Genomic DNA, 72089 nt, shown 5'->3' with positions numbered 1-72089 from the left:
CTAGTATGCCTCAATCAGTTCATACAATGGAGTAGTATCTCCAAATTGGTAATGCCGCTTATCTGGTTAGATCGAAGTTTGCGTGAATCACAAACCGAACTAGTATGCCTCGATCAGAAAAAAGCGTACAGCTGGTGTCCTAGCCGCCATGCGCCTTCCCGTAGGAGAGGCCTCCGATCTGCTCTCGCGCGGCAACCTGGGAGAAACACGGCGGCGGCGGCTCCGATCTGCTCTCGCGCAGCACTAGGAGAAACAAGGCGGCGACGGCTCCGTATCTGCTCTCGCGTGGCAACTTGGAGACACGGCGGCGGCAGCTCCGATCTGCTCTCGCACGGCAACGTGGGAGAAACACGGCGGTGGCTCCGTATCTACTCAGCCAATAAACACGCTCGAGGTCAACAACCACTCAATTTTCAAAAGCTTATCTGTTCAGTCAGTTGTCCATATCTGATAAAATTAATCACTTTTTCTTTTGGGGAATCCAAATCGGTGAAGATTGACGAATTTGGGTCGAGTGACTTAACTGTGTGGCATGTGATCAGAAACTTCATCAAGTCGAAGGCTAAGTCCCTTGAAAACGTGAGATCATTTCACTTGGTATATGCTGGAGACAACGATGGCTCTCAAGACACGACTAGATGTAAGACTTAGTTAGCACTTAATGCTCTTGGCAACCGCAATTGATCTTTGTTGAGTGTCTTCTTCCTTTCTTCAGCTCTGTCTTTACATGACACCGTTGCTCAATTAAACAAGCAGTTTGCCGAGGAGGGACAACAATGCTCTATCCAACCCTATTCCTTCAAGAATCCTCGATTACTGGTAAGAACTTGCTTGGATCAAGAGAGAAGCAGTAATTATTGCATATTCGACCTGACTTATCTTTTTTATTTTAGATTCCAGACTTCTAACAAGAAGATATTTCCTCTGGTGCCAGCAACAAGGGGAATACACTGACTGGTTACAAGGCCGAAGGTCTCTTCGATCCAAGAGATGTTCTTCGCCATCCGACCAACCTCCCCCTAAACGCACGTGCGGAAAAAGTCCACTGATATTGAGATTGAATCTCTCAATGACTACTTGTTCATCTACCTTCCTAGTTATCAAGCAAATGATTATTAGCGTCCAGTTTGTATGGTTGACCTTCTTTTAGGGAATAAAAAATGCAACCTCTCAATTGTCTCGTCAAGAAACCTCCACTCTTGATGACTCAACCAAAGAGGTAACTCGTCTCGAGTTATGACCCTTCCATTGGTCATTCTTTTTTAGTATTCACTCGATAAGCCCAGAATGATGAATTACTATTGGCTGATTTCTAGCAAGTGATTTGTAAGACCCGCGTTGCCGGGATCTCCTGTGCCTCCTGTATCAGTCCCTGGATTACGTAGCTGATACGCACAGTACAACAGTTGTAGTATCACAGTCAAACTTCGTACAATACATTAACGTACAGTGTACTTTAAGTTACAAACCATATTGTCTCTTACAAATATGGCCTAGCGGCCTTCATGAAAAGCACAGCGGAAAAAGGACCCAAGCCACAAGCAGCGAGGGTGCGAACACGACGCTTAGACTACTCTTCGTCTCCGGCTTCGCCCCCGGCAAAGCCGGCGTTATCTTCTTCATCTGAATGACAGCAAGAGTGAGTACAAAAGGTACTCAGCAAGCCCTATACTACTTTCAAGAGTTTCATAGATGCATAATGAAGTATTTCAAGGATAAAGCTTTACGGAATAGTTTTAGCGTAAAGCAATCCATGCAAGTATTAGTTGTATCATCAATGATTATCTTTAAAACTGTTTTAATAGTTCAAAACCAGTAACAAGCTTTATCTGGGGGTTTTCGGTCCTGGGAGGGGCTATACCTCACTCCGCAGTCCCTTTTATCACAACTGGTGTACCTCTAGTACCACACAGCTTCTGGCGGAATCGAGCCAGGAACATTAACATACGGACATCTAGTCCACACACTCACTCATCAAGACACACGCACCCTGAGTCTAGTCAACGCGATTGCTGCTTTCGCATGTCCATGACCGTGGACACGGCTATTCGAATAGTTTTACACTCTGCAGAGGTTGTACAGCTTTACCCATACGATATGCTCAGCCTCCAACCGTTGCAAGCGGAGGAGCGAATCATACCGAGACTCTCCAAACACCTTTCCTGCCGGGCTTTTCCACGAGACACGCCCAAGTACCAGAGCTGCATGCTTCCGAAGGCCAGCATCCCTTTTTAAGCCTTGGCCGGTACTAGAAACCTCCAAGCATGCGGGACAGGATAGTACTTGCCTGCTCGTTGCTCTCAGCCTCCTGGTATGATGTCCAACCCAGTCCAGTGAAAGGAAAGTCAAGTCCTGCCCATACAGGACGCATGGTTGTACGTAGTGGCTAGGCTAGACGGGCCGCAATGACTCGGTCCTTAAGCGGCCGGGGTGGGCATCTCCCAGCACGAGTATTCCCACAATACCACATGCCCCCAAGAGCATCCCTTCCCACAGAGGACTACTCTACCTGCCCCCGCCAAAACAGTTTTCACCCATTTTTACACACCACCCACCATATCCCACACACCGACAAGGATCTCACATCTATCACGAAATTCATATCCATCAAGGATTCATGGTATATGACTTGTCATTGGATAATGATAATTTATCATCTCCGAGGAGATGCAGTTTAAAAGCGACATCTCCGAGGAGATGTATTCAATCCTAAGCATGCCAGATATCAAGGTGTCGTCTATTGTTAATATATGTAACAACAGGTATTCCTAGGGTGATATGTGTTCTGGATGATGACATGTATGGCATGGCAGTGTTGATAGGGTTAACTACTACAAGTAGTTTGAAAGAAAAATGCAATATATAGCACATGCGATAATAAGTTCGATTTTAGTTGATCATATATATTAAGTTCGATTTTAGTTAATCCCAGCACAGATCTCGCAAAACAAATGTCCTTGTTCTTGCTCTTGCTCCTCTGTAATTCACAACTACTATCAATACGGCTAAACTAAAGAAAAACCGATCAACACCCATTGAAAAGCCAAACAAGTCTTAACGAACACCACGAGGTGACCAATGAGTAGATCTTGATTTTTGATGAATTTCGGCGAAAGAATCGCCGAAATCGGAGCCAGAACGGAGAAGTTACGGTTCTGAGAATATTTAAATCTAAAAATATGAAAATACAATATTCATGGGTGGCGCCCACCGAACAGTGAAAGGGGCCCATATGAACAGTGACCAGGTGGGGCCCACTTGGGCTCCACCTGGGCCTGGATGGGTCGGGCCTGGATCTACAGTAATGGGCTTGCACAGTGCGGCCTACAGAGTATTTGGGCTGGCTGCTAAATGGGCTACTGGAGCTGGGCCGGCCTACTGAGGCCTGGCCCGCTGGCGGTTGGCTGCTTGGGCCGAGCTAGCGATGCACGGGCCGAGACGGCCGTTGGGCCGAGCCGAGGCCGGTCTGGCCAAGCCAGGCCATGGCCCGTTGGCCAGTTTGGTGGGCGCGCGGGCGTGCGCGCGTGCCTACGCGAGCGGACGGTGGAGAGGGAGAAGTTTGGCCGGCGGCGAGCAATCTTGCGGCGGTGCGCACCAGAGAGCTCACCGGAAAAATGTTTCGGCCAAAGCTTCACGACGACGAAGGCACGCCGGCCAACCTTGAGAACTGACGGACTCGGCAGGGGGCACCTCGACGGCAGCCGGTGGCGGAAACGATGCCAGTTCATCGTCGGAGGGGGAACAAGACGCGGAGAGAAACGGGCGGCACCTCCCCTGTACGGGAAAGGGGCCAACCTGCAAGAAAAAGAGGCATGGAGCCTCTTTAACACACGGCACGATGGCCGGTGACCACACTACTCATACGCACGCGCCGGCGGCGACCAAACGCGGTGGCGGAACCACAAACGCGTCGGCGTGCAGCTATCAGCCAAATTGGCGCATGCGGTGGCCTACTTAGCTAGCCTAGGGACTCTAGGGAGGCTAGGGGCTCACCAGTGAGGTCGGACGGCAGCAAGCGGCGGCTGCGGTCGACGGTGGGGACGACGAATGACGGCGGCTCGGGCTTCGCGCGAAGGCAGCTCCCGTCGAGCTTTCCGGGCCAACGGATGGTGGCACACGGGCAGCGTCGGCTTAAGGTCCTCCTCGGCAGCTCGTCGGCGATGGCGTATGGTCGACGGCGAGCAGTGGCGAGGCGAGAAACGGGGCGGCGGTGGCGGATGTGGTGAAAGGGATAAGGAGGGAGCGCTGGCCTGCTATTTATAGCTGGGAGGGGAGGCGGCACTAAGGCGAGGGCGAGGGACATGTGAGCGGGCGCGGGTGTCCACCGCGGGTCGACGGCGAGCAGTGGTGTGCAGCGAGGCACGCGACGCGGTGGCGGTGGCCTGTGGTCGGCCGACGCGCGGCAGGCTACCGCCAGCACGCGTACTACGGCGCCAGCGCAGTGGCCGGGGCAGGGGCAGAGAGAAGGGAGAGGCATGGGCTCGGGGCGGAGCTGTCCCGCGAAGAGCGGCGGCCGGGGACGTGGCCTGCAGCGTTGGCGGGGAGAGAAGGGAGAGAGAAGAGGGAAGAGGGGCGTGCGGCGATGGTCGACGCGCGGCAGCGGGGTCGGCATCAGAGAAGGCGGCATGGCCAGAGGTGCCTTCGGCTGGGCGCGCGCAAAGCTGGGCCGTGAGACGGCCCAGGTGCGCGGGAGGGGAGGAGGGCGGTCGGGTGGGCCGCGGGCGCTGGCATGGGCCGCACCCAAAAGAAAGAGGGAAAGAGGCCGGTTTAGGCTTGTGGAAAGAAAGAAAAGAGAATCGGCCCACTGAGAATTTGGAGGAGAAAAAGAAAGAGAGAAAAAGAGAAAGAGAATCAAACATATCTTTGGAATAATTCAATTTGGAAATTTGAATTTGGAAATTGACTTTAGATTAAGATCAACTTCAATTATTTATTTGGAGTTGATTTAATCTGGATCTCTGAGCTTGGAGATAATTTGATTTAAGCTGATCAGAGTCTAAGAGTAGGTTTGAATTGAGAGACATTTAATTCAAACCTCCACACAAAGAATCATAAAATCCAATAATGCATGACAGTCAACCTAATGCAGTGATCATGCTAGAATTTGCACTGGTAAACTTTGGAACAACTAGTCAACTCAATACCTCCAACATGTATGAAGGTGTATGCACTGGCATACATACACATCCCTGTACATGTACTAGCTTACTTAATTATCCTTAAAAAGTTTTAATTTGGAGCTAATTCTGTAATTATACAACATGCTAAACACAGGGTGTTACAGATCTACCCCACTTAAATGGAATCTCGACCCCGAGATTCAGAAAGTCCCTTAAATAGATCCGGGAACTCCTTCTTCAGTTCATCTTCACGTTCCCAAGTTGCCTCAGCTTCTGTATGATTACTCCATTGTACTCTACAGAACCTGACAGCTGTCCTCCTGGTTTGACGGGTTGTCACATACAAGATTCGGATGGGTTTTTCCTTATATTGGAGATTTTGCTGGAGACCCTCAACTTCCAAGGGAATCTGTTCTTCTGGTACTCTCAAGCATTTCCTTAACTGTGAAATATGAAATATGTCATGTATATCTGACATTTCTGCAGGAAGTGCCAACTTGTAAGCCACTGTACCAACCCTACTCAGTATCTTATAGGGCCCCACATATCGCGGTGCTAGTTTACCATGAACTTGGAACCTCCGAGTACCTCTTATCGGGGACACCTTGAGGTAGACGTAGTCTCCTACTTCGAAGGTCAGGTCCCTCCTTCGGTTGTCTGCATAACCTTTCTGTCTGTTTTGAGCCGTCTTAAGATTCTCCCTGACCTTGGCAACCTGTTCTTCAGCATCCTTAATTAATGCAGGTCCGAAGAGTGAACGCTCTCCTACTTCTGACCACAGAAGGGGTGTGCGGCACTTCCTCCCATATAATGCCTCAAAGGGTGACATCTTCAAACTGGCTTGATAACTGTTATTGTAGGAGAACTCTGCATATGACAGGCTTCTCTCCCAGTCCTTGCCATAGGTGATTACACAAGCTCTCAGAAGATCTTCCAAGATTTGGTTTACTCTTTCTGTCTGACCGTCAGTCTGTGGGTGGTAGGTAGAACTAAAGTCCAATTTAGTTCCCAAGGCAGAATGCAGACTCTTCCAGAATCTTGATGTAAATTGGGGACCCCTATCAGAAACGATCCTGCTTGGTATCCCATGTAGCCTTAGGATATTATCAATATACAAATGTGCCAACTTGTCTCCACTATAGGTTGTCTTGACGGGTATAAAGTGGGCCACTTTAGTCAGACGATCCACAATAACCCATATAGAATCATTACCCTTCTGAGTTCGGGGTAACCCGACTATGAAATCCATGCCGATTTCATCCCATTTCCATGTCGGAACCTGTAGTGGTTGCAGTAATCCTGCCGGCCTTTGGTGTTCTGCCTTGACCCTTTGACAGGTGTCACACCGAGCAACGAACCCTGCTATATCAAACTTCATCCCTGTCCACCAATACTTGACTCTCAAATCTGTGAACATTTTGGTGCATCCGGGATGAATGGAATAGGGAGAGTTGTGGGCTTCATCCATAATCAACTCCCTAAGATCATCTTTATCTGGCACACATATCCTATCTTTGTACCAAACAGTTTCTTGTCGATCTATTCTGAAACCAGGTGCTTTATTCAACCCAAGATTCTTCTTGACCTTCAGAATTTCACTATCTCCTATTTGAGCTTCACGAATCTTTTCCTCTAATGTTGGACGCACCACTAGAGTGTGGGCTTGCCCTTGTACTATATGTAGATCTAAATGCTGAATTTCCGCAAAAAGCTCTGGCCTTATCTCCTGCATTTGTAGGCCATGACTATAGACTTTCCTACTTAAGGCATCAGCCACCACATTAGCCTTGCCTGGATGATATTGGATACTTAGATCGTAATCCTTTATCAACTCCAACCACCTCCGTTGCCTCAGATTTAACTCTGACTGAGTGAAAATGTACTTTAGGCTCTTGTGATCAGTATAGATCTCGCACTTATTCCTGAGAAGGTAATGTCTCCATATCTTAAGTTCATGTACTACTGCTGCCAATTCCAAGTCATGGGTTGGGTAATTTTCTTCATGCGTCTTTAGCTGTCTAGAGGCATAAGCCACAACCTTGCCGTCTTGCATCAGCACACAACCCAGTCCTTGGCGTGAGGCATCACAATAGACCACAAAATCCCTCTGGATATCCGGTAACTTCAATACTGGGGCTGTAGTCAGCCTCATCTTGAGCTCTTGAAAACTTCCTTCACAGGCTTCATCCCATTCAAATGTGGCATCTTTTTGGAGAAGCTTCGTCATTGGTTTGGCTATCTTCGAGAATCCCTCAATGAACTTGCGGTAATAACCTGCCATTCCTAAGAAGCTTCTAATTTCCGAAACATTGATTGGTTGAATCCAGTCAACTACTGTCTCAACCTTGGAAGGATCCACTGAGACTCCTTGAGCCGTCAAAACATGTCCGAGAAATGCCACTTCTTGAAGCCAGAACTTACATTTACTGGATTTGGCATAAAGTTGGTGTGCTCTTAGTCTTTCCATAACCACTCTCAGATGTTGTTTGTGCTCCTCTGCACTCCTTGAATAGACCAGAATATCATCAATGAATACTATTACGAAGTTATCCAATTCATCCATGAATACTTTATTCATCAGATTCATGAAATATGCCGGGGCATTGGTTAGTCCAAACGACATAACTGTAAACTCATATAATCCATACCTCGTCACAAAGGCGGTTTTCTGGATATCACTTTTCCTGATCTTCATTTGATAGTACCCAGACCTCAAATCTATGTTCGAGAAATATATAGCTCCTCGGAGCTGATCAAATAGATCATCAATTCTTGGCAGTGGATATTTATTCTTGATGGTTACTTCATTCAGGGAGCGATAATCCACACACATCCTTTGAGTCCCATCCTTCTTTTCTACGAAAAGAACTGGCGAACCCCAAGGTGAAGAACTTGGTCTAATGAAGCCAATTACTAGCAACTCTCTAATCTGTTCCTTCAACAACTCCAGTTCATTAACTGGCATCCTATAAGGTCTCTTGGCAATTGGGGCTGTCCCTGGTAAGAGATCAATCACAAACTCCACCTCTCGATCCGGTGGCATACCAGGTAATTCATCAGGAAACACATCTAGATACTCGCATATTACTGGCACATCTTCAATTAACTGCTCGGCCATACTGTATGCCATTGGATCAGTCCGGGGATTCTTGGGCTCAAACTCTACTTTGACCCCTTTGTGATTGACCAGTGTAACCTTTCTGCTTGCACAGGCTATATTGCCCTGGTGCTTGGTCAACCAATTCATTCCCATAATGACATCTATTCCACTTGAATCTAGAATTACCAGGTTTGCTAGAAACTCTACCCCACTTAACTGGAGTTTAACCCGGGGGCATCCGAAACGACACAGGATATTTCCCGCAGGGGATTGAACCATCTTAGGGTTCTTAAGAACCACAGTAGGCAACTTATGCAGTGTAGCAAACTTTGAAGAGACAAACGAATGCGAAGCCCCAGAATCAAACAAAACCGTTGCAAGGGTTGAGTTAATGGGAAACTCACCGAGTACAACTTCCGGTGCTTCCTGAGCTTCTCGAGCGTCAATATGATTGACGCGGCCTTGTCCAACATTCCTGGATTGACCCGCTGATCGATTTCCTCCTCGTCCTGCTCCTGCTGCTGGGGCTGAACGGGCTGGTGCATTGTTCGGGTTAGCCTGGGGGCAGTCCCTCATATAGTGCCCTGGCTGGTGGCAGATGAAACAAGTCCTCTGCGTAGCCGCTGGCGTCTGAGCACTGCTCTGTTGAGACCTTCCTGTATTGGAGCTGCGAGAACCTGATGCTGCTGTACGGGATATGGATCCCGAAGCTGGATACTGCATGGTCGGCTGTTGTTGATACTGGACTCTCTGCCTCTGGCCAAAATTGGTTCCTTGGGATTTATTGCCCTGTTGTTTCCGGTCAGCAAACTTTCTCTTCTTTTCCGCCTCGAGAGGCGCGCAAGCCTCCTCTAATAGGAGAGCTTTGTTCATTAATGCATTAAAGTCAGTATAGAACACTGGCAAAAGCTGCACATACAAGCTGTGCCGCAACCCCTTTTTGAACCGATCTTGTTTCTTCTTATCAGTCGATATCTCCTCCGGCGCATATCGGGAAAGGCGGATGAACTTCCGAATATACTGATTGACAGTCATTGGCCCTTGTTTCAGCTCACGGAACTCGTCAGCCTTCATCTCCATAATCCCAGTTGGCACATGATACCTCCTGAACTCCTCACAGAATTCCTCCCAAGTGATGGCCTCGGCATCTGCTGATGCCTCGCAGTAATTTTCCCACCATTCTGCTGCTGACCCAATGAGTTGGTGAGCGGCAAGCTTCACTCTGTCCTGGCCTTCACAATTGATAACCTGCAGCTTCCTAATGATTGCCCTGAGCCAATCATCAGCCTCAAGGGGATCATCAGTACTGTCGAAGCTTGGAGGTCTAACTCTCATGAATTCTCCTATCTTACTCTGAGGTCCATAACCTCTGTTATTGAATCCCGCTTGCGCGATTGCCTCCATCAGACGGGTCTGATTTGCCATTACTGCCACTAGATCATTCTCCGGTGGTGGGGGCAGCTGGGTCCTCTGACTGCTGTGGTGGCTCTGGAGAACTTCATGACTGGGCTGTGGACCAGCACTCCTATCTCTCCTTCTGTACTGTTCTCCTGAATTCCTCCCTCGGGATCCATCAGTACTACCCGAGCGAGATCCTCTCCTATGGACTTCACCAACAGGTACTATCTGGCGCTCCGCACGATGACGGACAGATCCCTCAGACGAGTCCATCTGTTTCTGTGATAAGAGAGGGAGCAAAAGCTGAGATACAGCTATAAGGTAGGGGCAAGTAAGGTAGAAGCAAGGACATCCTTGCTAATCACACAATCAAAGATACAACAAGAAGCAACACCATATATCATATACAAGCAACATGTTCTAAATAAACCTAGGACTATCTCAACTAGGTCCCTAGTACAAAAGCTCTTGATCTACAACGGTAAAAGCGTGCTTCGCAGAGCATCTGACTACATGGTTATCTACAACAAAAGCTATATCAGGGCCTATTCCTACTGCTAGCTACACGTTATGCGACGTCCTCAAGTGTCGCTTGGGGACCTGTCAGCGGTACTGCCGACGGCTGACTCAGTAGGTGAGTAAGTCCTGGCTGGTGTCGGGGTGGTGGCAAGGCCGGTGCCCCCGTCTATGTCGAAGTCGTCATCAACGAGCTCACGCTCGCTGGGGTCCTCCTCCTCGGAGCCGTCGACTGGTAACTCTACGTCACCATCCTGGATCGGCTCTGCAGGCGCTAAACCTCCAGTGGCTGCTGGGACTGGGAAGGGTCCGACCCGGCCATCTGCTATGGCCTCTGCTATGCGAGCTGGTAAGAGGGGAACACCTGCGATGAAGACATCCTGAGTCCGACTCACCGGTAGACGGTAGGTACTCTTCCTTGCGGTAGTCCTGGTCCGGGAGCCACTCATGGCGTGCCCTCTGTTGAGGTCCCGTGTGTGGGTCCTCACTGCTCTCTGCCAACCCTCGCGGTATCTCACTACGGTGTCCTCTGCGGCGGCTGCCTGGACTCTGGCCTCGTCTAGCAAGATACGGAGAGCTCGCTCCCGTATCTCCGACTCCACTGCCCTCTGACGGGCACTCTCAAACAGCCGGTAGTAGTCGTCGTACAGGTGCTCCTGAGCGTGGACGTACTGGGCTGTAACTACTGTAGTGGTGTCGTCCTCAACGTCTCCACGTCCGGAGTCCTCCATCGCTGACATACGCGCGCACCAGGCAGCATACTGGCCAGCACTCGCTGGAAGGTGCCTCATAGGTCCGCGAGTCACCTCCCGCACGTGAATCCCACAAAGGTGCTGAAGGGCCTGACTGGCCGCCAACTGGTAGGTGTCAGTGAACCGGACGCCTACGGTGTGGACGCGCCACGGCTGCAAACTGACGTCTCTCGAGCAGTCGAACACCTGTAGGTACACCTCACACATCTGGGAGCCACACTCCTCGTACTCGCGCCCAGTGTACTCGGGGCGTTTGGTGTACCCCAAGCGCATGCAGGCTTCCCACAACATCTTGGGGAAGTACGGCACCCGCTCACAACGGATTGTCGTCCAGTCCTCGTCCTCCATCTGCCAGGAAAAAGGGCAGATCAGAACCAGAATAACAACTCCAACTAACAGCCAGAAAGTATCGGAGAAGGAAGTTTTATAACATAGTTTTTGACAAGCACACCGACACGGCAAGACTATCCTAAGGTCACATCCAACAGCCAAGCGTGGCTCTGATACCACTCCTGTAAGACCCGCGTTGCCGGGATCTCCTGTGCCTCCTGTATCAGTCCCTGGATTACGTAGCTGATACGCACAGTACAACAGTTGTAGTATCACAGTCAAACTTCGTACAATACATTAACGTACAGTGTACTTTAAGTTACAAACCATATTGTCTCTTACAAATATGGCCTAGCGGCCTTCATGAAAAGCACAGCGGAAAAAGGACCCAAGCCACAAGCAGCGAGGGTGCGAACACGACGCTTAGACTACTCTTCATCTCCGGCTTCGCCCCCGGCAAAGCCGGCGTTATCTTCTTCATCTGAATGACAGCAAGAGTGAGTACAAAAGGTACTCAGCAAGCCCTATACTACTTTCAAGAGTTTCATAGATGCATAATGAAGTATTTCAAGGATAAAGCTTTACGGAATAGTTTTAGCGTAAAGCAATCCATGCAAGTATTAGTTGTATCATCAATGATTATCTTTAAAACTGTTTTAATAGTTCAAAACCAGTAACAAGCTTTATCTGGGGGTTTTCGGTCCTGGGAGGGGCTATACCTCACTCCGCAGTCCCTTTTATCACAACTGGTGTACCTCTAGTACCACACAGCTTCTGGCGGAATCGAGCCAGGAACATTAACATACGGACATCTAGTCCACACACTCACTCATCAAGACACACGCACCCTGAGTCTAGTCAACGCGATTGCTGCTTTCGCATGTCCATGACCGTGGACACGGCTATTCGAATAGTTTTACACTCTGCAGAGGTTGTACAGCTTTACCCATACGATATGCTCAGCCTCCAACCGTTGCAAGCGGAGGAGCGAATCATACCGAGACTCTCCAAACACCTTTCCTGCCGGGCTTTTCCACGAGACACGCCCAAGTACCAGAGCTGCATGCTTCCGAAGGCCAGCATCCCTTTTTAAGCCTTGGCCGGTACTAGAAACCTCCAAGCATGCGGGACAGGATAGTACTTGCCTGCTCGTTGCTCTCAGCCTCCTGGTATGATGTCCAACCCAGTCCAGTGAAAGGAAAGTCAAGTCCTGCCCATACAGGACGCATGGTTGTACGTAGTGGCTAGGCTAGACGGGCCGCAATGACTCGGTCCTTAAGCGGCCGGGGTGGGCATCTCCCAGCACGAGTATTCCCACAATACCACATGCCCCCAAGAGCATCCCTTCCCACAGAGGACTACTCTACCTGCCCCCGCCAAAACAGTTTTCACCCATTTTTACACACCACCCACCATATCCCACACACCGACAAGGATCTCACATCTATCACGAAATTCATATCCATCAAGGATTCATGGTATATGACTTGTCATTGGATAATGATAATTTATCATCTCCGAGGAGATGCAGTTTAAAAGCGACATCTCCGAGGAGATGTATTCAATCCTAAGCATGCCAGATATCAAGGTGTCGTCTATTGTTAATATATGTAACAACAGGTATTCCTAGGGTGATATGTGTTCTGGATGATGACATGTATGGCATGGCAGTGTTGATAGGGTTAACTACTACAAGTAGTTTGAAAGAAAAATGCAATATATAGCACATGCGATAATAAGTTCGATTTTAGTTGATCATATATATTATTCGAAAACATAGGTTCAATATGATCAAGGAAAATAGGACTTGCCTTCTCCGGAGTTCTCCTCTTGATTTTGGTCAAAGTCAGGATCCTCCTCAGCCCGAATAATCCCAGCACAGATCTCGCAAAACAAATGTCCTTGTTCTTGCTCTTGCTCCTCTGTAATTCACAACTACTATCAATACGGCTAAACTAAAGAAAAACCGATCAACACCCATTGAAAAGCCAAACAAGTCTTAACGAACACCACGAGGTGACCAATGAGTAGATCTTGATTTTTGATGAATTTCGGCGAAAGAATCGCCGAAATCGGAGCCAGAACGGAGAAGTTACGGTTCTGAGAATATTTAAATCTAAAAATATGAAAATACAATATTCATGGGTGGGGCCCACCGAACAGTGAAAGGGGCCCATATGAACAGTGACCAGGTGGGGCCCACTTGGGCTCCACCTGGGCCTGGATGGGTCGGGCCTGGATCTACAGTAATGGGCTTGCACAGTGCGGCCTACAGAGTATTTGGGCTGGCTGCTAAATGGGCTACTGGAGCTGGGCCGGCCTACTGAGGCCTGGCCCGCTGGCGGTTGGCTGCTTGGGCCGAGCTAGCGATGCACAGGCCGAGACGGCCGTTGGGCCGAGCCGAGGCCGGTCTGGCCAAGCCAGGCCATGGCCCGTTGGCCAGTTTGGTGGGCGCGCGGGCGTGCGCGCGTGCCTACGCGAGCGGACGGTGGAGAGGGAGAAGTTTGGCCGGCGGCGAGCAATCTTGCGGCGGTGCGCACCAGAGAGCTCACCGGAAAAATGTTTCGGCCAAAGCTTCACGACGACGAAGGCACGCCGGCCAACCTTGAGAACTGACGGACTCGGCAGGGGGCACCTCGACGGCAGCCGGTGGCGGAAACGATGCCAGTTCATCGTCGGAGGGGGAACAAGACGCGGAGAGAAACGGGCGGCACCTCCCCTGTACGGGAAAGGGGCCAACCTGCAAGAAAAAGAGGCATGGAGCCTCTTTAACACACGGCACGATGGCCGGTGACCACACTACTCATACGCACGCGCCGGCGGCGACCAAACGCGGTGGCGGAACCACAAACGCATCGGCGTGCAGCTATCAGCCAAATTGGCGCATGGGGTGGCCTACTTAGCTAGCCTAGGGACTCTAGGGAGGCTAGGGGCTCACCAGTGAGGTCGGACGGCGGCAAGCGGCGGCTGCGGTCGACGGTGGGGACGACGAATGACGGCGGCTCGGGCTTCGCGCGAAGGCAGCTCCCGTCGAGCTTTCCGGGCCAACGGATGGTGGCACACGGGCAGCGTCGGCTTAAGGTCCTCCTCGGCAGCTCGTCGGCGATGGCGTATGGTCGACGGCGAGCAGTGGCGAGGCGAGAAACGGGGCGGCGGTGGCGGATGTGGTGAAAGGGATAAGGAGGGAGCGCTGGCCTGCTATTTATAGCTGGGAGGGGAGGCGGCACTAAGGCGAGGGCGAGGGACATGTGAGCGGGCGCGGGTGTCCACCGCGGGTCGACGGCGAGCAGTGGCGTGCAGCGAGGCACGCGACGCGGTGGCGGTGGCCTGTGGTCGGCCGACGCGCGGCAGGCTACCGCCAGCACGCGTACTGCGGCGCCAGCGCAGTGGCCGGGGCAGGGGCAGAGAGAAGGGAGAGGCATGGGCTCGGGGCGGAGCTGTCCCGCGAAGAGCGACGGTCGGCGACGTGGCCTGCAGCGTTGGCGGGGAGAGAAGGGAGAGAGAAGAGGGAAGAGGGGCGTGCGGCGATGGTCGACGCGGCAGCGGGGTCGGCATCAGAGAAGGCGGCATGGCCAGAGGTGCCTTCGGCTGGGCGCGCGCGAAGCTGGGCCGTGAGACGGCCCAGGTGCGCGGGAGGGGAGGAGGGCGGTCAGGTGGGCCGCGGGCGCTGGCATGGGCCGCACCCAAAAGAAAGAGGGAAAGAGGCTGGTTTAGGCTTATGGAAAGAAAGAAAAGAGAACCGGCCACTGAGAATTTGGAGGAGAAAAAGAAAGAGAGAAAAAGAGAAAGAGAATCAAACATATCTTTGGAATAATTCAATTTGGAAATTTGAATTTGGAACTTGACTTTAGATTAAGATCAACTTCAATTATTTATTTGGAGTTGATTTAATCTGGATCTCTGAGCTTGGAGATAATTTGATTTAAGCTGGTCAGAGTCTAAGAGTAGGTTTGAATTGAGAGACATTTAATTCAAACCTCCACACAAAGAATCATAAAATCCAATAATGCATGACAGTCAACCTAATGCAGTGATCATGCTAGAATTTGCACTGGTAAACTTTGGAACAACTAGTCAACTCAATACCTCCAACATGTATGAAGGTGTATGCACTGGCATACATACACATCCCTGTACATGTACTAGCTTACTTAATTATCCTTAAAAAGTTTTAATTTGGAGCTAATTCTGTAATTATACAACATGCTAAACACAGGGTGTTACATGATTGCTCCCATGACTTCGTCTGATTCTCAGGCCATCCCTCCAACACAGCCAGTCCCAGTTGCAGGTGTGAGGTGGAGGAAAATAATCATTAAGAAACATAAATTGAACATCATTTCGCGCCTCCCGATTACCTAGAGGTTTGGCTTGAATCTTCATCTTGACTAGCAGGTTTCCTTTCGCTTCCTCATCCTGTCGAGTGCAGGCCATCACTTCCGGAGAAAGCAAAAGAACAAACCACAAGCAGGTTGGTCAGCCAACTGACGTTGACCTCTCCTGTTACACCGCCTCTAGCTCCTCGAGTGGAAGATCCTGCCTCAGATGCACCTAAAGCAGACCCACAACCTAAGAAAGCTGAGACCTTGATATCGATCCCAACTGATGACCCTTGGGCGGCAGTAGAAATTCTCCTCAAGGCCACAAGTGCTCAAACGGCTGTTGCTAAGGCCCGAGATTCAAAGATTGACCATATCGACTGCCAGAAAGAGCTTACTACAAGCCAAGAAAGAATCGAATGTAAGTCCACTCCCATATCACAAGTATATGATTCGATCATTGGACAGCTAATGATAATCAATTTATGTTTGCTTCTCTAGTTCTTGAGTACTCCTTGAACAACAAAGAGGCCCTCATCAATGATGCAATGAAAACAATCGATGGTAATTCCATATATCAGGAAAAACTCAAACAAGATGTGAAGACAGCGAGAGCTGAACGAAAGGCCATGGCTGCCAAATGAGACACTGTTGTCTCAGCACTTCAGACGCTGAAGGAGAATACCCTCGACCGCATTAATCAAGCGGCCTCCATAAGCACTGAAATATTACTTGGTATCCTCAAGAGCTACAACTCTGCACTCAACACATCAGTAGCGATAGAGGAGTTTGATTGCACTGCAGAGGAAGTAGCATAATTTATTCTCAGTGTCAAGCCTATAGTTCCTGCCTTTGTTGAGTCGTTAGGGCTCAGCCTGCCTAATGAGGACAGTGAGAGAAGTCTCACAAGCTGATGGTCTGTTTGACTCGAAACATTCTAAACTTGTTTCGTGGTCTGGGAATGCTTGTAACAGTATTGCTATTTTACCTATCTATTATGCTATTGCTTACTATTCCTTTATCAATGAAATAGAATTAGCATAATGTGAGGAACCGACCAAATAGTATTCAATTAATTATCATGAAGATAATTTGCTTAATCAAGACCACGATGATTAATCGGAATACCATCACAGTAGTTCTAGCACTTGTTTTGTACTCAATCAGAACACAGACCTTTCCAACGCATAACATCACAACAAAGCTTAACAAAGAGTGAGTAATTAAATTATATTACAAGATCTTGAGCATTTAACCATTTACACAATTTACAACAAAAAGAAGTTAAGAGAATAAAGACCAATTCACCTCTTAAACAAGACTAGAAACTACGTAGCGGAAGATTAACATCTATGAACCAATAAAAACTAGATCAAGCCATATGCCCTTAGGCTCTACCCAAAAGTCTCGCCACATGAGTAGTTTAAACTACTTATTCTTGCCACCTGCATTGGCGAGCGTGAAGTAGCCAAACACGAGCTCCTCCTCACCGGTAGAACCTGAAAGAGCAGCGTAAGTACAGGTACTCACAAGACTTAATCCATAATGGGTACATATAATAACCTGACTCCAAGGATTATGCATTAAGTCATTAGCAAGGAGTAGGCCACAAGGTTAAGTAAATTCACATGAAGCCCTAAATGCGAACACTTATATTTAACCACACAAACCTTTCTACTCTATAACTATCGACTTGCATCTAAACGTAAATGGAACCATCTCCTGAACATAACTGTAAATCGAACCATCTCAAACCCATCTCATCCAACCATACCACGCATCCCACATTCGCAACTCTACGACTGTTACAAATGGACAGAAGCATGCTCATGACAGAGAGCACAGTAATTCAAATTATTCTTACATCCTGCAGGGGTACAACTTTACTCATACAACTTGAGGACCATACAGTTTGAGTGACCACACAGGTCCACCTAAGGGGGTACTCGTGCCAACCTTCCCTAATTATCCCCAACCATTTGGACCAGGCATCGCTCAGTGCGAAGCCCACTTAGGTTAACTCTCGAAGCAACCATAAGTGTCTCTACAAGCCCGTCCCCTCACACCGTCGATGTGCAAGCCCAAATGATCACAGCTATAAAGTTATTTGACTTACCTTACCATTAGATGAACATGTGGTTAGTATGGAAAGTGCTAGCGCCAACTGCAACAACAGACAATGCTTAAATGATGCAAGCGGTCTATGGCATCCGGGTTCCTCTCCCGAACCACACCGAGGAACTCTTCTGGTGCACAAGATACCTCTAGCACCGCTCACATCTCACCTCATTCTCACATCAATACAACCCACATCATTATCATTGTATTTGTAAACAACAAGTAAGCACTAAGCTCACGGACAATAGTTGCACCATCACTCGACTTCTACCGGGGACCTATGTATTGCTAAGCATTTTGAGTAACTCTTAAGTTAGACATCAACACCGTATTAAGACTACAAGGATATGGATAATCAACAACTCAAGATAGAGGTAATGCAATTCAATATAGGTTCTACCCATATAAACTCAACATCGAGTCGCTAACCATGCAATGGTACATAAGCGACAACTTATCAATTTAGATACCATTCAATTCAAATAAAGGTGTAATATGCTTAGATGCTTGCCTTGTTGCTCTGACGATTGCCTGATACTCCTAGTGCAATACTCACAGAACTCAGGTAGATGAGCATCGCTTTCACTCACTTGGACTGTCGGCGCAACGCTCTCTAAACAGATCAAGAATGCATAGCATAAACAAATGTGCAAATGATGCATGCTTGGATAATAATAGAGTGTCATGTTTTGAAAACATTTGTAAAAGACTGCCAAATGATTAGGGTTTCAAGTTTGAAACCCCAGACAAGTTAACATAAGTACATATATCCTTGAATGGCTGGTGATCAAACCGACATGGAGGTGACAGTCTGATTGTCGACTTACAGAAGGTTTTGGCATCTAGCAGTTAGATCGGATTGAGCAATGGTCAGACCACGAGACCATACCGGTGCCACTTTGCAAGGCCGCTAGTGAAGGCTCCAGCGAAACCTTCGACCACGAAGGGTACCAAAATGCTTATAAAGTGATTTGGACAATATTCATCAAGCTAATCTCAAAATACCCCATAGATAAGCTCTAGGCTAGGGTTAAGCTTGGGTCTAAATGGAATGAGGATTGATTAGAGCTCGGGAACGATGAGAATAGTAGGAGACGTCTCACCTTAGCGTAGGGAAGCTTTCTGTTGGAGGGTTCACTCCGAGGAACCTTTGATTTGGAGATCGGGATCCAGGGTAGTGTAGGGGCTTGAGGTGGATGAACGCACATAGGAACTCCCCCGACAAAGAGGATGAAGGGGATGAGCTCGAGGAAGCCTTCGTGGAGCTTGAGGAAATTCCCTCCGTCAATCTCCTGTCATCGTGGACATCAAGGTGGTCTCCCTCTCTCTCTCTCTTGGTATGGGTGAAGGAGTGAGTGTGAGTCAGATCGCAGGAAGGGTCGGTCAGACCGCGGGAAGGGTTTTTGCTGAATTCTCCTAATTTCCCTTTCTTTTCTTTCTTCTTTCTTTTCTTCTTTTCTCCAAGGTATTTAGGGTTTTCCTGTCTCTTCCTAAACCATTTTCACTCTCAAAAATATCCAAAATAATAATTAATTGCATAAAACATAACACCATGATGATTATACATGCTTAATTATGTAATTAGCGTTTTGGGATGTGACACATAAGTAGAGTACGTGCTATAACCATCCTCGAGACTTGTTGACTGAGTATTTGTTGATGCCTGAAAACGCAATTAGACAGATGGTTAGATGCATTGGTCCTCGAGTATACACTTGAAGCATTCGAAAGAACCAGAGACTAGTACACAACTAGAAAAAGAAATAGCATGATGACGTTTTTTTTTTGCAAACTTTCACCGACTTATGTATTTGACCAACATATGAACATGAACTCGATAGGAAACACATATGGGATCAACTAGAACTTCAAAACCTTGTAGGCTGTTAAGCGTGAGATGTCTGACAATCTCTTATGTCGTTATGCCTTATGAGGTATAGTTGTTCGTTATTGACCCAACACATGCCTTCGTTGGCTCTATCCAAATCAGTCAACACAAAACTAGATAAACTTTTGCAAAAAAACATGAATTTATAGAATATGGTATCCTATGTAGCCCCTGGCTTCTCCCGCATTCCTAAGCAATAAAATATCATAAGAATTTAGTACGAATCCATCCAAGAAAGCATGAACGGCGAGAAATGAGTTCACCTGGTGGTCTAATTGTCATGTACGTGCTCTTGTAATTGGACCTTATATGATTTGAGGATTATTAGCGGTATTGATCATATCCAAAGGAGCCATGAGCTCATCATCCTCCTCCTCTTGAATTGGAGTCGTCCTTGACTCAATCTCTTCTTCTTCTCCCAAGTAGGGCTTCAGATCTGAAATGTTAAATATGTGACTAATCCCAAAATCTACAGGTAGGTATAATTTATATGCATTGTCATTGATTTTCTCAATTATCTTAAATGGTCCAGTTACTCTAGACATCAATTTTGACTTTCTTAGTTCTGGAAACATATCCTTCCTCAAATGCAACCAAATTAAATCGCTCGGTTCAAATTTTATTTCCTTCCCACCTTTACTTCCAGCAATCCTATACTTTTCAGTCATACTCTCTATATTCTTTTTGGTGGTTTCATGCAACTTAATAATAAATTCAGCACGTTTCTTAGCATCTAAATTAAGTCTTTTAAAAGTAGACAAAAGTAGTAAATCAGTAGGAGCACGGGGATTAAATTCATACACTACCTGGAACATACTTACCTTGGTGGTGGAGTGTACCGATCTATTGTAAGCAAATTCAATATATGGTAAACAGCTCTTCCCACATCCTCAAATTATTCTTTAGAACTGCCCGTAACATAGCCGATAATGTACGGTTGACAACCTCTGTTTGACCATCGGTTTGGGGATGACACGTTGTAGAAAATAGCAGCTTTGTCCCCAATTTATTCCAAAGTGATCTCCAAAAATGACTGAAAAACTTTGTATCATGATCCGAGATGATAGTATTAGGCATTCCATATAGTCGAATAATTTCACTGAAAAATAAATTAGCTATGTTTGTAGTATCATCGCTCTTATAGTAAGGTATAAAATGTGCCTTTTTAGAAAAACGATCCACAATTACAAATATGATATCCCTCCTCTTTGTCCTAGGCAATTCTAAAATAAAATTCATGGACATATCCTCTAAGGTGTACTAGGAACAAGAAGAGGCATGTAAAGACCAGTGGATTTAAGCGAGACTTAGCTTTATTGCAAGAGGTGCAATGTGATCGTAGAGCTCGGCGTCACGTCTCATCTTTGGGCAAAAGAAATGAGCAACCAGCACATCTTCAGTCTTCTTTGCTCTAAAATGTGCCATCAATCCTCCTCTATGCGCCTCCTGCAACAACAAAAGACGAACGAAGCTAGCTGAAATGCATAGCTTGTTAGTACGATAGAACAATCCATCATTCGACGTATATTTATTCCATATTTTCCCTTCTTTATAATGTTCAAACACTTCTTTAAAGTCTAAATTAGCAGCATACAAGTCCTTAATGATCTTTAATCCAAAAATCTTATAATCAAGTTGAGATAACATGGTATAACGCCTAGAAAGCGCATCAGCAATCATATTGTCCTTTCCTTTCTTATGTTTTATGATATATAGAAAAGACTCAATAAAGTCTACCCATTTAGCATGTCGTTTATTTAGTATAGCTTGACTTCTAATATATTTCAACCATTCATGATCAGAATGTATAACAAATTCTTTGGGCCATAGATAATGTTGCCAAGTTTTAAACATGCGAACTAAAGCATACAATTTTTTATATTAAGTGGAATAATTCAAATTTGATCCAGTTAATTTCTCGCTGAAATAAGCAAAAGGTTTACCTTCTTGAATTAGCACACCTCCAATTTTAATCCCAATATCATCACATTCCAGTTCAAAGGTCTTACCAAAATCAGAGAGTTTGAGCAATGGAGCATGGGTGAGCTTCTCTTTCAACAACTTTAATGGTTGTTCTTGTGTAGGTCCCTATTTGAAAACTATTCTTTTCTTTATCAACTCATTTAATGAAACAGTAATGGTACTGAAATCCCGCACAAATCGTCAATGGAAACCCGCAAGACCATGAAAACTTCTCACTTGTGTAACAGTCTCAGGAGTTGGCCAGTTCTTTATGGCTTCGGTTTTTGTTTTATCCACCTCTATTCCTTGTGGAGTAACAACATAGCCAATAAAAGAGATCGATCCGTGCAAAAGATGCACTTTTTGAGATTACCGAACAAACGTGCATCTCTCAAAATATTTAAAACATCACGTAGATGATCAAAGTGTGACTTACGTGAATTGCTATAGATTAAGATATCCTCAAAGTATACCACTACAAATCTTCCAATGAAAGCACGTAAAACCTCATTCATCAATCGCATAAAAGTACTTTGGGCATTAGTTAACCCAAAAGGCATTACTAACCACTCATACAAACCAAACTTAGTTTTAAATGCAGTCTTCCATTCATCTCCAAGTTTCATTATAATCTGGTGATATCCACTTCGTAAGTCAATTTTAGTGAAAATTATAGAACCACTCAACTCAACAAGCATATCATCTAACTTAGCGGTAGGGTGACGATATCTTATAATAATATTATTGATGGCTCCACAATCAACATATATATGACAACTACCATCTTTCTTAGGAACCAAAAGAACGGAAATAGCACAAGGGCTAAGATTTTCTCGTACATACCCGCGGTCCAAAAAGTCTTGGACTTGTCACCGAGTTTCCTTAGTCTCTTCCAGGTTGGTTCTATATGCAGCACGGTTGGCAAAGTTGCTCCCAGAATCAAATCAATTTGATGTTCAATCCCTCAAATAGGTGGTAATCCCGGGGTACCTCAGCTGGAAATACATCCACAAACTCATGCAAAAGGTTAGCAACATCAGAAGACAAATAGCTAGATATATTTTCGAGTGAAACTAAAACATCTCTGCATATCAAATCATAACATAGCAGCTTATTATCACAAATTTCAACAAGATCAGATTTAGTAGCAAACATAACACACCCTTTTAGTATAATTCCACCGGACTTAAAAGTTGTTGGTTTCTCCTTTTTGGGTGGAAATTTTTTTTCCGCTACTTGCTGATTTTCACTTTCATTCTTAAACTCTTTTCTCATATTTTCAGCTATCTCTTGTTCACATTTCACAATTTCAGCAGGAGTTAAAGGTAGAAAAGTTATTTTCTTTCCTTTATGCATAAGGGTGTAGTTATTACTTCTAACATGATGTGTTGTATTAGTATCAAACTTTCATGGTTGTCCTAGCAAAAAGAGAGCATGCTTGCATGGGAACTACATCGAAATTAGCACAATCATAATATGAACCAATAGAAAAATACACCCTACTTGTTTGCATTACCTTCACCTTACCACTGTTGTTGAATCATTGAATATGAAATGGTGAGAAAAACCATCACCAAAGAAGTTCGAAGATTCTAAATCGACCTCGGCACGGACCCTGAAGTGCATCACCTCCATCGATGCCCCTCCGACCTTGGGTCCCGATACCGCATATACCAACTCCAAATAGGCTCTGGAGCATGCCTCCTCTGCTAATACGTCTTCGGTCTTCGACTTCGACTTCGACGCCAGCTGCACCTTCAACCTTAGCATAACCCCAGGGCATTTCGCCACCACCAATGAACCATCAGCCTTGAGCTTCGCCATCAACACCCACGGTTTCCATCGAAAAACTTCTCAAGGACAAAGAATTGCCTTCGGATATTCTTGTTACTATCCCAGGTTGGAGTTGATTTTTCTCTACATCCTCTCACTCCTTCGAACGTCGGAGCTAGAGAATGAGAGGTACTGTTGGGGAAAAATAGATTAGCCTGAGGATAATAGTTGACGATTGCTATCAAGGGTCCTTCCGGAGCCTTCGGTCTCCAGACTCTTAGCAGGAGGCCCGACTTCTGGAGCCTGCGGGCCCCTTTGGGCCACCTCTCTAGTATGTACGTGGCCTTCTGGAGACTCAAAGCTACAACAAGTCCCTCCAGAGCCTTCGGCCTCCGGACCCTCAGCAGGAGGCTAGGCCTAGCCTCCGGAGGCTGCAGACCCCTTCGGGCCACCCCTTCGGTGCATATGCGGCCTTTCGAAGCCTAATAAAGATGCAGCAGGTCCCCGAAGAAAATATCAGGGAAGAAAAGACACCTCCTGCAACCGACCTGACGCGAGGTGATGGACGATTAATGCCGGTGCAAGTGGTGCTTATCCTAACACCCTAGCGCGATGAAGGTTGTCCTGACACCCTCAGCAGAGCAGCGTTAGGCCGCAATTGGCGACCGGCTCACCCCTTAGAGGGTAGGCACCACAATAGTTACCACAATAGATATTTATCTTCCATATAGGGTAAAAAGAAGTTATCCGGGATAAGGCCCAGTAATTTGATCAGGTACACTAGATATTTGTACATCGTGATAACTTATACACTAAACTACGCACCATCCTACAAATAGAGGGTCATGGTCATCTAGGGAGAGAGGTCACAAGGAGAATGCTCAAGACAACACACATGACACAGAGATACCTAAACACTAAATCACGCTGTGATACTATCGGAGGATTAACTCCAGTCGCAGGGATCCCGAGAGACCCCTTTTTAGAGATTCGGCCGGGGGGATGATCCTGAATACGTTTGTCGGAGAAATAAATGGGGATGAATGCAACGGCCGGTGGTGGGGGTGTTGACCTAGTGTAAGAAGAAGTAAATGCACCGGAATTTAGACAGGTTTGGGCCGCACGGGGGCGTAATACCCTACTCCTATATGGATACTATAACTGTCTTGAGGAAGTCCCTCAAAGATGTTGCTGGTTACAAGAATCCTGATCTATCTAAGAGCCTGGGGCTCCTTGTTCTTCGGCCTGTCTCGTGTTGCTCACTACTCAGTCGTGTTTCTCTTGCGCTGTGTTCTTGTCTATTCGTTGCCTCTTAATCATCTTCTTTTTTTTTTCCTTCTTTCTCTTGTGCCGCCGGCTGCTTTAAGTATCCGTCGGCCGCAACGTGCCCCGAACGGGAGGGGGAGCACGAGTTCCGAGACACCATAAATGGAAAGGGCGTCATTATTTCCTCTGGGCGAAGTGACCGGGGGTGAAAAATACGGCACACGCCCGGTCATCCGTCACAATAAATGCCCTTGCAACGGGCGTCGTGGAGAGGGTCCACTGAGCAGCCGCAGAGCGACCCGGCGTGCCCGCCCTGTCTTGTTCCCCTGCCACAGCAGCGCGGCAGACGGAACGTCTGGGTCCTTACGACGTTATCCTGAGACAGGCCGGATGGCACGGGACGGGACTCGTGCAATTAATAACCCCACGCCTCTCTACCAGAACATGGCAGGAACTAACGCTGAGCGTGGCGGGAGCAATTGGAGGTGACACGCCACGCACGCTTATTGAATGCGACCTCGGGCCTTTGACTGGTTGACACCTCATCGGTGGGCCCCTCTAGGGCCTTTCTGGGTCGTCGGGGTACCGAGTGCTCGAGGGTACTGTTCACCTCCCCGAGCACTCTCTCCCGAGAATGCCTTTCCTTGTCCTCGGGGAACCGAGTGCTCGGGGGTACTGTTCACCTCACCGAGCACTCTCTCCCGAGAATGCCTTTCCTTGTCCTCGGGGAACCGAGTGCTCGGGGGTACTGTTTACCTCCCCCGAGCACTCTTTCCCGGGCACACTTGCCCGGATCCTCGGGGAACAGAGCGCTCGGGGGTTGCCGCACGCAGCCCCGAACACTCTCTCCCGGAACTTAGCTCTCTTGGTCGTCGGGGGACTAGGGTGCTCGGGAGTGACCGTACACTTTCCCGAGCACTTTCTTCCCAGTACTTGGATTCTATGGATCATCGGGGAACTGGGGTACTCGGGGGGCCACCGACTGTGGCCCCGAGCGCCTTCTCCCGGGACTTGATCTTTTCTCATCTTGCAGGAGAGACCCCGTGGGATGACGCCATGTGACGGATGGCGGGCCTGGTCTCGGGATTCGGGGACCCCCGGTTCCTGATACACCAACAGATACTCCTCCCACACTGATTAATTTTTCTACTATAAGTATATTTATGGTGTTCTTTCTTCTCAAACTTTATGTCCAAACTTAAATCTTCTGAAAAAAACTCTCACCATACTTACGGAGGCAAGACGATCTTTTACTCAACACTTATATATATGGCACATTTTTTTCTCACCGGTGAGGGCCTATTTGGACAATTTACTTTATATACAGGCGAATATATTCTGCTAAATTGGAAAAATTAAAAAATCCAACAACATGAATAACTGATCTGATAGGTGGCGGGGGACCTAACAAAAAAGACCGGGGGGGGGGGGGGCGGCCAAGCTAGCAATCTCCGATTCAATCCGATGGAGCGCGTGAGAAGGGCTGCGCACGCCGGTTCCTGGTACACCGACAATGGTAATTACCCGCCGACTCCCCACCTGCAATTCCCCAATTCGATCTGGTGTTGTTCTTGGTCATCTCTTTCCAGGGAAAGACTTTGGAATCTTTTATGCGTTTGATTTGGTTCTGTAGGTGCTCTTTGTGAGATAGGTTGATTAGCTTATTCGATGGGGTCTATTGAAGTCGGCAGTTTTGCTAGTCGTTGCTTGGAGTCCTTGGGTTTGGTTGGTGTGCTCTCCTATGGAGGGGAAAGTGAGTTATATTGACTTCCTGTATGGTTAACAAGTGAGACGATGCAGCAGAAGTGGCTCTCTTTTTGTTTATCTGTTGCCGATGCTGGAGTTCCAGTGGTTCTGGACTGGCGTAGACCTGATAGGAAAGTGATTGATAATTGCAGGTTATTGTGGACAATTTACTAGAGTTGATTGTAGGTTTGCGCTCTCCGCAATTTAGGTGCTACCATGCAGAAATTCTGCCTCTCATGCCGGAATGTTGTTGATGATTTCAGATTCAGAGAAATCAAGTGGAATCTGTGATTTAGTAAATTAGACTGCTAATGTTGGAGTCTTTTGCATTTATGTTCTATTAGCTAGATACAAATTATGGAATTGGTTTTTGTACAAAATAAACGATTCAGGACATACTTGCAAGTCATGCAGATGTGATCAGTTCTAAATGGATATGTCGAAACTCTGCTGCCGTGATGCTTTTTAGATGCGGCTTGTTTTTTAGCTCCATCTTGTTCAAGTCATAGCTTATTACTTGACATGGTTGATGTAGTTCCAACTCTGGTCATTGTTAGAAAAGCATGATGCTTTAATTACCACTTCACCCTGACAGCAATACCCAATTTATTTTATTGGAGTTGAATAGTCCTCTTCTAGCTATGGAGTGCTACAAAGCATTTTATTTTATTTGCATTCGCCAACTTTAGCATTTCCCTCCTACAATCCGTATAAACTTTCAGTTCTAAAAACGGTTTTAAAATTTCATTCCTACGAATTTTATAACCTTCCAGGACATCTTTAATTGATATATGCAGTACATTGTTGTGTTTGTTTCTCATTTTTGTAACAAAATAAAATTCATCACTGAAGCATTTGCACCCAGTATTCTATTCGATGCAGTGAACAAATACAGAGATCTATTGATTGTAAACTTTTAGGGATAACAACCATCCTTACTCTTTCTCCTTTTGTTTCGGCCTATGGTTTACTATTTTGGTTGTCATCTCCTAAAATCTAAGTACTGCGTGATGTTCACAATTAGCCAGGAAACTGGAAGAGGAACTCGATGGTTGGCTGAGGGCAGCTGATCTAACCAAGTCTCCTGATGTTAGGGCGGTAATTGCACCGTAAGTTGGTATATATTATACTATGTTGGAGTTATGCTGATTACTGTTCCTTTATAACATTATTTACTTGCCACTACAGTCATGCTGGTTATTCATACTCGGGGCGCTGTGCAGCTTATGCTTTTGGCAACATTGATCCAACTAATATGTGAGTTCTTTGACTTGTTACCATCGTTTCTTCCTAATATTACCAGATCTAGTAACAACTCACTTTTCTTGTTGATATTGCCAATACTCAATACCATGAATGCTTTCATGTACCATGGATATCTATGCAAAAGCTAGTCATCAGTCAACATATTAATGGTCCTTACTCCTTCGTTTAGGCGAAAACAGTTGTCTTATAATGCAAATAGCATCTATAATGGTTCCCCCTGTCCCTCCCTTTTGGAGTGCTGCTCCACTATCCACTAATGCATTTGGTCCTCTCTTCAGGCCACTAATTCCTTTATAGAGCGAAATTGCTAGTTTTACTACCAGAGTACCAGGCTATACCACTTGCATCACTTAGATGACGTGAGCATCGGTTTACTTCGGTGTAAATACCATGCTGAAGAAGGCCAGACAGCATGGGTTGAAGGGGATTGAGTTTCTAGATGAGAGGGATAGGCATAAACTGGGATACGACAACTAGAGGAGTTGAGGTATAGCATATATAGGAGAGTAAGATTATTCTTTCTTGAACAATACATGCTGGCCTCCTCTATTATCTAGAGTTGTCCCAATAAATGGCTTCTAATGACTTGATCTCTAACTCCTGACTATTTTGGGCTCTTAAGACAGAGAGCAATACCCAACTGCTAACATAGCTGGGACTCCAATTTTTGTAATTCCTAAAGATGAGAACGTGGACTCTAGTCTTATAAGTCCTACAGATTTCTACGGGCACGCTTTCTGTGGTTGTATTGCTACCCTACTGCTCGTGCATCTGCCAGCTGTCTTTGGGCTCTGCTGTTTCCGGCTGCTTCCATGCCCTGTGGAGCCTCTGCTGCATCTCCTGCAAGTGCTAGAGGCCGCCATTGATAGAATTGCCCCCAACGAAGCCATCTTGCTAATGGGGCTTCTGTTTCAACGTTAGATCCCTACAATTTCTAAGAGCATAGTTAAGATGTTTCTTAATTGCTTGTCAATGGGACTTAATTCACAAAGAGTGATAACTGTGATGTATCCAACATGAGTTTCCATGTGCTGTTTCCAAGCACTCCAGTTTCTCTCTACAACCTCCGCTACCCTTATCTAATTGCCGGCCATGGTACCTAAAGGCCCAAGGTGTTCACGGCTGCCGATTCAACATCCCTACAATTTTCACAGCAAAGCACACCCACCACAATAATTAGCTTATTGACTGTGGATAGGTCCATCAGCAGCATTTTGTTGTATCATTGTGGCGGGTGTTTTTCATTCAATGCCAGATATTCAGATTTTGCATTGTCTAAATTTTCAAACCTATGTTTACTTTTTAATTGGTAAGGCTATAGAAGTGAAGGATGCATTCATTTACATTCTCAATTTCGAAACCGCACAATTTCTTTCTACTTGAGCACGCACATAATCATACAACATTTCACTTTTCTTTCCATATATGTATCTCATTCTACACCCTACAACATCTAGCAACTTGCAAAAGATGTACTTAATCTGTTATTGTCACTAATTGGATTACTTATTCAAATTCACCCTTTATCCTATTAACTGTCTAGTACCTTTTTCTCTCTGCATGTGATTCAGTTCTCGGGTGTTTCTGCTTGGCCCTTCTCATCACTACTACACCCCAAAATGTGCTCTAACCAGAGCTACTGTCTATAGCACCCCGATTGGGGATTTGCCAGTAGACCAGGAAGGTGGATGCTTACTCAATATGGATGCTTGAAACTTTAGATTAATTCTGTTTTATGCATTGTGCATATTATACATAATGAATCAAATAGTTTCTATAAGAGTGCATGTTATATTGTGCTATTAGTATCTTGTATAGGGTGTTATTTGCATATTTCTCTTGTACTCCATGTACATATATTGCCCTATTGTGCCTTGTAATAGGTGGTTTTCCATCTGTAACAGTTTTAACGTACCTCGGAAAGTTCGCTAGGATCGCATGCCATGTTACTAGTATTGGTTTTGATGCCTGGTTCTAATATAGATGCAATATATTCGGTATTAGATGGATTGTAAACTACATTTTCCACATAATTCTGGGGTGCTCCTTTAGTAATCACATATAGTCAGGTCAATATGCATTACAGCGGTGTTTCCAGATATTTCTCTGATATGGCCAGTAGATGTCTGCTTAAATTTGTGACAACCTTGAATTGCTTGTTGAGCCCCAGTCTTTTTTTACAGTCCAACCTGTTGATTGATCCTAATTACACATGACGAGTTTACTTTTTCAATGAGGTTCCATTGTGCTTACCTCTTCGTGAACACTAACACCTCAATACATTCTTACACTGCTTATTTTCCAGTCATCGAGGAACTCACCGCTACCGGAAAGTTTGAATTTATGGACCTTAGTGTGGATGAAGCTGAACATAGCATGGAAATGCATTTGCCTTACCTTTCTAAAGTCTTTCAGGGGTAACTGCTTTGTTAATATGTTTGTATCCATTTAGCATTCTTATTGGTATAAAACTCTGATAACTGCACATACTCACCTTCCCTTTTTCCATGTTGATTTGACAGCCATACTATAAAAGTTGTCCCTATCCTTGTTGGTGCCCTTAGTTCCCAAAATGAAGCCATGTATGGACAGCTGCTCTCTAAATATGTCGATGATCCAAAGAACTTTTTTTCTGTGTCGTCAGACTTTTGCCATTGGGGATCCCGGTAAGTGCGTTTTATGCGTCTTCTTACTCGTGTTTCTTGCTTGTATTATTATGGAACAAAAAATTCATGAATTCTGTACATCTTGAGTGTATTGCAAGCATGCCTATGGCATATGACATGTGGCACTGGTCAACCTCATCTGCCCCTCTTGATTGTTTAATTGCCATCAGAAACAACCATCCGATTCCCCCAGCTACTTCATATCTGATGAGTCAGGGAAAAAGCAGTTTCCATTGTTGTTGTTGAGCCACTATCGTTAGCAATGAGCAAGACAAGGACCAGGTGAGGCTGACCAGTGGTTCCCACTGTGGATAGTGATGTCAAGATGATTACATGGGCGCTAGTGTCATGTGAGTTGTGATTAAATGAGAAATTCACAAGAAATTGATGAGAAATGAGAAAAATGGTCGGAGGGATGGGGTAATTAGGTTAAAACATGTGAAGAACTTCACAAAATATCTTGTCACAAGGCCTAAAGAGTGTCCAAATTTATGTTGTGAGTCTTTTAACATTTAATGTTTGCATAAAGGTAATATGGTTTGGTAGAGGATTTCATCTATAAGTTTAGCCATGACCTCTTCACTTCAGATCAACAACAGCTTGATGGTTCACACACGAATCATCTGACATATTGAACAATTTGTGTCTACCATTGTTTTTAAGGCGTCGCCCACACCCTACCAAAAGCAGTGAAGAATGAGGGAGAGAGGAAGAAGAGAGAAAGAGTGGGAGGTGAACTGGCCAGCAAGGCCAAGTAGTAGCCGCCTCCCCCATTCTTGCCGGCTCCAGTGCCGGAGGCCAGCGCAGCGCTCCCTCCTGTCAGAGGCGGTGGTCAATCTGGAAGGGGGTGGCAGCAACCATCGATCTATCAAGGGGCAGGGCAGTGAAGCATGGGAGCACCTGGAAGATAGAGTGGTTAGCTGGCGGAGAGAGATGGGCAGCGGAGCGGCAGCGCTGAGAGAGCGAGCGAGAGAGAGAGTATCCAGGGCTAGTACAAAGCATCACAGGAGGAAAGGGGTATGGGCTGGGCCAGACCTCCTTCTCCCCTTTTTTTTTTCTTTTCCTCTTTATTCCTCCTCCCGGCTGCTGTTTTGCTGTTTCTAGGTTGGGTATGGCGTTGCCTCACCTTGCTTCATAATCACCTAGGCATCATAGGCGTTGTGAGGGGTGGGTCACCACACCTCGCCTTACCGCTTAAAAAACCATCGTCTGCCCTAAAATTGAGTTACACATCTATACAACTTTTAAATCTTTTCAAATGCAAATTTCAAATTTCAAATTTCAATAGATGTCAGGAGACACGGTTTTCTTAATAAGAAAACAATGTGGTCTTATGATCTGCATTTATCCAGGCCTATCAGTCAAAGCCCTCATTGCCAGAGTAAAATATTAATATACATCTCCAGTAGTCCAATACTCATGTTGTTGCATCGTGTGCCCCACAAGTTGTTGTAAAATCTCAATATCAACAAGGATACATAGAGTAATTTCACAATCGAATTGGGAAACTGGTCGGATGAGAAATGAACTAGGTGGATATAGATAGGATTGGGGAGGAAGAAAGTGCCATTTTCTTAGATGCGTTTTCCCATTGTAAGCTTCCCCTATTTAAACTCAAATGGTATCATCTATTATAGCCAGAAACACCTGAGCAATTGTAGCCAAATTCCATGCAATTTCACTACATTAGCCAAAAACTTGAGCAGCTCGGATACCATCTGTCATGTCCTGTCACCAGAGAGGTATCACCAGGGATAGGAATGACAAATTCATGGATAAGAACATGGAAGAACAGTACAGATAGGTTCAGAATTTCATTTTGTCGATGCATTCTTCACGTGTAGGGATGAAAACAATACGGACAAATCCTATCCCATCTGGGAACTGTTTTCTGTTTTTTCCCGATCATTTTCGTATTTACAGACAAAAACGGAAATAGGATGGAAACGGGACAAGCTTCGCTGAAACGGGAACGGAAACAGTTGAGACATTTTCCGTTCATTTTCATTTTTCTCGAGAAAATCCGAGATATCCCTTTTTCATTCTTGTTTTTATCTCATTTTTCTGACTAGCCGTTGTTCCAACGGCTCAACTTTACTGTATACGCCGGATGGTCCGGTGTAAATATCATTGTACTCACTGGACCATCCGGCGTGTACATCCTTTAAAAACTAGCTGTTGTATCTCCACTCAAACCTTCACTGAATATCGGATGTTCCGGCATATTTACCTGCTCCATCGCCGGATCATCTGGCGTGTACACTTGAGCTAGATCGAACCACTTCTTTGTCAAAATACTTCAGGGTGTCGAACCATCTGGCATGTTGATCTTCACTCTTCAACACTTGCAGCCTTTTCTGCAAGAAATACTCTCGCGTATTCAACTTCATATTGCTGGACCTTTCGGTGTGTTCTTCCGTTTTCTTCCCTATGACAGAAATACTCTGGCGTTGCCAGCTTTAAGTGTCGGATGGTCCAGCGTGTATATTTTTCTAGGATTTCTCCAATTCAACCAATCTTTGTCCTAGCTTTGGTGACTTTTTCATGTATTGCATCTATGAGACATTAAAGCATATACTTGATAAACATATTAGTCTTATTGACTATGTTATCATTAATCATTGAAATCATATATATGCTCTAGGAGGGCTATGTTCGTTACAATCTCCTTATTTTTTGTGATTGATGATAACGTAACCAAAGCAAGTGGTAAATAATAAATAATATCAATTTTAAATTGCATAGCCTTATCGCTTTGCTGGGATGCATGTTCTTACCATTTAGTTTTTCTTTTGTTGTGGTTTCCCTTTTCTCCATCGCTGCTAACTCTCTTGATCAACCCATGCAAGAGTTTTTCTTCGTCAACCATGACATTCTTAGACATCTTACTTCTTTATTTGTTCTTCTCTAGATATACCATCTTGCATCTTGTTTTGATCATCAAAATTCTCTCAATTTGATAACAATCTTTAAAAAGACTACAAAACACATATTAAACTTAAAGAAAAAACGTTAGAGTACATGGGAGAGAGCTTCATAAATCATGATATAATAAAATGATACCAATTGAAAGGGTTTATTTTAACGATTTAGTACCAATTAAAATGAAAACACATGGATTATAATTTAATGAAACACATAATATGATATAAACTCTTCCTATATGTGTGCATACATATGATAAGATATAACCATATGCACAACTAGATAATTTGTCAAGATAGAAAGCTTAAGTCATATTATGTATGGAGGTAGATTAAATAAATAAATGAATTGACAATGATATTAATTGACAAATAAGCATTGCATATCTTTGAAGACATGTAGATTTCTCTATGAGACTACAAAAGATATCACTTGCAACATATATTAGTCTCAAAATCACAACACATAGGATATATTTTTCCTAAATACGTGTATACTAGTGTTTAATACTTGTGAGAGATATGCACTTATTATTGATAACAATAGGGAATCTATCTTATACATTAGATTCATAGAATATATAGAATATCAAATGTAGAAACATGTCATGAAAGGAACCTACGACTAATAAACCATATAGATTGCTCATGGGTTAGCGAGAGAAACATAAGCAACCTACCATATGGAAAAAAAAAACTACTCTAGTCACTGAAATATACACATGCAATCATAGACAAGGCAAATGTGCATATCAATTGAAAAGATTTTGTATCTAGCCACTTCTTTTATCTTTGGATGAGGATTTGATTATATGATGATTATGACTTCATCAACGCGTTTAAACTTGTACATTTGGCTTCTTTGCTTGAATCTTCATTCCATCTTATGAGCCAAGTCTCGAAATCTCCGAGTGCACCCGTAAACTTCAAGTTTTCTTTAGAACCCAAACTGATTGAGGCACCTTCATACTGATAGATGATTTTCTTAGGCACCTAAATAGGTTAGTTCCACATCCAATCCTTTTTTCTAACCATATGTGCGGATCTTGTCATTGTTCTTCTTCTTGAGTTTCTAGTAGTTGCGCTTGGTCTTTATCTTGTAACTGGACTTGGTGTAGAGGTTTTGTTAGAAATGTTTTCATCTTCTTATTTTTGGTCTTCTTCTTGATTTTCTTGTATTGAAAATACTCGTGACTCTCTTGATGGCATTTGAAGCATGTCACAGTAGGCATCTCCGCAAGCTTGTTTATCATGTTTTTACGGTTATCTTGAGAATGTTGAACATGTTCTTTGCCATTTAATCTTACCAAGTATTTTTTGAGTTTCTTCACTTTTTGCTTGAGCTTATCATTCTCTCGTGCAATGAGTTCATTAGATGGTTGTATAAAAACATTCTCAACGCATATCTCATTACAAAGGGGTGAGCTAGATAAATAATTCAAAGAGAAGTGAAAGCATCTATCTTAAAATTGCGATCTTGAGGAAGAGCTTCTCTTGGAGCAGCTCTCATCGCTTGAGCTTGAATCTTCATATTCACTCACCTATCTTCCTATGCTTGCAAATACTTTGCCTCTTTCCCTTGTCTTTCTTCTTGAACTTTATCTTCTTCTCAAGTTTTTTATGGAGATTTGATGATCAATATTAGCATGGATCCTGTTCATGTTCTTGTCTACTTGTGAGATGAGCTCGACGATATTGGGATCCATCTCTTCATTATTTGATGTGCTTTGCTAATCATCTTCATTGCTCTTTTTATCTTCATCACCATCATCTTCTCTTGAGCTTAACTTTTACTTTTGCCTTATCTTTACCTTTATGTGTGGGCATGAAGCCTGTTTGCTTGTAAGCGCAAAGTTCTTAGCGCCAAATGAGGTAGGAGCTTCTACCTCCATGTTTATGGTCATCTCATGGGCAGTGATCTTGCCGATCACTTGACATGGGGTCATTTTTTTTATATTGTTGTTGTCGTAGATGATGAAGACTATCGACTTATATTTTGAAAAAAGAGTTTGAAGTATTCTTCTCACTATTTGATTGTCTCCAATTGGTGTCAAACATATCTCATTAATCTCATGACAAGAATATTCATACGTGAGTACATGTAATTAACATTTTCATGGGTAAATTGTTTGATGCTATTGAGTTTAGAGACTAGCACATGATATTTTTTATTGCGTATATCCTTTTTGTCTTCATGTATTCAATAAGACTAGTTCAAATATCATGTGTGTTGGTGAGAGAATAACACGATTAAAAGTATCGATGCATAGAGATGATAAAATGATACTCTTTGCTATAGTATCTGATTGTCTCTTTTTGTTTGTGATGCGAGATTTCATTCATTCCTTGGTGACTTTCCAAACATCTAAACCTTTAGCTTAAAGAAAACAAGTCATTATAATTTTTCAACTGAGAAAATTAGTACCGTTGAAATATGGAGCACTATGAGTATCCATCCTAACTCCGGACGTCACAACTCTAGGTGGTTAAACCTATCAAGAGCATGAGGCTCTGATACCAATTGAAAGGATCGGTGACGTCCTAAAAGGGGGCAAGGGTTAATTAGTACACTTAAAACTAATCGGCTCTAAAAACTTCACAAGATAAATCTATATCAATTTTGAAATGTGTTCTAGGTTTATATAGTGTGTCTACTCTACGGTTCAAAGGTTTGCAACCTATAGCTAAACTTAGAAAACAACTCTATGAAGGTAAACATGTAAGGATAGATTGCAAGAAGTAAATACGGAAATGTAAATATGATAGAGAGAGCAAACTCGGCATAAAAAAAAATTATTCCATGATATTGATGGCATAAATACCACCCCTAGTTCAATTTGGAACAGCCATCTAGGCTATAGCTCCTGGATCGGAGCTTGAGGCAACAAGGCAAGGGTTTCTACGTCCCTATATAAAAGTCTTGCCGTCGCTTCACACTAAGTCAAAGGGTCAACAAGCTTGAGTCACCAAGACTCCAAGGAGTCAGTATATCACGTGGTACAAGTTAGAATCACTTCTTGATCCTCTCTCTAGGCAGCAACACCTAGATACAACTCTCTTTAGGCCTATTAGCACTAATCACTCTCTAATCATGTGCTTAATTGCCTTAGATGATCACTTTAAACACTTTGATGGCTTGAATGTTTTCTCAAGTGTATGTGAGCTTCTCTGGACTCCAGTACACTACCACCTCTTTAAATGACCGAGTGAATGGGTATTTATAGTCTTAACCCAATGGACTAGCCGTTGTCTCAACGGCTCAGTTTTACTGTATACGCCAGATGGTCCGGTGATTGTATTCACCTGATCATCTGGCGTGTACATCCTTCAAAAACAAGCTATTGGATCCGCACTCAAACCTTCTATGAACATCGGATGTTTCGGCGTATTCACCTGCTCCATCGTCAGACCATCCAACGTGTACACCTGAGCTAGACCAAGCCACTTTTTCTCTATACAAAATACTCCGACGTGTTGATCTTCAGGGCGCCAAACCATCCGGCATGTTGATCTTCACTCTTCAACACTTGCAGCATTTTCTACAAGAAATACTCTGATGTATTCAACTTCATATCGCTGGACCTTTTGATGTGTTCTTTGGTTTTCTTCCCTATGACAGAAATACTCTAGCGTTGCCAACTTCAAGTGCTGGATGGTCTGATGTTTATATTTTTTTAGGACTTCTCCAATTCAACCAATTTTTGTCCTGGTTTCGGTGATTTCTTTATGTATTGCATCCATAAGAACTACTAGAGCATATACTTGATAAACATATTAGATCCATTGACTATGTTGTAATTAATCACTAAAATCACATACATGCCCTAAGAGGACCATATTCGCTATATGTAGCAGGCAGCAGAAAACGTTTCCCTGTGGTTTCTTTTCATTTCTATTCTTTTTGTTAAGTTTTTCCTTAGCAATTATTTACATTTTTTTGTCAAGTATTGATGAAAAATAATGTCATGTGAATCAAAAAATCATATGACATTTTTTACTTTCATGCGACTTGCTGATTGGATTAGTTCGTTAAACTTATTAGTTTGGTGTTGTCTGAAGATCATGTTAAATTTATACATGTTGATATGTCTTGATGGTTCTGTGGGTCGGTGTTTCCGTTTTGTGTTTTCGAATCCCGTCTGATACCGGTATTTTTTCGATCGGATTGGTTCGTTTTTGACTCTCCGATTATGTTCCGACCGTTCCTGTTCCCGCCTATCTCGTTTCTATTTTTATCTGGATGAGAAAATGTGATAGTGAAAATAGTTAGGGATTTTTTCGACCCTTCTCGTTCATTTTCATCCCTAATCACATATACAAGATTCTCTCTATACTCCAGCACAGGACACTGTCTAGTGGACCACAACCCAAAGAACACGCACACATAACCAACCATGACCCACTTTTCATCTTCTTCAACTAGCTCAGGTCCTGTGCCAGTTAGTCTCCATGGTTGAAGCCTTTAAGGCTTCACATTTCTGTAACAATAGTAAACGTGCATGTAGGAGATGTGACGTGTGTTACTGTTATTGGTTACATGTGATTACGCTGACACGGGTCCCAGTAGAGGCATTAGTGTTATTAAATTGTCTAAGAAAATGCAGCTAAAAAATTGTTGAAGAAAGGCAGGACACCAAATAAACATGCTAGAATTTACCTGCGTGCACTAAGGTTGGTGGACATGGAAAAGACGACAGCTGGTGCTTCTTATATTAGTATATATGTAGATAAGTGCATCACGATCTTATTTGTCCCGTTACCCTCTTTTTGAGCATCTGCAGCTCTCTTTGTTGTTGACTTGTTTCATCATCTGGTACATGGAAATAATTATGTTAATCCCATTCTTGAATCAGGTTTAGTTATACATACTACGACAAGAAACATGGTGCCATTCATAAATCTATCGAGGCCTTGGACCGTATGGGCATGGAGATCATAGAGACCGGTGATCCCGACACGTTCAAGCAGTACTTGCAGGAGTATGAGAACACCATATGTGGACGCCACCCCATCAGTGTTTTCCTTCATGTAAGCGACTTCAGCGGTGATCTACTTAATGCTTATCTTCCTTTTTACTGTTTCCTTTATCCACCGTATGCATCAAAATTTTCAGATGTTGAAACATTGCTCGATGAAAATTAAGATTGCCTTTATTCGCTACGAGCAGTCAAGCCAGTGCAAGAGCATGAGGGACAGCAGTGTGAGCTATGCATCGGCAGCAGCGAAGGTTGATATACCAGGGGAAGAAGAGTACAAGGATTGAGCGAGCTACGGTTTGTTTGGTGTAGTCGCAAAACCTTTGTGTAACGTTTATGATTGCACTGGAGCCGTCTATCAAACTTTGTAGGATAATTGGCTCTATGCCCGTTTGTAATAACAGGCCCTGGTTGAAGGCCGATCGTTGCACTAAGGAGACACCGTGATACTAGACAATTAGTAGAACTCTTATTTCAGGATGTATTTCTCATGTGTCTACACTATTCTACTTACTGAGACGCATGAGGTATCTTAAAAGTCTTGAATTCGGGCGATTTTTTTGTTTTAATTTTCCTCTGGAAATACTCCTCCATCATTTCGAGTTTTTTTTCCTCTTTATCTAAGTTGTTATGCCATGCTTATTGAGCGATTTAGGGTTTGATTGTTTTAGTTTTGGATTTTAGAAATTAGATTTTAGATTTTAGATTTTAAAAAGCTGAGGGTCCAAAAGCTAAGGGTTGTTTGGCGTCTGGATTCTGGGATGGATTAAATGTTTGTTTTGGTTGCGTAATGTCCATAATACCCTTGGTTTTTGTAAGTGTGTAGTTATGTCTATTTAAGATTTTCTTTCATTGTATATTTTAAGCATAGTATATTTTGTTTCATTGTATATTAAAGTGGTCATGCATGCACGTTGAGATCATATCGTTGGCGGAGTCCTTTTAAGCTTGTAAATAAACACAAAAGTAATAAAAACCATATAAAGTAGCAATTATTACAATACGGATCGTCAATCTACCCTCTCATAGAAAATAAAGCATTAGCAATATTATCATGAAATGCATTTATATCTCTATCTTCATCTCCTAATGCATTGTTTCCACCTCCTTGAAAAGAAGATTGTTGTCCGACATTTGGAATGTTGATCACACATGTCAAAATCTTAATCCCTCGAAGCACTATCCTGAATGAAGTTGTGAAGAGCCATGCATACAATAATTATTTTTGTTTGCTTAACTATAGGATAGCTCGGCAAGTCCAATAATATTCTCCATTTCATCTTCAAAACACCAAATGAGCGTTTGATCACATTACACAGAGATGAATGTAGATAGTTAAATATTTCTTTTTTACCACTAGGACGTGGGCCCTGTCAAAATTCCGGTAAATGATACTTCTCCCCTTTGTATGGAGTAAGAAAACCCACTCGGTTGGGATATCCTGAGTCAACAAGATAGTATTTTTCTGAAAAATATTTAATATTAGCGACAGTTGTGACATGTGGTAAATGAGATAACAACGAGCTAATGTGTAACTATACCTTGTGTAGGATGTGAAAATTTATTACCATATTTGCGTAGTGCATCATTGAACACCCTCATGTTATGAACTAAGTCTGGTCACCCAACAACAACAAAGGTAAACCTCATGTCAAAGTCACATACCGTCAACACATTTGAGTGGAATATCCATGACGTCTCACATGTGCAACCAGTTCAGACGAAGGCACAACAACAAGTACATGTGTGCCATCTATTGCGCCTATACAGTTATTGAAATGAGGTAAAAAACACGAATGTTCAAGTCTAGAATGCACCGTTCTGAACTCTGAATCTCTTGGTTTGATAATCTCTACTACAAGAAGATTGATACTATCTAACACTTTCACAAACTTTCTACTAATTGTTTCGGTTGACCTCTTGAAGATATTTTTAACTTGGATGAATGATTGTGGAGCCCCAATAATCCATAAAAACATACCTAAATATTTAATAAAACTCATAACTCTAGTTGACTTCAAACCATATTTTGTCACCAACAAGTCATGTAGCCTATAAAAAGTAGCCTACTCATCCTAAACATATTGTAGCATTTTTTGGATCATTCAAGTTTTTCATAACCCAAACATGACCTGAAACACCTGATTCCCTTCTTTCAGATTTGCTCCTGAAAGTATCACCGTAGTCCTTCATCTATTTTTCATAACAGTAGGTAAGCTAGAATCGAACATCACATAAAGCTCTATGCAAATTCAATAGCCAAAATAGTTTAGTTAAATATCGCAAGCATTATATAACAACTAAAATAAGCATAATTACAAAATACTGGGAAACACTTGCTTCTTCCCCTTTATCGAAGGGCACAACCCAGTTCTCATTATGAAAACAAGTAAGCTAACTTCGTGAAAAAAATATTGGCACTTCTGATATGTGAGTGAGGTCACCTATATATTCACTAATGACTTATAAACTAAATTAAATTGTCCCTGAAGGGAGCATTGCATCACACCAGTTCAAAATGGACAAAAGGTAGCTTCATATATCTGGAGGCACAAATAGATTTTGGCTAAAGTCTAAAGAACATTTGGCCACTAAAGCACATTTGACAAAAACGACATGTTGCTGCTATGGAGTAATCATCTCACGCTCAGCCGACTGAAGAATATTTGGAGATTACCTCTCTACGGCCTTCTTCCTCGCTGGAGATGCGGCCATCGGCTGGAGGTGCGGCGCCGTCTGTACGTGCGGGGCGGCTGGAGGGCTGGAGGGCAGCAGCCGGCAAAAGGTGCGGCGTCGGCTGTACGTGCAGCGTCGGCTGGCGGGCTGGAGGGCGGCCGCCGGTAGCAGGTGCGGAAGGCGGGCGTCGGCGGGAGGTGCGGAGGGCTGTACGGTGGGCGACGGTTGGAGACCTCCTGCTGGCTGGAGGGCTGCAGGTGCGGTGCCGGCAGGAGGTGCGACGCCGATGGAGGCCTGGAGGGCGCGCACTGGTGGAGGGCTGGAGGCAGGGCATGGGAGATCGGGAAATAGATGGGAGCCGACGGGAGATTGGAATAGAAGATCCAAAGAAAACGATTCAGGGAACATAATAGTATTGGTGGGTAATTACATTATGCTTGTGTGGGTATTTTTATTTTTTCTAAAATCACAATCTGCAAAAAGCTGGTTAGGCACAGATTGTAGATTGTGATTGAAAAGGGGATCAGATTTTAAAAAGTGGATTGTACAATCTAACTGCTTATTTTAGCTTCAGCTTTTAAAAACAACTTTTCAGAATCCAAAGCTAAAACAAACAGGGCTTAATCAAACCACGCTTTCTTTGGTGTAATAGCTATTTTAAGTTTGTTTAGGTAGTTTATGAGAAGGTTTTCTATTTTATTTTATTTTTCCTTTTTGATGTAACAGCTACTTGCAGGCTGTATCTTTCGGGTGCCAGCTGACTTTGATCACTGCCAAAGTGGATCATTCGGTACACTGCGCCGGCCCTAAACTCGGTTGCAAAAGGGGCTCATAAGAAGGATTGGGGATTGTAGTACAACATAATTGATATTTGGGGTGATTGCTAGCTGGAGGTGTGGGATTGAAACCTTTGCTGTTCGCTCTAAGTGAAGATCAACTGGGATATTGATAAAGTTGCTGCCGATTTTGTTGAGCTGGATATTGCCAGGCTTGCGCCGCGCATTCCGTTGGGAAGGTCTCTATTGAGGATCTGGTGGTGGTAAAGAGAGAAGCACGGAACCTATACTGTTCGCTCGGCCTATGACTGCTATCGAAAGGCAGAAGAATCTGAAACCACCTAGGATGCATTGCGGACTGCTCATATTCAAGGGGTTTTTACAGCGTTCCGAACGAGTTTACAGGTACAAAAATGCCAAGTTTGCATCCTGCAACTTAGGCTCATGATCTTTCAGATCCTAACCTGCGCAAAACCGGGAGAAGCAGCTGTTATATCATGCGGAATGAGGTCGATTTTGTCGTCTCGAAAAACAATAACAGCATGCTTCTTGGTTAGAGGAGGCTCCTTATGCAATAGTAGTACATGTCTACTCGAACAATTTAACTCTGCAAATTAACGAAATTGATTGCTCCTGTTCTCAGAAGAAAAAAGAAGGCGAGTGAATGCAAATCATTCACATCTAATGCGGGTGCAGTCTTGCAGATAAATAATTAATTATTGTTAAGGAGAGACCCACTATGGTGTTTTTTTTTGAGAGTGCAGAGTACAGGCCCACCATATTGTTGAGCAGGGCTGTTCATTCCTTTAATTCGGTTCGGTGTCGGTATAATACGGTACTTCGGTTAGTATAGTGTTTTATAAAAATACGATTTGGGGTCGGTAAATACCGTTCTTACTAAATTTGATGCGAATTGAAAATGAATGCCGCACATCAGCACAGTCTACATCTGTTCTGTTAAGTGTTCACTGTCCAGAACAGCCAGACAACACACGTCACTGATACAAGCAGGCTATAGACTCATGTTTCAACATATCTCAATTATATCTGCCCTTGGACTTGGCATAAAAAACAGACTATATTAACTGTACAATACCATGTGCATTGCAATTACTACTTCTCTTTTTCTTCCCTTGCAATCAGGCACAAAACAGATGTTGAAATTTTGCCTAAGAACACATAAATATTTGTACCTTAGGCAAAACAATCATAAAGAATCTTATCTAAAACATCTTGTGCAATTTTAAGTCACCAATTGTAGTATTCCCCCCATTTCAAGTGCCTCACTTACAATAGTCTTTTATTTTAGACCTTGTTTGGCAGAGCTCGAGCTCCCAGCTCCATGTCAGATCTTGCGTTTGTAGGCTAAGATAAAGTGATTTAAATTTTTATATTTAGACTAAAATAGAAATAAAATAGCTCACCCGAATGCCCTTAGTGTACCCACAGCTCTAGTTTCACGATTTTCTAGAGTTACGAATACCTAGCTTCAAAAATTCTTAGAGCTGGAGCTCTGCCAAACAAGATCTTAGTTTCAAATTTTCAACTCATCTTACTTAGCAACTACAGAAAATGTTTGTATTTTCCAATTTAGATTGTGCGCAAAATGCACACATGTTCACTGACAGTAAAAAATTGAAAAGATCTAATGTTGTGCATTGATACACCCTAGTAAGTGTACGTGCACTGGAAGTTCACATGGCCTTTTAGCACTGGTGTGTAATTAGTTTGCATGATTTCAGTAATTAAGAGGTAAATAGGAGGGATGTAGAAGAAGTATACATTAACACATAAAAAAATACTGACTCTGGCTTTGTACTGTATGAACTAATATATTCCAATGGAGCTATCGAAGAACATCGAATGCTATGCCCAAGAAGATATACATAATACAACAGTAATAATTAGAACAACAGCAACTGATAAATAAACTAAACAACACCCACAGGTCAAAAGAGAAAGGAAAATGCTAATAATGTGAAGGAACAAAAATCAACATGTATTTGGTAACAGAAATGTATCAAACGAGAAAGTCTCTCAGCGGCTACAGAAGGAAATCTTGGATTACTGGAGCTTGAGGTAGAATATCAGGCTGAGTACTGGGCCTTTCTCTATGCTTATGTTTTCCTTGACGATGTCCACTTCTACTGGAGCTTCTGTGCTTTCTTGATTCTTTTCCATCACTTTCAGGAGGATCTGTACCCTTCTCGTTATCACGGTTTCGATGCTTACTTGTTCTAGAACTTGAAGTAAGATGGCCTCCTAAATCAGTATCTATGTTCTCTATCCATTGACAACTAGATTCATTAGTGCCCATTTTGTTTAGCATTCCTTCAGACATAATGCCTGAAACATTTTGTGAAGATGATGGCTTGGCATCTCTACCCAAGAACACACCACGTACAGCACCAGACAAGGGGTCTTCTTTCGGAACATTCGCACTGGCCATCATAGAACTGAGGAAATCCTCACCATCCAGTTTAACTACTTTTGGTCTGGACTTCGTGGACTTCGATTTTTTCCCAGCAAAGACAGGTTTGACAGTCTTCAACTTATCATCAATAGCAGTTTCAATGCTAACAGGTGGCAAAGGATCATTGGCATGAGGGTAATCATTTGACTCATCCTCAGCTTTTCCAGTTGGGAGATAAAAGAGCCCATGCCGTTTACGATGTTCAGAAAGAGAAGACGAACCCATTGACACTGCAGGTTCATCTCTCGTCTCTACGAAATGACGGCTGCGAGGACGGAAAAAGATTGAAGTTGGGGGAGTAGTATCATCTTCACTCAGAATGTCAGCAAGTTCGACAAGATTTTCATTCAGGACAAGACCATCTGGAGGGGCTACTTTCTGTTGTGCATTAGCAGAAACAGGACCTAGTTCTTGACAGAAAACTGTCCGCATAGTCTTGACAAGCTCCTTTACCCGGCTATGCTTGTCATCATCAGCAACCTTCCTTTCCTTCAACTCTTGAATCTCCCTTACCAAATGGACAAAACCGATCAGATTGTGTGCTCTCTCCTGGACTTCTACTTCATTGCACTCAACAAGTGGGCTGACTGTTGTTTGAATCAAGTTAACAATGTAAAGTATTGATTCATGTGAAAAAGGGTCCTTTTCCACTGTGTTTGGCCCAATAACTTGCTCGTCACCAGACCCAGGAGCAACCTTTCTTTCTGCGCTAACAGTTTGATCAACAGCTAACCAATCAGACAATACATCGACTGCCTTGCTTGAATCATCCAATCTCTCTACATACACACTGAAACAGAACGTAATCACTTTAAACACTGCAAGGATGTAGACTGCTCTCACTGACATTGGCAGGAGGCTGGTCCTTGGTTGCAAAAGTGCCTCGACAACCTCGACAGGATCCTTTATGAAGTCCACATACTCACCAGAAATCCAAGAGGCAGCCGAAAGAACAGGGTTGAGGAAGTGATTCCCAAGCAAAGCAGGGTCAATCAGGAGAGTTCGAGCTGAACGGACAAGCTCTGGCCGCGCATCATGCACCCTCAGTCCCACATCAACAAGCTGCCGACCAATCTCATCACCCTGAGCACAATGCAGGCTCCTAGCCATATCTGCAAGAAGCGAGGCATACCAATCGAAGTCTGCCACCAGCTCATACACATTACGCCCACATGCTACAAGAACAGCTCCAAGAATGTCATTTGCAAACTCTGGGTCTGACTTTGCAGCATGACTGACCAGCATCCCGGCAATGTCCATGACATTGTTGTCATCAACCATCCCCATCATGAGGTGCAACGCCTCCCTGCAGATGTTTGAGTCAGCATCACCCAGTGACTGTGCAATAACACCACGGCAGTCATTCACCGTTGATGCATATGCTGGCCCAAGCATACCAAGCGCCAGGAGCCCAAGGTACCGAAGGTTTGGATCATCATCAGCGGCAAGGAACTCCTTAGCTTTCCCAATGGCGAGGCACACAGCCGCATCATGTGCTGGCAGTGCAGTTAGCACCGTGCGGATGCACTCAAAGGTCAGTGACATTGCTGCAGACCGAGTGAGGAGCTGGCATACTGGGTCAACAATTCGAGCAGCTAGGCGTGACTCAAGAGGAGCCAGCCGCGCAAACACCTTGAGCACCTTGATGAGCGCCCAGTTAGAGCGGGACGTGGTGAGCAGGTTGTAGAGATCGGGCGCCAGCGGCAGGAAAGGGGCCGCGTCAGCCGGCGACGCCGATAGGTCACAGAACGCTGCCGCAGCAGCTGTAGATGCCCGCGGGTCGGGGGACGCGAGACACGCCGCCAGCGGCTTGAAGAGGACCGGCACGGCCGCAGATGGCGAGGCGGCTATGACGCGCGCGGCGGCCGCGATGGCGCGGGGGCTGCCGCGGGAGAGGTGTGGCACGAGGTTGTGCGCGAGGTGGACGGCAAGGTCGGGCGCGGCGGCCGCGGCGGGGGAGGCGAGGAGCTGGAGCGCGAGCGCGGAGACGTGGCGGTGGGAGGCGGCGGCAGAGGCGGAAGGGGAGAGGTCCTTGTGAATCTGGTGCGTGGCGAGTGGGAGCAGAGAGAGCGAGGCCGGGTGGAGGGAGAGCGAGGCGGCGAGGTAGGCGAGGCGCTTGTGTGGCAGGTGCGGCGAGGCGAGGAGCTCGATGGCGGGGAAGGCGAGCGGGTGGGAGGCGACGGGGGCGAAGTGGAGGGAGGAGATGTAGGTGAGCTTCTGCAGCGCGACGGCCTTAGTGGCCGCGTCGGGGGCGCGGATCTCCCGGTGGATCTCGGAGAGCGCGCGGGCGACGGTCGCGGACTCGCCGGCGGCCGACGGGTCCGCGCGGAGGGACTTGACGATGTCGTCCAGGGAGCGCTGGAACAGTGTGTCCACCAGAGATGGCGCCGCTGCGGGCGACGGCGCCGGCGGGGCGGAGGCCATCGGCGGTGGGGGAAGGGGAAGCGGCTGGATCCGTGTGGTTTTGGGGGTTACTTCGGTTCGGCGGACGGCTGGCGCGGCCTCGAGCCGCGACGTGGTGGGTTCGGATCGGACGGCGAAGTCAGCGCTTGTGGATCCACCACAGCGGCGACGTGGTGGGTCCATATGTCAGCGTCGGTATTTTTCATTTCAGATTAACGAATTTGCACCGAATTAAATATCACATCAAGGATCAAATTTCAGTAACCAGTTGCATGTATAAACAAATTTGTATCTCAAGTTGCTTACATAATTGAATCGTTCGATGTGACACTTTTGTTTAAAGATGTTTAAATGGATCGTGCAACATAGACTCGTCCGAGACACGACACTATTATCATGGTCCAGGCACGGTGGCTAACAAGCCGGGTTAGCACAGCACGACGACTTAGGCCGTGTCTGGGTCGGAACCGTGGCACGACGGGCCGACACGGTACGACCCATTTAACTGTTTATATTTTTGTAATATTTTATATAATTGTTTAGATCTAATACCATATAGGATATGTGTTGCAATGATGTTGTGTTTGTCGGAGGGTTAACTCCTGTCGCAGGGGTCCTGAGGGACCCCTTTTTAGAGATTCGGCCGGGGAGATAATTCTGAATATGTTTGCCGGAGAAATAAATAGGTATGAATGCGATGGCTGGCGGGGTGGAATGATCTAGTGCGGAATGAAGTAAATGCGCTGGGGGTTTAGACAGGTTCGGGCCGCACGGAGGTGTAACACCCTACTCCTGTATGGATACTATAAATGCCCTGAGAATGTCCCTCAAGGATGTTGCTGGTTACAAGAATGTTTGTCTATCCTAGAGCCTGAGGCTCCTTGTTCTTCGGTCTGTGTGTATCTGTTGGCTTTTTGGGTGCTCTTGGACTTCTCGATCTTCTCTTCTGTCTCGCCTCCACTTCCCCCCTTTTCTTTGTCCGTGCTGCCAGCTGCTTTAAATACCCGCCGGCAGTAGTGTGCCCCAAATGGAAGAGCACGAGTTTCAAGGCACCATAAATAGAAAGGGCATCATCATAGCCTCTGTGCGAAGTGACTGGGGGTTGAAAACGTGCCCCGCGCCCGGTCATCAGTCACCATAATGGCAGTGGCAACGGGCACCGTAAAGAGGGCCCACCGGGCAGCCGTAGAGTGGCCCGGCGTGGCCGCCCTGTCTTGTTCTCCTGCCACAGCAGCGCGGAAGATGGAACGCCTCGGCCCTTGCGACGTTATCCCGAGGCACGCCGGATGGCACGGGATGGGACCCGTGCATTTAATGTCCCCACGCCCTTCTGCCAGAATATGGCAGGAACTGACACCGAGCGTGACGGGAGCAGTTGGAGGTGACAGGCCACGCGCACTCTTAAATGTGGCCTCGGGCCTTTCACTGGCTGACACCTCATCACTGGACCCCTGTGGGGGCTACTGTCAAGGGGCTTCCTGGGTCGTCGAGGAACCAAGTGCTCGGGGGTCACTATTCACCTCCCCGAGCACTCTCTCCCGAGAATGCCCTTCCTCGGTCCTCGGGGAACCGAGTGCTCGGGGAGGTAACCGAGTGCTCGGGGGCTACTGTTCACCTCCCCGAGCACTCTCTCCTGGGCATGCTTGTACGGATCCTCGGGGAACCGAGTGCTCGGGGGCCGCTGCACGTAGCCCCGAGCACTCTCTCCTGGAACTTTCTTCAGTGGGCCCTCGGGGTACTCAGGTGCCCGGGGGGTTACTGCTCACAGCCCTGGGCACACCCCTCCCGGTACTTGGTCTTCACAGATCATCGGGGAACCTGGTTACTCGGGGACCACTAACTGTGGCCCCGAGCGCCCTCTCCCGGGACTTAGTCTTTTTTACCTTACGGAGGAGACCCCGCGGGATGGCACCACGTGGCGGATTGCTGGCCTGGCCTCGGGATTCGGGGACCCCTGGTTCCTGATTCACCGACAGCAGCCCCCGAGCCCATTGGCAGGCGATGGCCCAGAGACTGCGATGGGCCCTTCGTCGTCAACGAGGCTGAACCCAGCACCGACGCCACGTGGCGCGCTCTTAGACGCTGGCCCTTCCGGCCCGGGCTTCTGGTACGGCCCAACGGGGAGCCGAACGAATTCGCGTCCAGCCGACTCCCGAGGCGCGTGATAACAGGATGGGCGGCGCGTGATAACGAGGCAGGCGGTGCGTGTGGCAACCGCGCAGATCGAGAAAAGTGCACCTGGCAACCACTGACAACTGCACGGCCCGAGGGAGATTCGCCTGTCGGTTGCATTGGCTGAGGAAACCGTCTAGCCGAGCGCGTCACAGCAGGCGACGTTTGAATTTCCCTGGAGTATAAAAGGAGGAGGGGAGCAAACCGCCCCCCTCTTTATGCCATCTTTGCGAACAAGCCTTCTTCTTCCTTGCGCTCCTGAGCCCTCATCCTCCCTTAGGCGATCAGAGCACCACTTTTCCCCCACCGTTCCAAATCATCCCCCACCCTGGCAAGATGACGAGAGGGGGAGGAAGCCGCCGTGACAAGACACCCGACAGCGTGCTGCCGGAGTCCCGGCTCATGAACGAGGAGGCGGCGGACAAAGTGCGGAAGCTGATGGTGCCCGAAGGCCAGTGGGAGGCCTCGGTGGTGACGCCGGTGAGCTTCCCACCGGTGACGGACCGGCCGGAGCGCATCATCCTCTTCTCTTCCTTCGTGGTGGCCGGGCTGGTGCCGCCGTTCTCGACCTTCTTCCTCCAGATCCTCAACACGTTCGGGATCCAGCTGGTGCATCTCAGCCCGAACTCCATCGTCATCTTGGCGGTCTTCGCCCACCTCTGCGAGATGTTCATGGGGGTGCCGCCATCGGTGTCGCTCTTCCGACACTTCTTCGTGCTGCGGCCGGTTGGGAAGAAGAGGGGCTTCTCCACCGCTGACGTCACCGGCTGCTGCAATTTCCGGCTACGGGACGGCCTGAGGGAGCAGTACATTCCCCAGGTGCTGCGGAGCAAATGGGACGACTGGCAGCGCGACTGGTTCTACGTCGATGTCAGCCCCCACGACCGCCTGGCGTTGCCGGAGAGGGCGGCGGAGCCCCAGAAGCCAACCTGGGAGGCGCCGCCGTAGGGGGATGAGCGGATGGAGTCGGTCGTGGAGCGCATCGACTTCCTGCGCCAGGCCTAGCTCACTTCGGTGATGGTGGTGGCGGACTATCTACGCCGTCGCCTGGCGCCTCTGCGGGAGCGGGCCCGGCCCTACTGGGTGTACACAGGCCCCCAGGACATCACCAGGACCCAGATCGGCACGGAGTGGGACCTGGACAGGGCGGCTCTGAGGGGCCTGCTCCGGGTGGTGACCGACGTGGATGATCTGGATTGGGCGGAGCTCCCCTGGAAGGAGTTGGCGCTCTACGCCGACCCGAACCGGGTGGCGCTGCAAGCGACGCTGCCGTAGTTCGACGCCCAGGGGCTGGTCGACCGGCCAGGGCGCCGGAACCCCGGGACTATCCAGATTCCCGGGGTGGATGAGGTGACCGGCCGCGCTCCGAGTGCCCCCGGGGGGGACGCCGCCAAAAGCAGGCCGCAGACGAGCGGCGAGGAGGCCGCAGGTGGCCCGGCGCAGACCGGTGGCCCGGGCGCCGTGGGGGGCGGGCCGCAGCCGCCAGGCCTGAGGAGGAGGCGCCGCCGGCAGTGGGGCAGCGACAGCGCCGGGGGACAAAGGGAAGCACCCCCAGACTTTCGTTCCTACACCGACGTCCTCGTCGTTGCCGTCACCTGGCGAGAAGAAGGGAGGCCAGGACGGCCAATCGTTCAGCACGGGGCCGGCGACGGGGGCGGCATCTACGGTTCTGGAACCAGACCTTGATCTGCTTGGGCTTGGTCTGGAACCCGGAGACCGCGTGGCGGCCCCGCAGAGCCCCCCGCGGAAGAGGAGGAGGTAGGATTTCGGGCCAACGCCGTCGGGCCTGGAGTACAGGATCCCGGAATCAAGGTGGCAATACCGAAGACCCAAATCTGTGTAAGTTTCTCCCCTTTTCCCTGAGCATGCCTTGCGTGGAGTGAGTTCGGAGACTGACCTCGTTTTCTTTTTCAGGCCGCCTACGGACGCCGCCGGAAACCAAGGACGGCCGGAGGTGCCGAGGCCAGCTCCAGGTCCCGAGCCAAGCGCGCCTGAGCCGAGCGCGCCGGCCAAAACAGAGCCACAGGCGCCACCCTGCCCTGAGCCGATGGCAGAGGCCGCGCCCGAGCAACTGGCGATGGCAGAGCCCGCCCCGAGCACATCGAGTGCGGGGCGGATGGCCTCGTCGATGGCGGTGCCTGCGTGGCGGTGTTCGGGGACCCCGAGCCCCTTAGAGAGGGCTCGTAGGGGACCCAGCGCCCGATTGTCATCCAGGCAGCCTGCAGAACCCCTTCCGGATGTGCTAGGAAGCGCCCGGGAGGTGATCGGGCGGCTGGAGGCAGCCGTGGCGGGGGAGAGGATGCTTCTTGAGGCGGGCCGCGCGACCCTCTTTGAGGAGAGGGAGCGGCTAGCTGAGGGAAGGCGCCTTTTTGAGGCCCGCATCGCCGCGGCGCGCGCCCTCCAACGAGAGTGAGCGGCGCACGATAGAGGCGGAACGAGAGGCCTTAGAAGAAATACGCATGGAGGCCGTGCAGGAGCAAGAAGAAGCTGCCCGCCTGGCCGAGACATCGCGGCAGTAGGCTACCAAAGCACTCACCAGGGAGAGGCTGGTGCAGGCTCGGGAGGAGGCGGTCCTGTCTCGTGAGAGGACGGTGGAGGCCTCCCAGGCGGACTTGGCTCGCCAGAAAGGCGAGGCTGATCAGATCCACGCCGAACTCCAGCGTCGGGAGGAGGAGCTCCAGCGTCGGGAGGAGGACGTCGCGATCCGCGAGACCGACATCGGCATCACGGCGTCGGATCTGGATGCCTGGGAGGAGCTGCTGATTCACCGGGAGACGGAGACCGCCGAGGCGTTGGTGGCCTTAGCTGCTTGGGAGGAGCGGGCCGCCATGTGGGAGTTAGAGCTGACTGCCCGTGAGCAGGCCCTCTCTGCCCTTGCCAAGCAGGTGAAGCAGGCCGAAGCCCAGGCGCCCGGTGCCGCCTCGACCAGCGCGGCCGAGGGACTGAGCCTCGAGGAGCGGCTACAGAGCATGAAGGATGAGCTCAAGACCGCTAGGGCCGAACAGGCCAACGTGAAGCTGATGATGGAAGACATCCTTCGGCAAGCACGGAGGTCCGTGAGGGTGGCTGGGCTCGGGCGAGTCCATGTGGGAGCGAAGGGGATGGGCATCGGCCACTTCGCCCTTGGCTTCAAGAAAATCAGCCAGCGACTCGAGGCGCTTCCCCAGGCCGTGCAGGAGCTAGCCGTCCGAGAAGGGTGTGGCTTGGCCCAAGCGGTGGCCGAGCACGTCCTGGCCTGCTACCGGAGCCGAGATCCGAACTTCTCGCTGGAACCAGCTCGGGAAGGGGTGGTCGAGGCCGAGGAGGAGGCCGCCTGGGAGGCAGTCCAGGGCGTCGCCGCCGAGGTGGTGGCTTGCTTCATGCGGGAGGCGCCGCCGATTCCGGACCCGGGGAGCAGCAGCGAGGAGGCCCTACTATCTTCTGAGCCTGATGGCTCTGACTTAGATTAGGCTTTTGTAATTTTCTTTTTCTTTGACTTGATGTAAATATGGGAGTGATCCCTCAGAATAGCTGTCCTTTTTTGTGAATGTAATGGAAGCCTTTCTTTGGGGTCGCAACTCCAGTGTTCTTCCAAGTGCTTGATGAAGTGTCTGTTCTTTTCACTTGATGTCCCGAGGAATACTCAGTCAGACCGAGCCCGACCTTTCCCTCCCCGAGAACGAAGTTGCCTCGACCACTCGTTGCCCGAGCAGTGAGGCCTTCTTTGCGTGTTCAGCCCCCGAGCCCTCGCGAGTTCGCAGCGGCTAAGTCAAAAGACAAAGGCACGAACTTCCTTGCTCGGGAGATAGGTCGATCCAGCACGGAGCACGCCACGACCAGTGAACACTTTCCCATTCTGCAACCACTCAAACAGGTAGACCGGAGACACGTGCAGGCGGAAATGCGACCAAGAATCCCCACGGTTTGGTGGTGCCCGGGCTAGGACGGACCGGACCGAGTACCGACAGCCCGCCCCCAGGGTCTAGGCTCGCGACCGCTCTTTGCTCGAGCGGTGAGATTACCCGAGAACCCTAGAGGCTTGGTAGTGCCCGGGGCCTTTTAAGTGGACCGAACACCACAACCACCATGAAGGTCTTCGGTCAGACATCACCGTTTGTACGGTACATCTTTCTACTGTCCGTTCTGTCGTTCCGGGAAAAGCAAACACGTGGCAGGGTTTTGTGCGTGAGGAGACCATCTTGCCGAACAGATTAGAATACGAGGGCCCCGAGGATAACTCGGGAACAATATATTACTGAATGTAAATTCATATGAATTTAACCACTCACCGGACAGCGCGATGGGATGCCCGGGAATTTGGTTCCTTCAGCTGGAGCGCCCGAGCACTGGGGAGCGCGATGGGGAGCCTGGGACCAGGCGATCCCGACCACTTATGCCTGAGCAGTAGGACCACCTGAAGACCCCTAGGGCCGAGCAGCGACCTGGGCACTGAGGCCCTCGCGGTTGAGCTGCTTTTGCTTTTGATTGTTGATCTGTGATTCGAGAAAAATAGAAAGATTCTTTGCTTGGTGCTCTCTGTTAGTGCGGTACTCATTATAGGCTGCTCTTGTTTTCGACCCGAGACCTCTCGAATACCCAGACCAGCGGACTATATAGGCAGAGGCATAACCCAGAGGTCCTATGGTTCGGTGGCGCCCGGGTATGACAGACCAGACCGAGCACCGACAGCCCGCCCCTGGGGCTTAGGCTTCGGACTACTCTTTGCTCGAGCGATAGGATTACCCGAGAACCCCAGGGACTCGGTGACACCCGGGGGACCGCCACGACACCGAACACCACAGCCTACCACGACAGACATAAGTCAGCAGCAACTGCCCGCACGCATACCGATCGGGATTCTTTTATCAACGGGGAAAATGAGAGAGCAAATTTTTTTTCTCGCACAATCGAGCATCTCACCAGACGGATTAAACATATGGTTTCCCGAAAAATAAAATTTGACATAAGAACTGCACATTGATAACATATATATTGTATTGACAATTTTTAACAGACTAGGTGACTTACCCGGTTAGTGGTAGCCCCCGGTCAACTTGGGCGGGGGGGGGGGGGGGGGGAGCCCTCGGCCTGGTTGACCTGAGCATGCAAACATGCCATCTACGGGAAGAATTTGCGCAGGTGCTCGATGTTTCACGCGTTGGGGAGCGGCTGCCCATCCTTTGCAGCCAGCCGAAAGGAGCCTTCTCGCAGGGCACCGATCACGGTAAAGGGGTCTAACCACATAGGGGACAGTTTATTCCTTCCTTCACGTGATTGGACGCGTCGGAGAACTAGATCCCCCACCTCGAGAGACCAGGCCCGGATGTGACGCTGATGATAGCGCCGCAGGCTTTGCTGGTAGCGGGCTGCTCGGACGGCGGCACGCCGCCGGCGCTCTTCCAAGTAGTCGACGTCATCGCGCCTCTGCTGTTCCTGTTCGCCTTCAGAGTAGGCATGCACCCGAGGGGAGCCTAGAGTGAGCTCGGAGGGGAGGACCACCTTAGTGCCGTACACAAGGAAGAAAGGAGTCTCCCCAGTAGCACGACTTGCCGTGGTCCGATTGGCCCATAGCACGGTAGGCAGCTCGTCGATCCACCCTTTCCCGTGCTTTGTGAGCACGTTGTAGGTCCGGGTGTTGAGCCCCTTCAGTATCTCCGCGTTGGCGCGCTCGACCTGCCCATTGCTCTGAGGATGAGCGATTGAGGCGAAACAGAGCTTAATGTCGAGGTCCTCGCAGTAGTCCCCGAACAGGGCACTTGTGAACTGAGTGCCATTGTCGGTGATGATCCGGTTCGGGACACCAAAGTGACTGGTGATACCGCGGATAAACTGGAGCGCCGTGTTCTTGGTCACCTTGACGACTGGAACCGCCTCCGGCCACTTGGTGAACTTGTCGATGGCGACGTAGAGGTACTCATAGCCCCCGATTGCTTAGGGGAATGGACTCAGAATGTCCAGCCCCCAGACCGCGAAAGGCCATGACAGGGGGATGGTTTGAAGAGCCTGAGCTGGCTGGTGAATCTGCTTTGCATGGAACTGGCACGCCCTGCAGCGCCGAACTAGCTCGGAAGCATCCTGGAGGGCTATAGGCCAGTAGAAACCTTACCGGAAGGCCTTCCCGACCAACATGCAGAACGATGCATGGCCACCGCACTCGCCCTCGTGGACCTCAGCGAGAAGCTCGCCGCCTTCTGCCCGGGTGATGCATTTCAGGAGGACGCCGCTTGCGCCACGCCGGTAGAGATCCCCATCTACTATGGCATAGCGTTTGGACTGCCGAGCAACACTTTCAGCAGAGGCATCATTCCCGGGGATGAACTTTTCTTTCAAGTACCCTCGGATCTCATCCATCCATGAGGCATCTTGAGAACTGCCAGCAAGCGCAGCACACTCACCGGACGGTGGCACCCTGTCGGGGCTTCCCACTGAGGGCGCCGCCGGGGTCCCCTGAATTGAGCTCGAGGTTTCCCCTTCGTCTTGTTCGGCAGGCAGGACGGAAGGCCGTGTGAGTCTTTCTTCAAAGACTTCGGCAGGGATGCGCGCACGGGAGGAGGCCAGGCAAGAAAGGTCATCGGCCAGAGTGTTGTCGCGGCGAGAGATGTACCGCAGCTCACGGTTGTCGAAGTGCCTCTCGAGCTTCCTGACTGTCGCCACGTACGCCGCCATTTGAGGATCCGTGCACTGGTATTCTTTTGATACCTGGTTGACCACCAGCTGGGAGTCTCCCTTGACCAGGAGGCGATGAATCCCGAGGCCCACCGTGGCTCGTAGGCCAACGATGAGGCCCTCATATTCCGCCATGTTGTTGGTTGCTCGGAACTGCAGCTACACAACGTACCAGAGTTCTTCACCCATTGGGGAGGTGAGAACCACTCTGGCTCCCGCGCCTTTCAGTGTGATTGAACCATCGAAGTGCATAATCCAATACCTGAGCGCATCGTGCCCGGGATATGTGGAAATTTCTTCTTGGACGACCTTAGGGACGGGCGTCCACTCTGCCACAAAGTCAGAGAGCGCCTGACTTTTAATCGTCTGGCGGCTGACAAAGTGCAGGTCAAACTCCGCCAGCTCCACCGCCCACTTGACGACGCGCCCGGTGCATTCTCGGTTCCTGAGGATGGGCCCCAGTGGCTACGTGGTAACTACCGAGACCTTGTGCGCCTGGAAGTAGTGGCGCAGCTTCCGGGAAGCAATGAGCACGGCGTAGAGCAGCTTCTGGGCTTGGAGGTATCTTGTCTTGGTATCCTGGAGGACTTCACTGACGAAGTACACCGGTCGCTGTACAGAGCGGGCCTGGACTGCGGCTTCACCCGAGGGCCTGTCACAGCCCCCAAGCTTGGCGACGTGGTCTGGGCTGGCCGGGTGCTCGGGCCTGACTCCCTGGTCGGGAGGAGCCAAGTGCTCGGGCTCGACCCCCTGCTCGGGGGGAGCCGCGAGGACTGAGGAGTGCTCGGGGGCGGCCGGGAGCTGGGACCCAGCATCTTTCCCCGAGCACTCATCGCGCTCCACCACCAGTACCATGCTCACGACCTGAGGAGTGGCCGATACGTTGAGCAATAGCAGTTCGCCCTCGGAGGGGGCCACCAGTACGGGCGGCGAGATGAGATACTTCTTCTGATCATGGAAGGCTTGCTCGGCCTCCGACGTCCAGTAGAAACGACCGGTCTTCTTCAAAAGCTTGAAGAGGGGGAGTCCTCGCTCCCTGAGTTTGGAGATGAAGCGCCCGAGGGCCGCCATGCAGCTGGCGAGACACTGAACCTCCTTGAGTCGAGTCGGGGGCCGCATCTGCTAGATGGCTCGGATCTTCTCTGGGTTGGCCTCGATCCCTCGGCTGGAGGCCAACAAACCGAGGAGCTTGCCCGCAGGCACCCCAAAGACGCACTTCTCGGGGTTGAGCTTCAGGCGGGTAGTGCGGAGACTGTTGAAAGTCTTGGCAAGTTCTTCGAGCAGGGTGGCGCGGTCTCGGGATTTGACCACGAGATCGTCGATGTAGGCCTCGACGTTGCGGCCAACCTGCGAGTCAAGGGTGATGCGGATAGCACGCTGGAAAGAAGACCTAGCGTTGCGCAGACCAAAAGGCATCGATACATAGCAATAAGTCCCCACCGGAGTGGTAAAAGAAGTTTTTTCTTCATCCTCTGTGGCCATGTGAATCTGGTGATAACCAGAGTTTGCATCTAAAAAACACAAAAGATCACATCCTGCGGTTGCATCTACAATATGATCTATGCGGGGTAAAGGAAAAAGATCTTTTGGGCAAGCCTTGTTTAGATCAGTGTAGTCCACGCACATGCGGAGCTTGCCGTTGGCCTTCGGGACAATGACTGGGTTTGCCAGCCACTCAGGGTGGAGGACTTCTCGGATGAATCCAGCGCCAAGGAGCTTACTGACTTACTCCCGGATGAACTCCTGGCGCTCGGGCGCCTGCCACCGGACTTTCTGCTTCACCGGGCGTGCATCCAGGCGCACAGCCAGGTGGTGCTCGATCACCTCCCTAGGGATCCCGGGCATATCGGACGGCTGCCATGCGAACACGTCGACGTTAGCCCGGAGGAAGGCGACGATCGCGCTTTCCTATTTGCCGCCCAGGTCACTGCCGATTTGGACGACCTGGGAGGCGTCTTCACCCACCACGACCTCCTTTGTAGGAACGAAGGCGTCGGTAGCGAGTCGGGATTTGGATGAAGAAGGTCCCGAGCCCCCTGGACGACCTTCGACCTCGGCCCGAGCTGAGACCAAGGCCGAGTATAACTGCTCGGCGCAGGAGATGGCGCTGTTGGTCTCGGCGGACACGGAGATGGGGCCCGCTGGGCCCGGCATCTTAATCGTGAGGTACGCATAGTGCGTGACCACCATGAACCGAGCGAGCGCCGGGCACCCGAGGATGGCATTGTATGGGAGGGGGAGCTCCACGACGTCAAAGATGACGTTCTCCATCCGGAAGTTGTCCCGGCTCTCGAATGTTACAGGCAACTTGACCTGCCCGAGGGGCAGGGAGTGCCCAGGTGTCACCCCGTAAAAGGGGAGCGACGGCTTTAGGCGCCTGGAGGGCACCTGCAGCTTCTCGAAAGCCTCCTTGGGGAGTAGGTTAAGGCCTGCGCCCCCGTCGATCAGCACTGTGCTGACCATCACATTGCAGATGGTGGGGGACACTACCAGGGGTAGTCGCCCCACGCTTGCAGTACCGGTGGGGTGGTCGGCCAAGCTGAACGTGATCAGGGCGTCTGACCACTTAGGGGCCTTACGGCCTCTTCGCTCGGGGTCGCCGAGCACACCTCGCGTCGCATGGTCTTGACACTACGGCGGGAGGAGGACGTGTATGCGCCTCCATCGATGAAGGCGACGGTGTGCTCGAGTTCTTGGAAGCCGAGCTCTGGGTTGTTGGGGGCGGCTCCGTCGTCGCCGCCCCTGCGGGGCTCCTCGCGGTCCCTCTGGCGCTGCTCGATGAGGCCCTTGACAGTGCGGCACTCCGTGAGGTCATGCCACCTGGTCTGGTGAATCGAGCACCACTTCCCTGGCTTCGGCCCCGCAGGAGCTGGGGCCCTTACCGGAGCGGGAGCCCTTGCGGGAGCCGGAGCCCTAGGAGGGGCTCGGGCCGGAGCCCTCGCGGAAGCATGCCGTCTGTCGGCGACCGCCCGGCGTGCTTGCTGGCGATCGGGTTCCTGGGCCGGCCAACGGGCAGGGCCCTAGGCTGGCTCGACGGGGACAGCCTCGCGTCTCCTTCTCTTTTTCTTTTCCCGCCTGTCGGAGCGGGAAGGACCTGGCTGATCGGCGGCGGGGTGCTCAGGGCGCGGAACATGCCATGCCCGAGCTTCCGCCGCCTTGGCGCACTTGTCGGCCAGCGCGAAAAGCTCCGCAGTGGTTTCGACCTCGTGCGTGCCTAGCTTCTCGAGCATCCGCTCGTCGCGGATGCCCTGCCGGAACGCGACAATGATAGCATGGGGGGTTATCTGCGGGATGGTGTTGCAGACCTGGCTGAAGCGCTGAATAAAGCGCCGCAGCGTCTCCCCCTCCTGCTACTTGACGGCGTGAAGGTCGCACTCCAGGCCGGGGCGCGTAAATGTGCCCTGAAAGTTATCCACAAACTGGTGGCAAAGATCCTCTCAGGAGCTGATAGACCCTGGGGGTGAGTTCATAAGCCAAGAGCAGGCAGAGCCCCTCAAGGCGACATAAAAGTAGTTGGGCATCACCTTCTCACTACCGCCAGCCGCTTGGACAGCGGTGATGTATATCTGGAGGAACTCGACGAGGTCGATGGACCCTTCGTACTTCTCCGGCAGTTCGGGGCGGAACTTGGTGGGCCATTTGACCCGGCGGAGCTTGTTGGTGAACGCTCGGCAACCGGTGCCGTACCCTGCGGTGCGGGCAGCGCCCTTAGGCGGTGAACGTCGGTGAGCCAGGGAGCCCTGGCGATCATGGGCCAGCAAAGAGGAGGCCTGGTCCTCGGCTTCAGCCTCCTGCCGGGTCTCCCGCTGGCGCTCGAGGGTGACACGCGAGTCTTCGATGCCCCTCCGCTCGTTGAGGTGCAAGCGGAGGTCCTGGGCTCCGGTAGTGGCCAGGGGGGCAGCGCTTCGCTTGGAGGTTCCCTGGCCAGCGCGACCGCCACCTGATGATATCCCAAGATCCTGATCAAATTGTCATCCGACAACAAAAACAAAGGGAGGAATCGAAAGCAGTAGTCATGGTATTTTCAGTACTTTTTTATTCCTTTTTTGGTACTGTTTTTCCACCTTTGTCTTTGTTTCTTTGTTGCATTTTATTTTTCTCAATGGTCGAAAGGTTGTTTATAACTATCAAGTATTTTTGGCATGTCCAATAGGTGTTCTATAGTTGAAGCTTGTGTTGTCGCTGAGTTGTTCAGCTGTACAAGCTTTTTGCCTATCCAGTAGGTGTGAAGTAGTTCTAGGTTGTGTCAAGTTTTTTGTCATGTCCAGTAAGTAGGTTCTAGATAATTGAAAGGTTTTGTGCTGCTCCGTTGATACTACGTGTGATCACCATGTAATATGATGTCCATTTTTTCTATTTTTTTGTTCCAGTTGGCTGAAGTCAAGGAAGTGAAAACCAAGCGTGATCGAAAGAAACCACGAGCCACTAGACCAGCCGACACATGTGCATCCGCAAGATTAAACACCCAAAAGGAGGACCCAAAGGAGGCCCTAAAGGATGACTAGGCTGAGAAAGAGGAACATATAACTTACAAAAGGAAGATGGTTTCTGTAACATCCTAAATTTTCAATTTTTGCAATAGTTTAAAATTTTACTAGAATTAAATAGGAGTTGCAAATTTGTTCAATAGAAAGAAATTATTTTCTAAATGTAAATTTTCTATAGGTTATATTTAAGTTTGATGCATTCATGCCGTCGTAGTTGCAATAGGCTTTCATGCGTGAAAAATGTTTGCAAAAATCCGCTAGGAGGAGCTCGTTTAAGCCTTTTTTGAATTTGGTTCAAAATGTAAAAGAAAAGGAATTTCAAAATTGATAAAATATTCTCGAGCCGATTCTCCTTTTCCAGCCCATTTCTTCTCCCTTCCTCTCTCTCCCCGCGTGGGCTGCCTCCCCTTCTCTCTCCTTTTCTTTTCCCGCGCTGGGCCTCAGGCCGGCCTACCCCGGCCGAGCCGGCCTGCCCCTAGCGCTCGAGCCACCGCCTCCTACTGGCATGTGGGCTCGGCTCAAGCCCGCAGCTGAGCCGCCTCTTCCCCTGCCCTCTCTTTGCTACGTGGGATCGGCTCAAGCCGCGCCGAGCCGTCAGTGGCCCCGCCCGAGCCGGCTACCCTTCTTCTTCCTGCCACCCGGCTCATTCCCCTCTACCGCCGCCGGAAATCCCGCGCCTCCCCATGCCCTCTCCTCTCCTCAAAACGCCCGGGATCAATGCCTTAACTCCCCATCAAGCCTTCCCACCCGTTTCCCCCTCTTTATCCCCACTCTTTTGCTAAATCAATGCAGAAAAACTGACTCCATTATGGCCATGGCCATCGCCCCTTCAACTCTGAGCCCCGGCCGTTTTGCTCGTGTTCATGCCTATTTAAGTAGCACCTCACCTCAGTGGCAAAGTTCCGCAACTTCCCCATCCTCTCACACCCTTTTTCCTCGCTCGAATTGCCATTGGTGACATCATCTTCTTCAACTTCGATGAGTTGCTCTGCCACTTCAATTTCACCGCCGTTGAGCTCTCATTGATCATTTCGACCCCCTCACTGTGTGCACATGTGCTCGTGGGTTCGTTTGCACTGGTGGTCGACTCCACCCTACCGCCGGAGGCTGCCCGCACCGTATCCGAGCTCCGCCGGCTGCACCTCTTCGTCGCCCGGCCATCCCGCCTCCTCTCCGGTGCCATTTTTGCTTAGGGTGAGATCACCGTCTCCTCCTCTCTGTGTTCCACCACTCGTCGGCGAAGCCCAGCTGCCGGAGCACTGTTATGGCCACCTCTCTGGTCACCTGCTGCCGTGCTGAGCCTTTTCGCCCACTGTGGTCTACGATGGACTGTGGATCGAGCCCTCCCTTTCGGTTCATAGCCTGTGGCCCCGGTCCATGGGTTTTCAACACAAAAATAATTCATATTTGTTTATGATGTCAACAGGTGCAATATCAAGATTTTCAGTATAAAATTTATTCAATTTATTCTCTGAAATTAACTAAAATTTATAGAAGAGCCCTTGGAACATCAAAAGCTTATAACTTTTTGTTCGTAGCTCCGATTTGGGTGATTTTCACGCTCAAATGTTCGTAGCGACATGTAAAATCTTTTTATAGAGTTTTTACCTAGATTTAGTATTGTTTGGTGTTCTAGATTTAGTACTGTTTTTACCTAGATTTAGTACTATTTTTACCTAGAATCTTTTTATAGAGTTTTTACCTAGATTTAGTACTGTTTGGTGTAATGTTCTTAGTAGTTTCTTATATGTGTTTTTCTAGTGTGTTGTTTAGGAGGTGATCAGTTCAGGAATATGCAAGATTAAGGTTTCAAAGACTTCGAGCAATCCTCAGCTGAAGGCAAGTGTCCTTAAACATCTTGCCCCCATTTTAGGATTCATGTGTTGCTATTTATTCCTTCATTGCATGCTTGTCTAAACTGGAATCCAATGTTAGGGTTTACTAGCTCTTATATGATTATTCCTTTTCATCGTTGATGAATCATTGGTAATGAAGGGTAGATATGCTAGTGCTATCATAGTTGGGTAAATGTTAATCTTGACTAATAATTATGGAACAAGAATCAGGTATGGTAATTTTGTAGCAACATGGTATAGGGATCCCAACAGAATGTTTGTATGATGATAGTGTGGAAATGCACGTGTGCGGGTAATGCATAGTTGGTTTGTGGTTGTTGTTGTGTAGGATCCTAAGGACCGGTTTTTGATGCATGTAACCTACCTAAACTACACAACAATGAGGCTTATATGGGTACGGCTTGACCAACTAATTAGCCACCCCTCCTATTCTATGGGCACCAATGGACGGTTGAGTGGCACAAGAGGGGACTTCTGCATCGATGGAATCGTCTGTTAGTGGTGAAACCGCAGTGGGTGCCTATGGATCGGCGTGAGCTTTGTAAAGGCCTTGTAATGAAACCCCAGCTCCACACCCTAGAAGTGTGGAGCAACACGGGAATCATAACTCGTGGGGAAAGCTGTGGAAACTCTATAGAGTATAAACCTAATCGATCAGCCATGCTCACGATCAAGAGCGGCTTGAACTTCTTTGTGATTAGCTGGGATTAGGGTATTTGTATAGTTGGTCGTGTAGCCGGGTCATGGAATTACCTGGTGAGTCTTGGTAGTCGGATGGAATCCGATGAGTTGTTCCCCCTTGTCATAGTTGTATCTCCTAATTTAGAAAATGGGATACCTGTTGTTGAAGTTATAGGTCATAGTTACTTAGTGCAGTTTACCAGTGTCTAACCTTTCCTTGACTTAGCCCCATAGCATATTTTTTCCACACTTGTGGAGTACATTTTGTACTCACACCTATTGTCCCCTTTCTTGCATCCTTCTGCTGTTCAGAAGCAATCAATGAAGTTGGTTTCTTCGATGAAGATGAGTTCAATTCGGAGTTGCTGTTCTAGGTTGGTGTGCCCCTGGTTGACGCTTGTGGAAGATGGAAGACCAGCTGGCACTGAAGCTCTCTTGTTCCACTTTATTTTCTTTTAGACATTCGGGTCCTTTTGTAATAAGTTAATATCATTATTGTAATAATGGCATTGTAATGATACACTGATGATGCAACTCATGTATTGAACTTGATCCTGGCATACATGCGTTGTGCCTGGTTTTGTTCGTTTAAAACTAGGTGTTACAGAAGTGGTATCAGAGTTGTATTGACTGTAGGACGCAACCTAGATATAAAGGATGTGCTAAGGACTTATGTTTGTACAACTACTTTTGTAAAATTGTTTCCCTTTCAATTTTTCCTTACCCTGTCTATTGCTCTTTATAAAATTGTTACTAATTTTCTACCTTCTTAAAAATTTTAGATGGCCCACAAAAAGATCACCCCGCGCAAGCGTGTGCTGGTTCCTGATCAAGAGATCCCCGCTGGTTCTGTCTGGGCGCAACAACCCCCTGCCGAGTTCTACTCCGACGGATAGCTCGTCGGCTACTTTGCCCGCACACTTTGGTACCTGCTTTAGGGTATAGGCTACCACAATGCTCCACTTTACAAGGGAGTTAGAGTTTCACTTGGAGGCCATGGTTACTCCTGGTCAGTGGAGTTGACCATGTTTGAGAAGCCCACTGACAACGATCTTCATCGAGTCCGTTGTGTTCACAATGCCGTCACCCTTAGAGCTACCTTCGAGACTGGGATCGAGGACGCCGCCCGTTAGGCTCTGTCTGTTCTCTACAGGGAGAACAGACAGGCCCTTCATTTCACTCAGTTCGACAAGTTCCCACAGCACCCATCCGGCAAGTTCCCATAGCGCCCATCCGGCAGTCTGGAGGTCATCTTCACACCCGTCAACAATGAGCCAGATATTCGTCTGAGAGAGCACGCCTCATTACTGCCCTGTACGCCGAGCTCGACAGAGCCCTCGACGAGCTAGAGGATATGCATCAGTGTCACGTGGAGCAGGAGTAGAGCACCTGTGAGTTGCAGATTCTCCTGCAGGACCCCAACCAGTTCCCCGAGGAGGCCCCGAGGCACCCATGGCTGCACCACCCTGTTCCCCGTCACGCAAGAAGCTTTGTCTGGCGATGCAATAGGTCCTTCAGGCACAACAAGAGAGGAGTAGAGTCAAACTAAGAGGATGTCCTTAGCTGAATAAATCATTTAGTCTCGTGTGTTGTCTGTTCGAGTCTGTGTTTGATACTTGTGTTTGTAGTGTGAACCTTGTAATGAGTTGGATCTTTGCATGAGTGTTGGTGTAATGTGGGGGTTTTGCCTCTACATTGCATCAGTTAATAATATAATAATAGTTGGGAGTCTCTTTCTTTCTTTCGTGATATATCTGTTCTGATCAGTCCTTTCCTATTCTTGTCCTAATTTTCTACCCTTGCTTTTCTCTTATGTTTCTCCGATCGTATCTTGGCTGCCAACAGATGGTGAACACTAGGCGTACAAACAATACCAACAACAACAACAACATCAACAACAATAACACCACCAACAACAACACCAACGCCAACTAGCACGATCTTCCACCCCCGCCTGCCCCCTCTGATGGATGCCAACCAAGTGATTATACTCCAAGGTCTGGTCTAGCAACCTCAAGTCTAGCAAGCACCGCTGCAGCAGTCGCAGTTCAGACTCCGAACTTTCTTAAGTACTCAGCCACCCACCTTCTCCCAGGCAGTTGAACCTATGGAGGCTGATGACTGGTTGAAGACTATTGAGAGCAAGCTGTAGATAGCTAAGTGTATCAGAAGGGAAAGAGTTATTTTTGCTTCCAATCATCTCATTGGGCTTGCACAAGAATGGTGGACAACATACACTTTCACTCATGAGGGTCCCCAAGAGATCACATGGGTAGAGTTCTGAAACAGCTTCCGTGCACATCATGTCCCTGCAAGAGAAGTGAAGCTGAAAAGGAACGAATTCATCGGTCTGAAGCAAGGTCTCATGTCAGTGAGAGAGTACCTCACCAAGTTCACCCAGCTCTCTCACTATGCTCCTAATGATGTTAACACCAACGAGAAGAAGCAGGATTGTTTCTTGGAGGGTCTTAACACATGATTACAGTACGCCCTCTCGGCCAATGAGTACCCCAGTTTCTAGAAACTGGTAGACATATGTTTTGTCATGGAGAAGAAGCGATAGAATCTGGGAGAAAAACACAAGCGTAGCCTGTCAGGTCAGTGTTCAGGCAGCAACACCAGTCCCCGTTTCAACCCCCCACCTACAGGTCTTATGTTCTGTCATGGAGGACCAAATCAGCAACAAAGGCCACCGGAAAAGATGCCCAATCAAGGCGCAGGTGCATACAAGTCGCCAGTGCAGCAGCAGCAACAACAGTAGCAAGAGTCATGTCCTAACTACCACCAGCAGCAACCCAACAACAACAACCAACCCCAGTAGCAGAATCGCCTAGGTCAAGGATCATGCAACATTGACTCATGTTTCAGTTGTGGCAACTTTGAGCACCTTACCAACATGTGCCCCAAGAAGCAGCAAGGCCAAGCACAGGCTTAGGGCAACAATAAGCAGTAACCCTGATAGAATGTGATGCAAGGTTGTGTCAATCATGTTGCAGTGGAGAAAGCCTAGGATGCTCCTGACGTAGTGCTGGGTATGTTTTGTTTGATTCTGGTGCTACCTATTCTTTCATATCATCTCAATTTGTGAATACATATAAATTTCCAAGAGCATTAATAAAAAATCGGGTGCTAGTTAGTTCTCCTAGAGAAGAAACGGAATCGAGGCGTGTATGCCTAAAATAAGTATATGCATAAGGGGGGTAGACTTTCTTGCAAACCTCATCATTCTGGAGTCCAAGGGAATTGATATCATACTGGGAATGGATTGGTTGACCAAGTAGAATGGAATCATTGGATGTGCTATGAAGTCAGTACAGTTGACACACATACAGATGGTACCAAGGTGGAATTCTAAGCCACAACAGAGTCAGCTATCAATGTCAGTCTCAAAAAGGCCATTGCAGTGGAAGATAGCAGAGTGGTCAATGAATTTCCAGATGTCTTCCCAAAGGAACTGCCAGGTATACCACCAAAGATCGCGAAATTGAGTTCGTCATTGAGTTAGTACCCAGAACAGCTCATATATGTAAGAGACCATATAGAATGGATGCCAATCAGTTGGCTGAACTCAATGAGAAAATCTAAGAGCTACTAGACAAAGGGTTTACCTGCCCATTTCTTCGCCCTTAGGAGCCCTAGTTATCTTCGTACTGAAGAAGGATGGAACCCAAAGGATGTGTATAGATTATCGAGCCCTGAATGAAGTAATAATCAAGAACAAGTATCCTCTACACCGCATTGAAGATTTGTTTGACCAATTAAAAGGAGCATGTGTGTTCTCCAAGATCGATCTTTGGTCTGGGTATCTTCAACTAAACATCCGTGCCTCGGATATTCCAAAGACCGCATTCGTTACTCGGTATGGACTATACGAGTACACAGTAATATCTTTTGGTTTGACAAATGCCCCAGCCTCCTTCATGTATCTGATGAACAAGGTTTTTATGGAGTATTTGGACAAGTTTATCATGTTATTTATTGACGACATCCAGGTTTACTCTAAGAACGAGGAAGAGCACACGGAACATCTAAAGATGGTATTGTAGAAGCACAGAGAGAACCAGGTGTATGCTAAATTGAGAAAGTGTGAGTTATGGTTGAAGGAAGTTCCCTTCCTTGATCACATTATATCAGCAGGAGGTATATCTGTGGACCCATCAAAAGTGAGGAATGTTCTGAACTGGAAACCACCGCAAAATGTTTCTGAGATCCACATTTTCTTGGGTCTAGCAGGATATTATTGTCAGTTCATAGAAGGTTTCTCCAAGATAGCGAAGCTAATGACAGAACTGCTAGAGAAAGGAGCAGAGTTCAATTGGACAGCTGCTCGAGAAGCTAGTTTCAATGAGTTGAAGAAAAGGTTAACCTTAGCTCCAATATTGGTCATGCCTGACACACAAAAGCCAATTTTGGTGTATTGTGATGCATCTCATCACGGTTTTGATTGTGTGCTCATGAAAGAGGGTCATGTGGTAGCATATGCTTCTAGGCAGTTAAAGAAATATGAAGAGAACTATCCGACGCATGACTTGGAGCTAGCTGCAGTAGTTCATGCACTTAAGATGATAGTTCATGCACTTAAGATCTAGAGACACTATCTGATAGGTCAAAGGTGTGAGATCTATTCAGATCATAAGAGCTTGAAATATATCTTCACTCAACCAGATCTTAATCTTAGACAATGTATATGGTTAGAACTTATCAAGGATTGCAACTTGGGAATCAACCATGACCTAGGAAAGGCAAATGCTGTAGCTGATGCCTTGAGCAGGAAATCTCAGGTCAACACTATAACTCTTCAAGAGATGAGTCCCGAACTATACAAGGAATTCGAGAAGTTGAATTTGGGAATGGTGTGTAACACCAAAATAGTTACAATGGAAATAGACTAAATGCTTGATCAAGATATAAGGAAGGGTCAGCTTGAGGAAGAAAAGATTTTAGAAATCAAGTAGCCCATCAAAGTTGGCAAAGCCCTAGATTTCACTGAAGATGAGCAAGGTACAATATGGTACAAGCACAAGATACTTGTTCTGGATGTGAAGGCTATTCGGGATACAGTTCTAAGGGAAGCTCATGATTCAACATATTTCATTCACCTAGGGAGTACCAAGATCTCAAAGATCAGTATTGATGGTATGGAATGAAACATGCAGTAGTAGAATATGTGGCTTTGTGTGATATCTGTCAGCGAGTCAAAGCGAGCATCAGAGACCCGCAGGGCTGCTATAGCCATTGAAAGTACCTGAATGGAAGTGGAAAGAAATTAGCATGGATTTTTTCATAGTGGGTCTACCGCGAACACACTCAGGGTATGACTCCATATGGGTCATAGTTGACCGGTTGACAAAAGTAGTTCATTTCATTCCAGTTAAACAAACCTATCAAGGTCAAAAACTGGCTGAGTTATATATGTCCAGAATTGTCTGTTTACATGGAGTACCCAAGATCATCGTATCTGATTGTGGTAGTCAGTTTACTTCATGGTTCTGGCAACACCTACATGAATTTATGGATATAAGGTTGAATTTTAGCTCAGCTTATCACCCGCAAACTGACGGATAGACAGAAAGAGTAAATCAAATCCTTGAAGATATGTTGAGAGTGTGCGCATTGAAGAATGCGGAGTTCTTTTACAATAATAATTATCAAGCTAGCCTCAAGAAGTCTCCTTTTGAAGCCTTGTATGGAAGAAAGTGTAGAACCCTGTTGTTTTGGAATCAGACCTGGGAAAGCTAAGTTTTTGGTCCAGAAGTTCTAAGAGAAGTAGAGAGACTAGTACAAGAGATCAGGGATAATTTGAAAATTGCTCAGTCAATGTAAAAGAGCTATGTAGATAATCGACGCCGAGAGTTGACTTTCGAAGTAGGAGACTTTCTGTATCTCAAGATGTTACCTATAAGAGGTCTATGTAGATTCAACGTCAAGGGCAAGCTTTCACCTCGGTTTATTGGTCCGTACTTATTAGGAAGACGAGGAGAAGTAGCTTACCAGCTTGAGTTACCACCTCAACTCTCAGGAGTACACGATGTTTTTCATGTGTCACCGTTGAAAAAGTGAAAGAGCAGGTACAGTAGAAGAACTGGATGCGCAAGAAGATCTCTCTTACTCAGAGTGTCCGGTTAAGATTCTTGAGATGTCAGAACGGGTTACCCAAAACAGGTGAGTCTGTATGTGCAAAATGCAGTGGAAGCATCACTCAGAAGAGAAAGCAACTTGGAAAAGAGATTATGGTCTAAAGGCAGAGTTTCCCCATCTCTTCTCTGATCCTTCCGAATCTCGAGGGTGGGATTCAACCTAAGGGGGTAGGTTTGTAACACCCTAAATTTCCAATTTTTGCAATAGTTTAAAATTTTGTTATAATTAAATAGGAGTTGCAAATTTTGTTCAACAGAAAAAAAAATATTTTCTAAATGTAAATTTGCCATAGGTTATATTTAAGTTTGATGCATTCATGTGTGAAAAATGTTTGCGAAAGTCCGCTAGGAAGAGCTCGTTTAAACCTCTTTTGAATTTGGTTCAAATGTAAAGAAAAGCAATTTGAAAATTGATAAAAGCTTCTCAGACTGATTCTCCTTTTCCAGCCCATTTCCTCTCCCTTCCTCTCTCTCCCCGTGTGGGCCACCTCCCCCTCTCTCTCCTTATCTTTTCCCGCGTGGGCTGTTTTCTTTTCATGCGCTGGGCCTCGGGCCGGCCTTTCTTCAGCGCCTGAGCCACAGCCGCCCACTGGCATGAGGGCCCAACTCCAGCCCACAGCCAAGCCGCCTCTTCCCCCGCCCTTTCTCTGCCCTTCTTCTTGCCGCCACCCTGCTCGTTCCCCTTCACCGCCGCCAGAAATCCCGCATCTCCCTGCACCCTCTCCTGACCTCAAAACGGCTGGGATAAAAAACTTAACTCCCATCAAGCCTTCGCACCCATTTCCCCCTATTTATCCCCTCTCTATTGCTCAATCAACATGGAAAAACTGACGCCATTATGGCCATGGCCGCCACCCCTTCAACTTCGATACCCGTTTGTTCCGCTCGTGTTCATGCCTATTTAAGCTGCCCCTCACCTCTGTGGCTGTTGGGGGTCATTGTTAAGGACCCTGGATGGCCCCTTGGCTTAGCTAGCCCATGCCTATGGACCCACGCCTCCCAAAGGCCGCTTTCGAACTTCCAAGCTTCGGAGTAACCATCTCCCAGAGCCATGCCTCCTGAAGCCTCCATCTCCCGGAGCCATGTCTCCCAAAGCCTCCATCTCCCGAAGCCATGTCTCCCGAAGCCTCTATCTCCCAAAGGCTACAGGGTGAGTCATCAAGCCTCAAGAAAGATCTGCCAGAAGGGGAACACCGGTCATCCTTTGCCTACAAGGAACTGACCGGAATTAAGTACCTAGGCTAGTGGATGCCGTCCTGATGCCCTAATGCAATGGAGGTTATCTTGACACCCCTAGCAGCATGGCGCCGGGCCGCAATTGGCAACCGGCTCACCCCTTAGGGTGCAGACACCACAATAGTTATCATGGTAGATATTTATCTTCTATGTAGGGTAAAAAGTAGTTATTCAGGATAAGGCCATGTCACTCAGCTAGGTCCTGAATATTTTACACATAGCGATAACTTGTATGCTAAGCTATGTACAACCCTATAAATAGGAGGCCATGGTTGTGTGGGAGAGAGGAGGGCAACACATAGGACACAGAGGTGCACAACACAAAGTCACGTTGTGATACTCCCCCTAGAACGATCCATTTCTCTACTATCAATACAATTGTGGTGTTCCTTCCTCTCAAACTTTATCTCCAAGCTTGAGTCTTCTTCTTAGAAGAAACTCTCGCTGTACTTGCTGGGGCAAGACGATCTCCTGCTCCAACAGCGCACTTTCCATGAGGATTCGAACACAGAAGTGCTAAGAGAGGTAAGATGTCACCCAAAAAGAAGACCACCAAGGCCGCAGTGACAGGGACCTACCCCCCGGTCCTGCCTATGAGATAGTCCAAGTGACTAAACACTGGCCGCGCCGACGGCGACCCCTCAACAAGGGGGAACGAGGGCCTTACGGCCACCGCCGACCCAGCCATGACCATATCTATGGCTGGCACTGAAGGGCTCTCTACCCTGGAGACCCAGCAGCAACAAGGCAAAGCCCCCGCTGTGCCCCTAGGGGCTGCGTCTAGCTCCACCTCCAAAAACACCATTCCACCCGAGCGTCAATCACGCTTGGCGGCACTCCTAACCCATATGGAGGAACTGCAAACAACCCTGTGGGTCGAGTAGCAAGCTACCTGCATGACCACCGCCACCCCTATGATGACCGACGTTGTTCCAACCCAAGCTCTACGGGCCGATGAACTCGTCGACACCAGGACCCTACACGTTCGGCCTCCGGAGCCTCGGAGGGTCTCAACATCACCTTCAGCCAACACAGGTTGCGTTGGCTGCGTCGATGAACTCCCTCACCTCCCAAAGGTCTTCAGAAGCCTTCCGCACCCCAGCCTCCGCTCGCTCCCACTTCAAAACCTTCTCCCGCTGGAGACCCTCCACACGCTTGCGTAGCACCATCTCCTCCTGAAGACGACCCTCAAAAGACCCTACCTGCTTCCAGCCTCCTCCAAGGCCTGACGAAGGCCTTTAACCTTGTCACGGGCCGTGGCAAAGGCCTAGCGCCCCCCCATCTCCCAGTGCCCTCATCAAAATTACTTGCTCTGAGGCACAACAAAAGAAGAAATAGGATAAAATGATCTACTCAGAACCAGACTTTAGACCCAACAAATCGCGACTAAACTACTGACCTGCAAGGCCGCCACTACCAGACATGCCTCCACTTCCTCCAAAGGATGCTGGGCCAATGATTACTTGACCTCTCCACTCTGGAGAAGAGAGGAGGTCGTGATGAAGGCCCTTGACGCCTCCGGGCATAGCGCGAAGTCGTCCAGAGTCAAGGCCCTAAGGCTAGGGCCCTCCTTGACCATTGCGAAGGGAGCCCCAATGGAGGGCACAGTGCCCCCAGTACCGGCCGCAAGGGCCAAGTCACCAGCCGGCTCGGGGCCTTGCATCGACGAGGCCGCATCCCCCGAGGCAGCCTTCAGCGACACCTCAGGAGGAGTCCCTAACCACTGCCGAGGCTCCAAAGCCTTTGGGGGAGGAGTCAAAGACGCATCCACCTCGGTGGTTACTGTAAAATACCAAGAAACACAAATCAAGATCCCAATGCATGACCAAAACATGATATAGCTAACGAAGCAATGACGCCTCAAAAAAGTCCCTCAAACCCTCTCATAGAAGGGCCCGTAACATCATTGACGTCCGAATCGGCGAACCCAAAATCATAGTCCACAGAGGCCATGCCTGCTCTCCAGCTCTGTCCATGGCTGACAATATCCAAAGAGGCCAGACCCTTACTCTGGTCACCACCACCGAGCTGAGCCTCACCTCCGGACGGGTTGCCCGCACTCCCGGCCCACCTCTGACGCTTCCTACGGACGAGCGCCACCTCAAACAACTTGGCCGTCAAGCCGGTATGCGAACCTTCGGAGACAGAAGGCAACCGGGCTTGGAGTGGCTTCATGCGGATTGCGGGAGCGGCGTGTGCTCGTTTCCCAGCAGCCTTAGGCTCCGGCGGATCCCGTCACGCCGGAGCCCCCACTCCGAGATGAAAGTAGACATGGTTGTACCACTCCCAGCTCTATGTCAGAGCCACTCGTTGCTCCCGCTCTGCATGAGTAGGTGGGCCCAGGATCACCTCCGCGATCTCCACCGCATGCTCCAGCGAAAGACAGCTCTCTGAAAGGAAAAGGCGGCTCACATCTGTGGATAAAAA

At 47.8% G+C, this 72089-nt stretch overlaps 2 protein-coding genes and 1 long non-coding RNA gene across 5 annotated transcripts in view; 1 reads left to right on the top strand and 2 right to left on the bottom strand.

Annotated features, from left to right (window-relative positions):
- The window catches only part of LOC133912920 (uncharacterized), a 1597-nt gene extending 1110 nt beyond the window's left edge, over positions 1 to 487 (bottom strand). For both annotated transcript variants that reach the window (XR_009908924.1, XR_009908925.1), the window contains exon 1: positions 1 to 487. This exon is cut by the window's left edge and continues 304 nt beyond it. This is a non-coding gene — a long non-coding RNA (uncharacterized LOC133912920).
- Positions 488 to 25914: 25427 nt separating this feature from the next.
- On the top strand, positions 25915 to 38689 carry LOC133912906 (uncharacterized). 2 transcript variants are annotated; one of them, XM_062355890.1, is made up of 8 exons: positions 25915 to 26058; positions 27313 to 27397; positions 27477 to 27545; positions 29126 to 29238; positions 29860 to 29971; positions 30077 to 30220; positions 37998 to 38172; positions 38312 to 38689. In XM_062355890.1, exons 1-8 carry the CDS (start codon positions 26007 to 26009, stop codon positions 38405 to 38407), a joined length of 846 nt encoding a protein of 281 aa, XP_062211874.1. In that variant the 5' UTR covers positions 25915 to 26006; the 3' UTR covers positions 38408 to 38689. The 2 variants fall into 2 exon arrangements, with proteins under 2 accessions (XP_062211874.1, XP_062211867.1); XM_062355883.1 differs by having other exon boundaries at positions 38258 to 38689.
- A 4750-nt stretch (positions 38690 to 43439) lies between these two features.
- LOC133912898 (AP-3 complex subunit delta-like) lies at positions 43440 to 46550 on the bottom strand. The gene has a single exon (XM_062355871.1). It carries the CDS (start codon positions 46467 to 46469, stop codon positions 43617 to 43619), a length of 2853 nt encoding a protein of 950 aa, XP_062211855.1. The 5' UTR covers positions 46470 to 46550; the 3' UTR covers positions 43440 to 43616.
- Positions 46551 to 72089: the final 25539 nt, after the last annotated feature.

This window comes from Phragmites australis, chromosome 1 (assembly GCF_958298935.1).
Source record: "Phragmites australis chromosome 1, lpPhrAust1.1, whole genome shotgun sequence".
In the NCBI taxonomy this organism is placed as follows: Eukaryota; Viridiplantae; Streptophyta; class Magnoliopsida; order Poales; family Poaceae; genus Phragmites; species Phragmites australis.
This window is presented reverse-complemented; position numbering and strand designations above follow the sequence as displayed.

Coding starts and splice junctions, on each gene's coding strand:
- LOC133912898 (XM_062355871.1), bottom strand. CDS start 46,469: ATGGCCTCCGCCCCGCCGGCGCCGTCGCCCGCAGCGGCGCCATCTCTG.
- LOC133912906 (XM_062355883.1), top strand. CDS start 26,007: ATGGAGCGCGTGAGAAGGGCTGCGCACGCCGGTTCCTGGTACACCGAC. Junction 27,546..29,125: donor AACATTGATCCAACTAATAT/GTGAGTTCTTTG, acceptor CATGTGATTCAG/TTCTCGGGTGTTTCTGCTTG. Junction 38,173..38,257: donor CCATCAGTGTTTTCCTTCAT/GTAAGCGACTTC, acceptor CAAAATTTTCAG/ATGTTGAAACATTGCTCGAT.